The 71,574-nt window shown below is 45.6% G+C and overlaps 2 protein-coding genes across 2 annotated transcripts; one reads left to right on the top strand and one right to left on the bottom strand.

The window, feature by feature from the left end:
* Positions 1-20,402: 20,402 nt before the first annotated feature.
* LOC115657037 (zinc finger protein ZIC 4-like) lies at positions 20,403-55,210 on the bottom strand. The gene is made up of 5 exons (XM_030574232.1): positions 54,186-55,210; positions 52,518-52,821; positions 50,047-50,101; positions 26,070-26,254; positions 20,403-20,568 (listed from the first exon to the last, which is right to left on the bottom strand). The coding sequence occupies exons 1-5, from the start codon at positions 55,018-55,020 to the stop codon at positions 20,403-20,405; spliced, it is 1,545 nt and encodes a 514-aa protein (XP_030430092.1). The 5' UTR covers positions 55,021-55,210.
* An 11,926-nt stretch (positions 55,211-67,136) lies between these two features.
* On the top strand, positions 67,137-70,650 carry ZIC3 (Zic family member 3). The gene is made up of 3 exons (XM_030576496.1): positions 67,137-68,163; positions 69,292-69,455; positions 70,203-70,650. Exons 1-3 carry the CDS (start codon positions 67,137-67,139, stop codon positions 70,383-70,385), a joined length of 1,374 nt encoding a protein of 457 aa, XP_030432356.1. The 3' UTR covers positions 70,386-70,650.
* The last annotated feature ends 924 nt before the right edge of the window (positions 70,651-71,574 follow it).

Here is a 71,574-nt window from a genome sequence, read left to right as displayed (position 1 = left end):
GATGGGATTGGGTTACATGTTATTTTGTCTCATTTGTGTACTAAACCTTAACAAAAGGCGGCCTGCAGTTAAAAAGTCCATGTTAATGTTTAGAATCAGGCAGACTCATTTTTTTAAAATTAAGAGTAACATACAAATATTGTTATATAGCTTTTATGCAAGAATTGGGAGAGCAAAAGGAAGCAGCATCATAATAAATAGTGGAGGAAAATGAAAACTTCCCTATTTAGTAAGTCTATGTAGAATCCTCGTAACTGGTGTGAAGGTCCACGCCCCTAGGGTCAGGGCAGTGTGCACTATTGGTCACAGTCCATAAAGCCACCCTTCAGAGCAGGGCAGCGTGGTCTAGCTACCAGAGCCTATAGCGCCACTCTTTGGTGTAGGGCAGCATAGTCTAATGGTCAAAGTCTATAGAACCACCCTTTGCTAAAGGGCAGTGGTGCCTAATGGCCAGAGTCCATAAAGCAGCCCTTCGGTGCAGGGCAGCCTTGCCTAGTGGCCAGAGTCTATAGTGTTGGGGTGTGGCTGCCCTGTTAAGGGGGCTCAGGCCCATCCAACTCCCCCAGACCCCAACCCAGGACCCTAACAGTGGTGTAGCAGCTTGCCACTGACTCAGCAGGGGGGTCCTACCGAAACACGTTGAGCTTCCCCGAGCGGGAGGTACCACTCCATCACCCTCCCTGGGTCACCCTACCAGAGTCTGCATTGGGTTTTCCCATGAGGCACCAGGTCCAGTGTGTTTGGCAGGGCCGGTCATCTCCAGGGTTTTCTACAGTTTCCAGGGTGGAGGCAGGCCGTGGACAGCTTTGATTCCCGGCACAGCCAGAGATTGCGGCTGGCCTTCCGCAGGAGCTTCCCAGGCAGGTCCTTCTCCTGCAGCCTCCAGCCCAGAATGAGCTGCTCTCCCTCCCTTTATACTGCTGGAGCACTTGGAGCCTACCCAGTCTCGCCAGGGCTGCGGGATTTCCGCTGTCAATACCTGGGGTTTAACTCTGTCTGGGCTAGTGCGGGGTAAGCTGACCCCATCACAACTGGCTTCAGGGGAGATGTCTGTATATTAAAGGAGGCCACTGAGAAATATTCCTTTCTCCTTAGCTGTACACAATCACCTTCTCTACCCACCATTTTATCCTTTTGAAACCTGCAAAGTTGTAGTTGTCACGTCATGCGCATGCTAGTTGTACTTGCATCTTCCCAGAGATGATCGCCTGTATCTATTCTATTCCTTAGAAATTGATTGACTAATTGATTAATCAGTTTTCCTAAAAGCCTCCTCAAAATGGCCCTTACATCTGGGGGGAAATTATTTTAATACTTCCTCTTTCAAAAGTTGTAACAATATACTGTTATACCATGCAAGCTCGATCTTTGGCAAGAGTTATGGTATGCCTCTGATGTATTATAATTGCATGACGATGTGACATTTCCTGTGGTATTTTTATTGTACTGTAGAATAGTTAGAGGCAGTAAAACTGTATAGCATGGTACAATCTAACCAGCTGTAGCTGGTTTGCAGTTTTCCCATCCTGCTGTTGGAAAACTCCCAGCTCCCCCATTTAACACAGTTAGCAGAGTTTATGTAGTAGACCCAGGGAATTGTATATTTGTTAAAACCCCTTCCCTTTCTGAGCTTTGCTCTCTTAGGTATACAATATATTCTCAGATGAAGAAATGAAAAGTGCAGCTCCTTAATTTTCAGCTGTGAAAAGTCACTATCAGTTCGCCATAACTTTCTCAGCTGAGATAATGCTGTGCACCAATATGAACTGAACTGAACTTCCTCTGTTCAGCTTTAGCTCACGTTTAAAGAAGTCAGGCCAACTTTTCCCCAAAAGCAGCAGTGTAGAATATTTAAGTTCCCCATTCAGTTTCTTGTTTCCTATGGCTGTTAATGCTTTTCATGCACCACATTGGAAAACAGTAATATTTCCCACGCAGGCTTCTGGAAAGAATGAGAGGTGTTGTTCTGACAGTTATAGGGCCTGATCCTGCTTTTGTTGATGCCAAGGGCAAAGCTCCTATTGATTAAAATGGGAGTGGGATTGGGACCATAGTCTCTGTTTATATAACATTGTATTAGGTTAAAAAGCAAAATGACACAAGAGTTGTATACAAATTGCCAGTGATATGCCAAATTCGATAATACTTCATATGAAACATGCAATGCAGTAACAAGCAATGAAAAGGATTTGTAAAATATAATACTAATTTTAAATAACCTTCTGAGTGATAGGTGTTTATGCTGGTTAGTCACAATAATCAAGGATTTCATGAAAAAATAAAGGAAAATATTTTCTCTTAAGCCTTTCTTCAAAGTTCTATTGAAACAATTCCTCAAAACTTCCTTTTTGCGTAATCTTGTATTCAAAATATTTTTGAAATTTCCATATGCAGAAATAATAAATGAAAACTCTATAGATGCTAGCAATACCTAGGGAGACAAGGTGGGTGAGGTAATATCTTTTATTGGACCAACTTCTGTTGGTGAGAGAGACAAGCTTTGGAGCCACACAGAGCCCTTCTTCAGAGCTATTGTACTTCAGTGCTATTTGTACTATTCCATATTAAACGACTAGTCTTATTTAGTATCGAATAGTACAAATGAATGACACGTGAATACTGCTTTTTATTTAAAACACTTCAATAATTCATTTTACAAGGTTCCATTATTAAAATTATTTTAATAGTTTTCTGTGACGTAACATAATTGTTAAATAGAACCTGGCAAAAATACATGTTACAAGATTAAACTGTTAAATGATAGATGTTTCGAATGATGGAAATATATAGTCTATACACAATTTGAACTATTTAAAAAAATATGCAACAATCAACATTCAGTAGCAAGTGAGAACTTCTAAAAGAAAAAAAGACAAATTTAAATATGGTGAAATATTTCATGCTCTGTAGATACAATATATGCCTTAATTTTAGAAAGATTCTACACTGAGGGGGGAAAATTGCTAATTCTTACATTGTAAATTTCTTACTTTTAGGTGACTTAAATTAAATAGAGTTATTTATACTGACATTTATTCCTGTACATTATATCTGAGTATCTTTTAAACTTAAAACTGAATACAAAGCAGCATTGTTCAAATGCAGAATTTTATTTAATTTTATTATTGGATTGTCATTTATCATAACCAATGTGTTTGAATCTTAATTCCAAAGGACATTGCCAAGTGATTGTATGGTCAGGATCTATTTTGAAAGGTAAATTCATATTTTGTGTGTGTTTCCTACCAGCATAAATGTTCCTAATTTATGAGACTGTGATTTCCCCCATAAAATAAAAATCAACACATGAAATATTCACAATCACAAAGAAAAATACAAAGTCTGAGCTGTTTAAATATGTACAAATCAATTTTCAAAAGCCTCCCTTAGAATCTGTGTACTGAATTAGTTGCTTGTTAGAATTCAAGAGCATGTTTTCAATAGCATATTTCTAAGCAGAAATTTCACATAATATTAGGAGTGAGGATGAGAGTTCTGAACAATTTAACAAATTAAAGTGCCAGTTCTAACATCATGCAAAAAATGTTGCTGTTGTTGCAGATTTAGCATTACATGTTAACTGTCCCTGCACTTGGTTATTGTTGGCATCTTTCAGTAATTCCGCCAACTGTGCTAATAAACAGCAAAGCCGAAAACGTATGGTTGTATAGAAAACATGTAAATTCTCACATCTATAGATTGCATCTTGGTATAGCATGGCTGCACTGAAAACATTAATGTTCTGTTATAACATCTCTTGTGTTTTTAAGTACCCAGAAATCAAATAGTAACATGATTAAGAATTCAGTATTACATGTGAGGCAAAGAGCTGTAGTTGGTGACAGGCAGCTGGATTGTGTTTGATCTGGCAGTTTTCATCTATGCCACCATTTTACTGCTACCGTGGGACTGCAGCAAAATGGTGGTTTGCTTATACTGTACCTTAGTGATTAATAGGATATGTAAAATAGTACCATATATGTGCCTGACTGTCTCTGGGAGAGAGAGCACTAAAAGAAATAGCTTTGCTAATATATACATTATAATGTGAATTCCTACTGAGGTCTTCCCAATATTGGAATGGGGAAAACATGACATTAATTTCTCTCATGGGATGGGGATTTAGCAGTTTCATTATATAGTCTAATAGACTTCTAGACTTTAAGGCCAGAAGGGACCACTGTGATTATCTATTCAGACCTTCTGCACATTGCGAGCCACAGAACCTCACCCACACGCTCCTGTAATAACTTCTGGCTGAGGTACTGAAGTCCTCAAATCTTGATTTAAAGATTTCAAGCTGGAGAGAAAGTGAGCCAGGCCCCATGCTTCAGAGAAAGGTGAACCCCCCAGGGTCTTTGCCAGTCTGGTAGAGGGGAGGTGGGGGGGGGAGGAAGGAAATTCCTTCCCAACCCCAAATATGGTGATCGGTTAGACTCTGAGCATGCAGGTGAGACCCACTGGCCAGACACCTGGGAAAGAATTCTCTGCAGTAACTCAGAGCCCTCCCCATCTAGTGTCCCATCTCCATCAGTTCTCTCTACCTTTATAGGGTTTTCCTTGGGGGGAAATAGACTCTCCGAAGAGTACGTGATCTAGAAACTCTGCTTTGGGATACATTGTCTATAAGAAAGCTAAGTACCAAGGGCCAGATCCTACTGTCCTCATGCAGACAAAACTCCCCCTCCTCCTTGACTTCAGCATGAATTTTACTTGAGTAAGTATAGGAGGATTTGGCTCAAAGACTGTGCATGGGGGCGTTCTGCAGGGGACAGAGTCCCTGGGGAATGGTTCTTCCTTTTGAATCCAAGGAGTGGATGTGGAGACACTATGAAATTACTGCTGTTGGCTCCTGGCTACAGCAGCCCCATGACTGCTACACGCCTGCCCCCCGTATGGGCTTGGCAGGAGAATTCATAGAGTTGTAACTTCCTGGGTCCCATCCTGTCCATCTCAGCTCCACCTCCAGCCAGGGATTTTAGCCTGTGCACCTGGGTGTTCATGAATCCAGCAACTGTGCTTTCCCTGACTGCCCACCTACAATTTCCCCCACATGCTGCCTGCCACGTTATACTCTCCAGCAAAGCAAAGGAAGAAACAAAGCCGTCCTGTTTATTATCAGCCAGCCCTTTCGCAACTCAACCCCCAAACTAAAGCATCGGGAATCAATTTGCCAGTTCTGCCTTCTCTCCTGCCGGGCTGTTGCTTGAGCCATGCCTAAATTGCAACGTACTGTTTGCTATCGATAGGGGCGTCTGGTTGATCAAAGTTGAACCTTTCACACAGGTCTCAAATGCTTGTCCATACATCTGAAAGCTCTCCATGCATCCTGAGCACAAACTCTTTGTTATTGCGTAACAGAAGGCCTGGAGCAGGCATGGGAGAGCAAAAATATCCAGTGGACAAACGACCGGCGATCAGTCTGCATGCATCTTACAAATGAATCTCGCCCCTGTCTCGCATTGGCCTGGGAGAGTTATCAGAAATATACAGGGCTGCATGTCCCTCTACAGGGGAAAATCCCCATAGGTGGGGGAGGGGAGGGAAATGCATGCAAGACACTCAGGAGGCGAGCCTCACTGCATTTCCCTAGCCCGCTTTGCTCCAGGGTGTGGTTTGGGGATTGAGGGTATGGCTACAGTCGAAACTTCAAAGCGCTGCCGTGGCAGCACTTTGAAGTGTGAGTGTAGTCGCAGCGCCAGTGCTGCACATACACTCCCAGCCCTGCACATACTCCACATCCTCCTGGGGTTTAGCTTGCAGCGCTGGGAGCTGCGCTCCTGACACTGTTTACGCTGGTGCTTTACAGCGCTGTATCTTGCAGCGCTCGGGGGTGTTTTTTCACACCCCTGAGCGAGAAAGTTGCAGCGCTGTAAAGCGCCAGTGTAGCCATGGCCTCAGTCACACAGGGAGATGTCTGCTGTGGAAGCCAGGCCTTCCTCTTTCCCTACCCCTCTGTAGAAGGCACAGAGAGGAAAGCTGTTTCCACCCATGCTTAATGACTGCATGGATTTCTACCAGTTGCTGAGGGGTGCTTGCTGCAGACAGCCGCTGTTCCCTCGCTGTCTGCCTCCTCCTCGTCTGGTATGCTCTGCCTTGTGCACCGAGCACTCCGGCCCCACAGCATCATATGCTGGGAAAGAGCAAGAGACTTCATCATATTTGTGAGCTCCAGCTCAGTTTTGCAGTTTATACTATCGGGAATTTCCATCAATCTAGTTTCCCAGTGCTAATACTTTACAGTAATATGCAGTGGAATATACCAGGCTTTGTCCAGCTGGTATGCTTAGACCCAATCCAGCAAACAGTGATTCCTGTGGATGACTTTACTCACACAAGTAGACCCTTTGATGCTTTCATACATCATTGTTTGCAGGATCAGGCCCCTCTGTTTGCAGCAGAGTATAGGACCAATTGTTTGCAAAGGATGGGTGACACGGGCCGTATAATTTCAGAGCATGTTGTGAGTGACCTTGGTGCTACACATAGTCACATATCTTGGCTGTGCCTAATTCTGTCTGCTGGTGAATTTTGTACTTATTTTTAAAGATCACTGTGGCAGGAAACTGAAATGTATAAAGAGGTTTTGGGCATCATAAAAGATGTTTGCAGCGAGGTGTAATTAACTTAAAATAATGACTGCATTCAGCTTTGATGCAGCACTTTCTCCCTCTTCAGTGCATTTTACCACTGTTAATCCTCACGACAGCACCAGTGAAGTAGGCAGGTAAGTAACTGGGGACAGGAAATCCCCAGCCAATGGGATTAATTCAACAGATCCAATGCCCACTGAAGGCTACAGGTGTTACCACTGACTTCATTAGACTTTGGGTCAGGCCCTAAGTGAAAATGGATGGCTTGTGTGAGTAATGGTGAGCTCCTAAAGACAATGGCTCCAACAAATCTATGAATAAATAAAAACAGGACAAGGGCGGAGGCAGGGGAAATATTGCATGCATCTCTCTGGGACTATATGTTGTCTGTTGAGATTGCAACTCTTTGGGGGGCGAGGATTTGTTTTGTTGTGTGTTAGCAAAGCATCTCGCACACATTGGGTGCCGTATGAATAAGACTACTGTAAATCACGGGTAATTTTAGTAAAAGTCATGAACAGGTCACAGGCAACAAAAATTCACGGCTCCATGACCTGTCCATGACTTGTACTATAAATGCCCCTGACTAAATCTTAGGTGCTCTGGGGGCCTTCAGGGCACTGCTGCTGCTCTGGGGGCGTGGGGAGAGGGCAGCCTGGGGCCTGCTGCTGCTCCTTGGAGAGGGGCAGTCTGGGGTGTTGCTGCTGCTCTGAGTGGAGGGCCTCCAGGGTGCCGCTGTTGCTCCTGGGAGTGGGGGCAGCCTGGGGCCCGTTGCTGCTGCTTGGTGTGGGGATGGGGAGGCCCGGGGCCCTGCTGCTGCTCCAGGGGAAGGGGGGCTGCCTGGGGCACTGCAGCTTCTCTGGGTGGAGGGGAACTTCCCGGGATGGTGTGGCTGCTCATGGGGGGGCACAGGCTGGGACCCCGTGGCTGCTCTGGCAAGGAGGGGAGTGCCTGGGGCAGTGTGGCTGCTGCTGGGGGAGGGGGTGGCCCAGGACCCCATGGCTGCTCCCAGAAGAGAGGGGTGACCTGGAGCCCCACGGCTGCTCTGGGACCACTGTTGCTCCAGCGTCCCCTGGGGTCACCCAAGAAGCAGTAGGTACGGTGGGCCTTGGGCTGCCAGCCACACTGCTGCTGCAGAAGTCACGGAGTTCCTGGAAAGTCATGGAATTTGTGACTTCTGTGACAGACTCGCAGCCTTACCTACGAATCATAAGCATGCCCTCTCCTGCGGTTGTTTCTTTTCTAGAGGAACAAGTATGAGTTTAAAATGGATTTTTGTGCTGGGACAAGTTGGAAGAAAGAAGGCATTTAAGCCAAGAACCTTTTCTGTGGCCTGCATTTTTTGTCTGTCTCAGCCGCATTGTGTTTGAAAATGTGTGTATCGATAAGACTTCCTGCACATTCCAATCTACTTTCTCCTTCTGCTCGTTCCTGTAAACAAGCCATTAAAATGTGTTTATGACATCACAGTTTGCGCCCATGGAGATGGCTTTGATGTTAGAAAGACAAATACAGCATTATGACTTCACTGCAGGCTCAGGGCAGGAGAAAGCCCATATTCAAATGGTTGGTAATTAACAAGGGTGATCAGGGGCATCTTGAAAAACATATGAAAAGTAAACTGATACATTTCTGAGTTTTCTCAAGCGTGAAAATCCTCTTCAAAGAAAAAAATCATAGCGCACTGGTTGAACTATTTTAAATCAAGCCTGTAGGATAAATATAGAGCTGGAAAAACGTTCAGAATCATGATCATGCACATGGGAAAAAACATGGGGCATCTTTTGAAGCTGAAATGGACTGCCCTTAAATCAAATTTGGGACAATCTAGACGAAAGGGCCTGATATGCCTGTATAAATCAGTTACAAAATAACATGGACTTCAGGTAGAGCAGAACTGAGCCCATGGATTGTTTTTTTTAAATCCCCATCAGCCGCTGTCTGCTTAGGCCACACCCTGTTGAGAGTAAAGTGAATGGATTTGATCCACAAGCAACAGATTCAGAATGGCTGATACTTACCCTGAAAAAACATGCCCCTGATCAGAACTGGTTGCAAATTTTCTGACGGAACACTTTTCCTTTAGAAAATATTGATTTGACAGACTCATTGAAACCTTAGCTGGAAACTAGCAGGCTTTCCTGTCAGCCCTCGTGGCTCCCCTGGCTGGCTAGTTGTCGGGGGGTCCACCTGGTGGGACGGATGGCTCGCCAGCTGCCCACCTGCTCAGACTTTTTCAAACAACTGTGTTTCGATTTTTCCAAAATGGAATTAAGAACATAACATAAAAACGTAAAAATGGCCATACGGTGTCAGACCAAATGCCCATCTAGCCCAGTATCCTGTCTATCGACAGTGGCCAATGCCAGGTGTTTCAGAGGGAATGAACAGAACAGGTAATCACCAAGTGATCCATTCCCAGCTTCTGGCAAACAGAGGCTAGGCATGGTTTTTATCATCCCTGCCTATCCTGGCTAATAGCTATTGATGGGCCTATTGTCCAGGAACTTATCTAGTTCTTTTTTGAACCTGTTACAGTCTTGGCCTTCAGAACATCCTCTGGCAAAGAGTGCCACAGGTTAACTGTGTTGTGTGAAGAAATACTTCCTTTTGTTTGTTTTAAACCTGCTGCCTATTAATTTCATTTGGTGACCCCTTAGTTCTTGTGTGATGAGAAGGAGTAAATAATTATGTACTTTCACCACACGAGTCTTGATTTTATAGACCTCTATCATATCCCCCCTTAGTTGTCTCTTTTCCAAGCTGAAAAATCCCAGTCTTATTAATCTCTCCTCATACAGAAGCTGTTCCATCCCCCTAATCATTTTTGTTGCCCTTTTCTGTACCTTTTCCAATTCTAACATATCTTTTTTGAGATTGGGTTACCAGATCTGCACGCAATATTCCAGGTGTGGGCGTATCATGGATTTATCTAGAGGCAATATGTTATTTTCTGTCTTATTATCTATCCTTTCCTAACAATTCCCAACATCCTGTTCGCTTTTTTGACCGTTGCTGCATACTGAGTGGTTGTTTTCACAGAACTATCCACAATCACTCCAAGAATTTATCAAAAGTTTCTTTTTGTGAAAAATTTTAAAATGTTTTAGTTTTGTTCCAGTTTAGAATGAAAACAAATTTTGACATTTTTAATGAAAAGGATTTTCTCTGCCAGCTCTACTAACTGGGTGAAATCCTGGTCCCCTTGAAGTTAATAGGAGTTTCGTCATTGGCTTCAGCTAGCCACAATTTTACCCAATCTCTGCTTCCTCAGTGAACCCTGCTACCCCTTAAAAGAATACTGCTCCTTCCTAGTTCACTCTTAAATTTTCCTTCCCACAAAGAGCCCCCATTGGGGGAATGCAGCAGGGATGGCTGACTTCCCCTGAGCCCAGTACTGCCTGTCTGTGTTACCAAAGATTCCTCTCCTTGGGCAAACATATTAAAGCACTTAGGATCTGTTGTGAGCAAAGATGAGCCTAATTATGCAGAACTGGTCAAAAGGAGCTTGATATGTTTTCTGCTTCATGTTTTCACAGCTCCTTCCGTTTTCTGATGGGAGATGCCCTCTGGAACTGAATGGGTGTATTTATACTGATAACAATCCTCTTTAATATTCTTTCAGTGACACATGATTGGGTCTGACCCAGCAGTATAATTCAGCAGAAGAGGTCGCACATCTGACAGCAAGGCATGTCAGCACAGATCTTGGCCGTCAGTTCAGGTCTCTGTGAGTGGTGTGTTCTCCTCTGAGAACTACACAGAAGTGTAAACAGGGAGCGGATGACTCATGGGGTTTGTAATGGGATATAGAACCTTTCACGTCTAGGTCAGCCAGATCATATCCAATCCAGGTCAGCAGTGCTAGAAAGTTATTACTCTCTAATAGCTGTTCAGTGGCCTAAGTGGAAGGAGTTGGTGGTTTCAAGTCTGGCTCCCAGTGAACTGATGTCCACCTGACACAAGCATCACCATCGTTGGCACTAATTAGAACCCTTAACAGCAATCCTAGCTCAGTCGGCATGGAGGCTGGACCACATTCTCACGCTCTGGGCCGGTACTGACCCACACTAGCAGAACAAACTGCAGAAACACATGCTGCTGCTGTGCTTGTAGGTAGAGGACTTTGAATTTGAAAGGCTGACCACTGAATTCCTTGCATGAGCACCGAGGACCTGATTCAAAGCTCACTGACTCCCACTGACTTCAGATCAGGCCCTAAATTCACACCAGTCCCCTTAGCAATGTTTCCATATTACCTGCTATAATGGTTTTGCTGAATCACCGTACTTCCCTCTTGAGTAAAATCTGGGGAAATCTACCATGTTCTCCTTTGTACCTGCTGTGGAATGCCTGTTAGTGCTAGTGGCTTCTTGTACTATGCATGTGTAGTAGGAGACAATATTCAGATCTCATTTACTCAGTGTAAATGCAGGGTGACTCCACTGAAGTTAAAGTAGTTATTCCAGTTTACACCAGTTTAATGACAATCAGGATCCAAGCCCATAGAGTTTAGCTACATGAGGAAATGCCATTAACTTCAATAGGACTTTTCGTGGAAAAGGCTGCAGATCAGGCCCATGCTTAATACCCACTATTGCAAAGAAAATAGGGCTTTGGGATAGGGTTATTAAATTGTGCTAAAAACTTTAGATGCCTTACTAAAAAAAGTACTGTTAATCAAATCCCTTCTGGAGTCACTTTTTGAGCAATCACCCTACAGTATGTAATTATGAATAAAACACCCTCTCAAAAGACCTCCTCAGAATCAGAGAGAGATGAGAACAATAGGGTAGGGATTAAAAAAGATTGGTTCATCTCAGCTAATTGTTTTTAATAAAATGGTAAAAGTGAAGAAAACACCAGGAAACTGTAATTAGGATAATAATCTATTGTTTTTCAGAAACATATACCCTGTTGCCTCTGCTATTGCAAAGTAACAAAGAAAACGAAGCAGAGGAGAAATGACTAGTAGGGATGAATGAGTAGTAAGAGTTGTTAAATGTCAGACTGCAAAGGTCAGGAATCCTTCCTTCAAGGTGAAGCTGGTGAAATTAACAGTAGTGGATACAGGACCAAATCCCGCCCGGCTTATTCAACTGGCTAGCCCCAGTGTAGTCAAGAGCAGCAGGATCTGAGCCCTTGTGATTTAAATACTTATGTATAAATCTCTCTGCATATTGGTGCGAAGCTTGCCCTCCGTGATACCTCCCACTTCCCTTTCCACCTTGTGGACATGGAGAACTCTGCTTGCAGCAGATCCACTGCTGCTCTGATAGGGGAAAGGGCAGATCCTGGAGCACAAAAGGTGCTCTCCTCCTGCCTTTTAAGCTTTGAGGGAGCTTCCACACCACTGCAGGGCTGGGACTAGCAGATATGTGACTACTCAGATCTGTCGGCATTATCATTGCCTCAGCAGGAAGTGTGGGCTGCCGAAGCTGCTGCAGCAGGCAGGGAAAAGATTCATTGCTGACCTGCAGAGGTGGAGAGAATTCCTTTCCATTCCACCCCGGCAGTGCCTTCCTGCACCAAGTCCATTTACTGGGAAGGTTGTTTCACAATCCCACAGACCATGGGAGCATTTGCCTCAAGAAGAGGCATGAGTTCTCGACAAAATCCACAAGGTCAGGACCATCTTTGTAGAGAGCAACTGGAAAGGACATGTGTTTTAAACAGCATTCCCAGAGGACCTGGCATAATGCATCTGAAAAACATCTTCAGAAAATGCATCCAGAATCTGTCCAACTCCTTGGTTAATGGGCTGTATGTCATTGTCTCCCCCTTGCGTAAATTTGAAAATTAAATATAGATATATTCCAAGGGAAAGATCCTCCATGACCTATTTACATTGATTATCCTATGAACTCTTTGTTCTATGCTTATGCAGCGCCTAGCACAATGGGCTCCAGGTCCAAGACTGGGGCTCTGAGGGTGTGTCTACAGCAAGTGGCAGCGGGTCTAAAAGCCCGGGGTCTACAGACTCAGGCTCATGCTACGGCACTAAAAATATCGTGTTCAGGCTCCAGCTGGTGCTCAGGCTCTGAGGCCTAGCAAGAGGAGTGGGCGTCAGAGCCCAGGCTCCAGGCCGAGCCACAACATCTACATGGCTTTTATTAGTGCTGTAGCGCTAGACCAAGTCTGTCAATTTGGGCTCTGGGACTTACTGCTGGGGACTGTGGAGGTGCTCCTGCAATACCACTAATGAATAATCGCATCTGACTCTAGTGGTCTGATCGTGTAATGTTGTACTTATGATGTTAGCTGTGTCCATGGAACTCTTGACAATGCTACAGAGATAGGGCCAGATTTTCAAAAATGCCAAACGTGCAAAATCAGGGTCAGATTTTCAAAAGAGTTCATCGCATCGGGAGCACATTAGGTGCTGAGGTTTTTTTTGAAAAATCTGGCCCATAGGTTAAAACTCCCATTTCCTTGACTGGACTTTGGTCAGGCCCACAGAACTGTGACTTTATTGAATTCCAGAGTTGGCAGGGAAACATCAATGGCAACAACTATTGTTATTTACACCTGGATGAAAATTTTCCATCCAACTGCTTTTTTCAATAGAAAATTGGTTGGGTTTTTTTTGACTAAACAAATTTTTGTGAAAAACGTCAATTTTTGTAAAAGATTTTCAGGGTTTGGCAGGTTAAAACATCCTGCTTTTGATTGGTCAAAACCAGAAAATGTTGGGTTTCCAGCTTTTGGATGAAAACCTGAAAAATTTCCACTCAAAATTTTGATGAAAACAGAAACATAATATCCTGACTAGCTCTATAAATAATTGTTATTTGGATGGTGCTAAAGTGCCCCCAAAATCCTCTCTAAACAAAGAGATAGTGTGTTTGCTGAGAGAGGACACATGCACAATCTGAACAAAGGTTTGTCTGATATTTTAAATTTTGTTTTTCAATTAAATCTTTTGATGAATGCCTTTTCTCTATCCTCCCTCCTCTTCCAACCATGCAACATGCAGCAGCTAAAATGAGCTCCCATCCTCACTGTTTCAGTTATGTCTCCTCTCTCACATCTCTGCACTAGCTCCTTGTTTCTCTCTGGATCAAATTCAAATTGCTTGAGCTTCCCTTTAAAGTGCGACATGATGACTCTGACCAGCTTCCACATCTTGACTAATTTTCTTTTATCTGTCTTTTGTGCCATACTCTCTGCTAACTGCGTTTGCAACGTGGGTCCTTCATGTCCTCTGCTCGTGTGCCATAAGATGGAGCTTGATAAGTTTATGAATGGGATTATACAAGAGGAGTTGCCTGCAATAGCAGGGTACTGGACTTGGGACCCAGGAGGTCCCTTCCAACCTTATAGTCCTATGTCCTTTTCTTGCTTGCCTCCTCTACCCTGTAATGTTCCTGATCCAATGCTGAGTGAACTGTCTGTAGCAAATAATTTATTTGGGTAGCTTAGTCCTTTTCCTTGTTTTTAAATTTTCCAAGGACAGATTTGGATATTTACAGATTTGTTCATTATTCAAAATTTCTCAGCAAATGAGTTTTGCCAGTGTATCTCCCGCTCTGGGTTGGTGGCAAACTCTTCGCTGTGGCTGTGTCTTCAACTATTCATTTTTGTTTGTTATTTCCAAAGTGTGATTGGACCCCTCATCATATGGGGATTGTACCTGCCTGCTGATTGGATGACTGACACTTTGACTTCTCTCCTGGTTTATAGAAGAGGTTTCAGGTTAGCCTTGCAATGGCTTCCCATGGAAACGTTCACGCAAACACACATTCTCATGTGGATATGTAGGAGTTTTCACTTTCTGTGAACATTCTTGTGAGCAAAGAATTACTCAGATGTGCAAATACTATAAAGCAAATTTTAGCCAAACAAATACTTGCCAATGCAATGCCTTTTTGCAGTGTTCCCCCAGCTCTTCCTAGTGGGGTGTGTTGTACCTTCAGCTCTGATCCTGCAAACACTTCTGCACTTTCCTAAGCATATGCATGAGAATAGCCTTGTGATTCAGGGACTGGACTAAGACAAGTTGCCTCATCTCGCTTTGCCTCAGCTGTAAAACGTGGATAATAATTCTTCCTTTCTCACATCTTTTGCCAGTCTTGTCTGTGGCCAGCTCTTTGGCACAGAGACCAAAGCTTTGCATTTCTGTTTGCCATGCCCTGACTGGGTGTGGATCACCTGTTGTATGAAAACCATGGCTGTGGGTTTTAATTGTGCCTCCCAGGAGACTCTTTTATGCCTCCAATTAACCTTCTGCATAATTATCAATAGATAAAAGCAGTCTGGCCCCACTGGAGATGGCAAAAGCCACTGCTTAGCCAGGAGCGGTCCTTCCCTTCGAAGTGACAGGTCGCTCCTCCCTGTGGGCCGAGCCATCACATCCAGCATGGCCAGGACACTTTTATCTATTGCTAGTGACTGAAAAGCCGGAAATATTCCAGATCTGTTTAGAAATAAATACAGACATCAGGGCAGGAGGGGGAAGGTCCAGGCGTGTCCCAAGTAAAATCCAGCCAGCCAAATCTGGCTCCGTCCATGTGCAATTTGCAGCCAAAAGCATTTATAGGCTACTAAATCTATGCATTCCCTGCTCTCCTTGGGAAACAGGCTCCCCAGAGCTGAGATTCCCTTTCCAAAGCCCTCTCCTCTCCCTTTCTTGTACCCACTATGGTCTATTGCCTTTGCCATTTTGTCTTTACTCAAGAGAGTTTTTAATCTGCACAGCCAGTGCATTATCCTCCATCATACACCTCCTTACGAGGCACCTCTGCCTTGATCCTACAAAATCCTGCCTGCTGCCCATGGCTAGGAAAGGCATGAACTGTCCCTGGTCTCTTATCTAGATGTGTCCAGTGTCCAGCACAAGGGTGGGGGATGGAGGCGCTCCTTTGGTAGCTACCATAATATAAACGTTTAGTACTACTGCCAAGTTCCGTGGAGCAGGGTCCGTGGGACCAAATCATTCCCCATGGTGTAACTCCAAACTTACACCAGTGCAAGGGCCAATTCTGCATGGTGCTAAACCCTTCCTGAGAGGGGCTGAGCTTCCTCATCTTTTGCAGCCTCCAGTTGGAGGCTGAGCTGCCTGCCACTTTGCAGAGGTTCTGAGATTCTTGCTGGATCTGCCCCTGGCTGCTGGCAGACTCTGGTCCGTGTCTTTCATATGCTTGTCAAGTCCCCTGCACATATGAGTTAGGTAAATAATAACAAGAAGGAGTTGAAAGGGGTTGTTTTGTACGATACTGTAATGGCCTTGATCCAAGCATTGCAGCTTTTCCAGTGGGTCAGGAGCTCTTTTAGCTACTGAGACCTATTTATCAATAAGTGCAGCCAGGTGGCAATGGCTCGGCCTTGAATGAGACACAAGGAACTGCTGAGCATGGATAACACTATCTAAGGCACTAGGTATAGGATGGAGGTAGGGGGATTGAGTGACACAGGGAAGCCAGAAGCAAGATGCCTGTATTAGGCTGTCAGGAAGGTTTTAAAGGTGAAGGATGCTCTGCTAAATAAAACATATACGTACAAATGTAGCCTGGCAGCTTGGTTTTGTGGATTTATCATCAGCTTGGTGCAAGGGACCCCTGGAGTCCCAACTTCGCTGCAGATTTGCTGCTATATTTCACCTGTCTATCTTGGTGTCTCTATCTGTAAAATGGGGATAATAATACATCCACCTGGGGCCTGGGGAACGTCAGTGAAAGGAGCACTGCAAAGGAAAATAACTGGGCTCATGCCCTTGGAAACATCTTTACGGTGGATGAAGAAGGCTTGAAATGTTTCATTCTAAGGTGGTTGTTTTCTTCCTAGAAATCTAGTTCTTGTCTAGGACGGAGGGCTCTGTAACAGCTGGAGAAGCAGTGAAACAGTGATGCCCGAAGAGCCGGGAGGATGAAAGCTGAGTGTTGCGAGGAGAAGCAGCTCCTTTAGACAGGCTCTTTTAAACTCCCTGGTTTTGTTTGTTGCTGTGAACACCTGTTTAACTTCAACTCCTAATTAACATTTTGGCTAAAGGAAACATTTGTTGCTATTTGACGATCCCGCCCCTTCAATTAATATGATAAAAGCTCACTGCGAACATCTCTTCGCCCTCCCCATCCTCCAGTGAGGGAGTCAGGCAGACCAGACTTTATATTCCTAATATTTCTAAAGCAAAACTCAAAGAAGGGAGGGAAATAATGGTCTTTAACAAAACCCTATCAGGCTAATTTTACGCTTCATGAAGAAGTGAAAAAAGGGCATGAGACCGATTTATTTAAAAATCCTTTGCCAGGTCACCTTTAACAATTTGCAGTGCCTTGAAAATGCAGGGGGGGGATAAGCACGAGTGAGTGCAGAGTGGTGTTACTGTTGGTCTCTTTTCTCCCTCCCATTTTTTTTAAAGTTACTGCAGATTTAGATGAAAATTATGTTAAATGAGCAGTTGTGGGGGTGAGGGGGGAGGCGGTTGTTATGAGGCAGACCTGAGAGTGCAGGCTGGTTGCTTAGTGTTAAACAGTCTCCTTTCATGTAGGCCGACTCTTTCCGTTGAGTCATCTCACCCTATAAAACCCCTCTGTGTTCCTCAAGCGAGGGATGGTGATTTTCGCGCAGCTATTGTTTGAATTCATTGGGCAGCAGGTAGGCAGTGACCACCAACATTTTGGCCTTTGAAAAAAGACTTTGTGGCTAACATGTTGGTGGCATATCACCACTGTGCCTATAGAGGGTTGTTCTGGGAGTCTCAGAATTATCTGAAAGCCAATCTTTCCAACTTATTTCTAAGTAGCTACTGAATGGATAATTTCCATACCCATTATTAAAATGATGTGCTGGAGGTGAAATGTAGCTGTATTGCATTTATCAGTAATTGGGGAAACATTTTTCCCAGGTTAAAAGTAGTGTTGGCAACAGCTCTGAATAGGGAAATACAAGATGTTTAGATACATTTTGATTTATTCAGTTACTTTATGTTATCCAAATACTTTGATAGTGTGGAAAAAGCTAACAGAATTTATCTGAGTATTCAAAAATGAACCGAAAGGCTTTTACCTTCCAAGACCTGAGTTCAGAGTTCTGCATTTCTGCTGTTAATTATTGATGACATAACTCACACCTACTACTATGCTGGGAGAAGGAATTAGCAATTTTCAACCCTGAAGCAGATTAAGATCCCCCAAGATTGATATCTAAGGCTTGAAAGAAAATAGCACAAATATTATTGAGCAATTAGTAAAGAAAAAGTAAAAAGGAGCGAACAGGCTCCTTGGTTTTGCTTTTTTCTTTGACTCCGTGGTGGAAAGGTTTAAGATAACGTCTTGTCCTTTTCTTCATCTTTGGCTACGTTAAATGACAATTTGATATCAGAAGCTTCCGCTTAGTTAAAACAAACCAAAGATTAGGACAAGCAGAGAGCAGCAGTGAATTCTGGAAGGGAGAGAAAATGTGATTTACACAGTTAAAGGCGAACTGCAAAGGAAAGCTGCAAATTGAGTTAAGGCCGGATTTCTTTATGTCCCCGCAAAGTGGTGTGCATGCGCCTGTGCTAAGCACAGAGAGAGGTTGTTGGGGCAGCCAGTACCAAAACTTGGGCTTAAACTAGTTCTGATTTTTTTGCTTTGCAATTCCTCTGTGTAATAGAAGGATGGTTTGAAATTCAGTACCATGGAGACCCACAAGCCCCACCAAAATGCCATGGGTGTAACTAGACAACACCTGAAACTAGGCTGAGTGTTCAGAACCAAAACTTATACCCAAAGAATCGATGCTTGGAGTTGGACCAACTATTACTTCCTCAGCTTTCAAGGCTACAGCCTAGCACAAAGGCCAGAAAAGCATGAAAGCATGGGAAGGAGAGAAAGATCAAAGGAGAGCAGTAAGATGGGGAAAAAAGGCTTTTTATCGGAGCGCGGTAGACTGTCTCTTCTTGCTTCCTAGATTCCCTTTCCAGCCCACCATAAATAAAGCAACTGGCAGGTGACATGTTATGCAGGATTGATCAGCACTGGCAAACACTGTGCATATTTAGCATGGAGATATTTCTGCTAGCGCTTGATAGCTAGCTAAATGGCAGCCAATTTCAGGGAACCCTAGAGCTGGTGGAAAACTTCCTCCCAGCAGCATACAGCATCTAGCATCTGCAGTTTCATACAAAACATACTTGGACTCAGGAGTTAAGTGAACGTGAACAGCTATTTTTCCCTCCCATAAAATCTGCCTTTTGGCACGATACGCTGTGACTAGGGGGTCAGTTGCATTACAACCCTGTATAGCCACTTTAGTTTTAATTAACTGAATTTCAGTGCATTGGGGCATTCTCAGTATTTCAGTATATAGGAAGATGGAAATCGCCAGGCGGGATCAGACTCCTGGTCCATTTAGTCCAGAATCCCATCACGGACAGTAGCCAGCACCAGATGCTTCAGAGGAAGGCTCAGGAAACTTGCAGATGTGGGATAATCTGCCCGCGTGTAGGTCTCATCCCAGTCTCTAATAATTTAGAGATTGGTTTAAGCCTTGAACCACAATGTTTAATCATCCTTCCAAAATGTCTGGTCTTTAATTGTGGTAACTGTATAGTCCTGGTATTCCAATCATGCTTCAAACCTTGTTAGGTTCTTTCCTGCAGTGACTTCCTGTGACAGGCAGTTCCACAGTTTAACCATTTTTGCATTTCTCCACTGGCTCCACCTTCTCTGTCACCTCATACATAAGCTACTTGTCTGCATTTTCAAGGCCTTTAATGTCCTATCCCCACTCTACCTATCATGTCTCGTTCACTATAAGGCGTTGACTCCTGTCACTGATTGGTATCTTGATGCCAGCCTCACCCATTTGTTACATTTTCCAATAAGCCCCTCTGTGCTTTCTCCCATTCTTCCCCTTATGCTTTGGAGGTGCTCTCCACAAAGATTGACAAAGTTACCCCATGATTCTCCTTTAAATGCACCTTAAAACTCTTCTGTGCTATGAGGTATACCAAAAACTTGACAATGGCTAGGTTGCTGATGTGCTAAGACCATTGCCATCATGCTGACCAATATTGCCTCATTGTTTTCTTGTACTGCCTGATCTGTCTGTCAGAATCCACCTATTCTCTTTTGTCTTACACTTAGGGCAGGTCTACCCTACTGCTTAACTTGATCTAACTTACATGGCTCAGGGGTGTGAAAAAGCCCCCCACCTAAGCAATGCAAGTTTTGCTCTGTCCACACTGGTGCTATGTTGGTGGGAGACACTCTCCAGCCAATATAGCTTCCGCTTCTCACCGAGGTGGAGTAATTATGCTGACAGGAGAGCGCTCTCCTGTCGGCACAGTGCGCTTCTTCACCAGATATGTTACAGCAGCGTTGGTGCAGCTGCACCGATGTAGCATGTAGTGTAGACTTGCCCTTAGACTGGAAGCTTTCTGAGCCAGGTAATGTCTTTTGTTGTGTGTCTGCACAGCACCTTGCACAGTGGGGCCCTGGTTCATGACTGGAGCTCCCAGGCACTACCGTAGTGTTGTCTCAGTAATTAATAATAATAATAATAATAATAATAATATTAATGTGGGGAAAAATGTTTCCTGTTTCAGTTTTGAGCTGCTCACCTTTTAAATTCACTGACTGTCCCCTTGTGCATGCGACAAGGTGAGTGAGGTAATATCTCTTATTGGACAAACTTCTGTTTTCAGAGAGAAGCTGTTGTCAAAAGCTTGTCTCTCTCACCAACAGAAGTTGGTCTAATAAAAGATATTACCTCATCCACCTTGTCTAATATCTTGGGGCCAATGCAGATTCAACTACCCTTGTTTTTATGTTATGCAACAAAGAGAACAGACGCTCCCAACCACCCTCCTCTAGAGCGTTCAGTATTTTATATACTTTCATCATGTTCCTTTTTCTTCATCTCCTGTCCAAGGTAAACAATCCCAGTCTTTTCAATCCCTCCTTCATCTGAGAGTTTTTCCAGGCCCTTGATCATTTTGTAGAGCAATATTAGCATGGCAATTGCCCTCCAAGTGGATTCTAAATTCTGTGAGCTATGTGAGGATTTTGGAATGGCAGATTCCAAAAAGAATTATTGATATGAGTATGTGATCACCAGTGTCACTAAAGATTGCCCAGTCTCACTTTAGTGAACTCTGGCGAATCGGTACAGGAGCTTTACTTCCCTTTCTCCGGGAGAGGTAGTGTCTGTCGACTTAAACAGCATAGTTTAGCAAAATATATAATTTTGCCCCCAAAATGTAAATTTTTTATTTATCTTTGAACATTCCTAATACAAAAGCAGACACCAATCAAAGGCCCACAACACTTACACAGAAATGTCTGTGTCCATTGGATTACTAAGTTTCCTCTTGGTCAGTCATGAGATCCAAACAATCTCAGATAATGGACAGAGTCTACTAGGCTTTTAGAATGACAAAACGTCTTCAAATATAAAAGTCAAGCCGGAACACTCAATTAAAAATGGAAGGATGGTGAAGTTTGGAGTCACCTGCTCTATCCCTCTGGAATTAGGAGGACAGATTTCACTGTTACTGAAGAACATTCAGTTCTGCAGTGAGTGATCAAGTCTAGCTCTAAAAAATGGCCCGAGATGGTGATTCTCTTGGAATGCAAACACCAAGTTTCCTTCACATGTTATCTCTTGAGAGAATAAAGAGCAATTAATAAGGAAGGGCAGGGGGTGGCCAGTCTCCTTAAACCTCCTCAGGTCATGCCTTGTGAAACACAGAGCAAGGTCTTACCACAAATCTTGAGTACGGGGCAGCACCAGAGCAGAGCAGAGGTGGAACTGCAGTTTGGATCCCAGCCTCTGCCCACTCCATTCTGTTACATCTTGCACTGGCCTTTAGCTGGCGCTGCTTTCTTCCCCCTCCACGCCAGCCCAGGTGTTGTGGGGGAAGGAAGAGGAACAGAGTCAGGACCTTGCCCGCTCCCTGCATTGTGTCCTGGGAGGAATGTAGCTCTGGCAGAGGAGTAAGGGAGCACCTCATGCCCATTACTGCTCTACAGGGCATGTAAAGCAGCTCTCAGTCTGGCCCTTGGTAACTTACAAGCCAGCACAATGAGAGTCACTCTTCAGAATTCTTTGCCTCCCTTCAGTCATTTGCAAAGGGATAGAACTGATCAAATAAAGTAATGAATGGAAAAAAACATGCCTGCCATAGTCAACAAGAATTGTTTGCTTCCCAGCAGCTTGCGAAGGAAATGGCCTAGTGTTGGCAGATGATGAGCCCTAATTTCTAAAGGAGTGATTCTGTGCTAGCTTGTAACTCAGGATGGCCCCTATGTCTTGAGTGGCACCAGAGAAGTATTAACCCATCAAAAATTCCCTTTGAAACTCCAAAGTTGTGCTATTTGCTTGGTTAAAAGACAGTGTTACCAGGCATCTCTGCCTCTTTGAAAATTAGCCCCAGCAGGTGAACCATTACGCTTTCTGTGCTGTGTGAAATGGTTTTTAGCAAATCGTCAGAAGTCATCAGTGTATATGTGTTTGGTTTCTTTACTGCATGCAAAAAAATATATGCAAGAACAGTATAAAATAATAATACTTTCTGATGCATCTTAAAACATATTGCACTAGATGCCAGCACGGCGTATGGTCACTTTCCACCGTGATGCCAGTGATCTTTAGCCATCCTCACACATGGGGAGCATGCCCTGGCTGCACAGAGCTTGTGCAGGGGATCCTACACCACCCAGCCTCTTTGCTACCAGTGTAGAGGCATGGCTTGGAAAAAGAGAGTGTGGCAAGGATTCACCGCTGCTGTACAAATCCACCTGCTGTTCCTGCCTCCGTGGGTTGTTAGCAGCTAGTAGTCTAGGAGCGAAGGAATCCAGCTTGAGCTCTCTGCTTCTTGGCTAGAGTCGTGTATCTGACTCACTGCCTTTTAAGAATAGGTAGCCAATCAGCAAATGTATTTCTAAAGCACCCCTCATCATAGTACATCGGCACCTACATAGTCTCAAAGGAGAATGGACATTTTTACTTTAGCACATACATTTTTGGTACATATAAGTACACTGGTCTCACGGCCCGCATTTTGGCCCCCAAACAGTTGATTAATACTAGCACATAAGGTTGCAGCCCGAATTGTTTCATGCTGAAGCACTGTTGTGGGCTAGTCAGAGTGATCTATCCTTATAGAAGAGCACTAAAGTATTCAGCATTAATGATCCAGAAAGGTGCAATTTACAGTAGGGTTATTGCAGGGGTTGGAGAAATTATATTAGCACACAGCATTTATTTGTGCCCTTTTCATGCTTGACAGAAATTTGTAGACTTACAGAAAGACAAATGCCATCTCTGTGTGCACTTGCAGATCCAAATAGCCAAGAATTTTGGGATGTTCAAAATTTGAATCCAAGTTTTGCAACTTTAGCCCATTTCTAGTTGTGTGGAAACACAGAAGAGAATGTTTAGCTATGTATTGCCAATATTAAAACATTCTAGCATCCCATCCTGATAAAAACTCATCCTGTGGCACGTCTATTGTATGATAAAGGAAGGTCTGCCACTGAATTTATAAATCCACTTTTGAATAACTGTGTACATTTTGTGGAAGAAATGTGCCTGTTTTTATCATCCATTTATAGAGCAAACTTTTACAGTACTTCATTATGTGCTGCACCCAACCCTCCTTCCCAGAATCTCCTCTCGCCCATGTGTAAGATAAAAGTTTAAATCATACAATATAGACTGCACTATGGGCTGAGAAGTCAGCTGAATTATCTTGAATTGTTTATTAAGGAGTTATACATTATAAAGAAAGAGTTAAATGAAGTCAGTTTATATGCATATTTATTTTTTAGAGTTTTAAAATAAAAATTGAGTGCAGCCTATTAAGGTACTTATGTGGCCCCATTACCATACATTTGAGAACCTCAGAATCTTTAATGTATTTAGCCACACAAGACCCTGTAAGGTAGGGCAGTGCTGTTATCCCCATTTTACAGATGGGGGAATTGAGGCTAAGCTAAGGTCAAACAGAGAATCTGTGGCAGACCAGAGACTTGAACTCAGATCTTTCAAGTATCAGGTTCTCATTCTAATTCCTGGACTCTCCTTCCTCTCAAGTAATGATATAGTGCAATCTCCCTGGGAATAAATGAACGCGAATCATATTTAAGGCTGTATCAAAAATAATTTTCAAAGCTTTTGTTGAGAGATCTCATGTAACATCTGTAACTGAGTCAGAGATATCCGTTAATTTACTTTACAAATTCCACCACTGACTTAGATGTTATAAATAGGCTTGGCAGAATTCAGTTGTTTTTTTATCATTTCAATGGCTGATATCAATAGTTTTTTTTAAGCTTTTCCCCCCATTCTATTTAAATTTTCACAGCTGTGGAAAATTGTAGGGGAGGTCAGACAGTAGGAGGAGTCAGACAATCATTATTTAATGACAGGAGACATTGAGATTGGAAACATAAAACCACATTAAACCACAAATTGTCAACATAACATGTCAAAACATAAAAAGTAAATATCCTTAAGTCAAACTCTAATAAATTCTTGAGCAGCATTTCTCTGACTTTGCCTATATATACATTTCAATTATTATTGATGGAAACATTTTTGTCAGTCTGCGTGTAATACAGTGAAATCAACTAATTGTCTAGCTTTTGCTCAGCTGATAAATATGCTAGCAGATTCCCTTCCCAGGATGCCATTCAATTGTCTATATAGGTTTCAAGATAAAGTTCACAAAACCACTCAACTTGCCTGACTCCCCTCACTTTCTCCTGTCTTACAGCTACGTAGAGCTCTGCTGACTTGTATATCACCTCTTATAGGCCACAGTAGTGCAACTGATTGCCTCCAGGAGACTGCTAAACCTGCCTAGATCCCTGATGAAGACCCTGGGGCTGCATGCGGGAGTGGCTGTCCACCTGCATGCAAGGGGTTTCGGGAGTGCAGCCATACATTATACTTCTGGGGACAATGCCATAGATGAACCAACCTGCATCACTGTGTACCTTTGGTTGTTCCCTGAAAATAGGTTGCAACAATGTAGTGCAGCTGGACCTTGGTCCAGTAAAGTATTTATGCACATGAGTAATCCCATCGGGTGCTTTGTTGCACCAGGACTTAGGGCACAACACGTACTCAGGTGTCTGCCTGTATCGCTATATCTAATCTAGTGCTGTCGTACCACCTAAGAACAGCGTCACATTTTCTACCTTGCCTAGACATTTCAGACTGAGTTTAGGGGACTGCGTTTTTATTGGTTTATTTCTCTATAGGACACGGACAGAGGTTTTGGGGAGAGGTAGAAGCATGTTCTTTCCCTTTGTCTCAGTACTGTAACCAGCACCACTTACTGCATCCTCTGATAAAGAACATCCCAGCTATAAAAACCCTTCTTCCTCAGACCTGGAGCTGGCAATGGGACACTTTAAAATATTTTAGAACTGGCTTTTGTTGGTGGTGTTTTTAGAAGTCTTTTTATCCTTGCTTTGTGGCTTCGATGATTATTTTGTCATATCATATTAAGAAGTTTCGCCATTTTTCAATGGAAAGAGAACAGCATAAAATACATATTATTTGTTTAGTTTATAAACATTGAAGCCAATCTGCCAGATAAATTAGTGTTTTGACATTATCTTGACATTGCAGTTTGATCTGCCCAGATTTGCGCTGATATTGTCTAGAAATTGTTTTGATGTGGTTTTCTCATATAGAATTAATCTAATTGTCTTTAATCTGCATTGACACCGCCTTTCCTTTACCCGTGTCCTAATAGCATCACAAGATTGCATTGGCTTTGGCTAGTAATCATGCTGATGCGGTCCTAAGGCTTGCAGTGAACTCATATTTCAATTCTCAGCTAAGATAAGCACCCCAGAGTACACAGAAATATAAACGATCTTTCCAGGCTTGTATTGGCATTTTATAAGGCATTTTAACTCAAAGGGACAGTCTTGTGGGCACTGGTCTTAGGAGATCTGGGTTTATTTCTAGCACTTGTGCCAATTTCCTGTGTGACCTTAAGCAAATCGCTTAACCTCTCTGCATCTCAGCTCCCCAGCTGTAGGTCACATATCTAAGGAGAAGCAGGAGCTGACTAGGTAGGAACATGTTCAGCTGAGAGAACGGAGAATGAAAGATTTGCTGACACTTTGTCCATCCGTCGCTATTCTTTACTCGTAGGAGATAATGATCATCTGCAGGGGCCTTGGTTTATGACTGCATTCATTTTCTGTGCTTGGGGGTAGTACAGTCCAGCCCATTGTGACTCCTGCTCCGCCAGCGAGCACAATTTGGCTTCTGAGGATGGCTGCAGGTGCCTGGGTGGGCTAGGAGCCCACAGTCCTCTTGTCCTTTGGCAGAGTGATTTTCGCTGCATGTGCTAACCCAACGTCGGAAAACAGACTGTTGCAGAGGAATGCCCCAAGTGGAAAGTCCCTGGTGCTGGAGCTTTATCGGCTGTTCTGGGACATTATAAAAGCAAAGGAGAAGGCAGCATTTCAGACTTCCATAATGATTCCCAGAAGATCAAGATAAGGCATACAAAATCCAGAGACGTACCATGTTCCAGTACTGCATGTGATATTGGCCTCACTAGACAGGAAGAGGTAGTTGAGCAGGATTTCCTGTTTCTTCTCCACACAGACAGCATCCTCTAGACCAGTGTTTCTCAATAACGGGTCTGTGGACTGGAGCTGTGTCAGGGAGATCTCAGGGACCAAGTTAAGAAGGCAGAAAGCTGGTCCCTGTATCAAAAAGGTTGAGAAACACTGCTTTAGAAGGCAGACTTCGGAGTAGGACTTTGGAGTTTAGTCCTCCTCAGGTCTTTTTCTCTTGGAAAATGTTAAAGATGCTGCCATGGTGGCCTGAAATTACCACTGTAAGGGGATGGTATGCTCTCAGTTCTTGGCTCCTGAGCATGGGTTCCTGAGACAGGAGAACCCATAGCATGTATCTTGGCACTATGAGTGCCCTCCAGGGTAGGAAACTAGGGAGTAAAATTAACTCACCATTGTGTAGAAAAAGCTGCAAGTTTTTGCTTGGAGTCGACATATGGTAACAAGTGTATACATGCAAAGCTATGGAGGCTATGCAAAGTATGCTGTCAGGAAGAAGCAAGTATTCCATGAACTAACGCTGGCACCACTTGGCTGCCTATCTTTTCAGTTTGTTGACAAGCTTAATTCCCCCCACAACTTGAAGATTCCTAGTGGATTTGGATGTCCACAGAGGAGCGGGAATGTGCTAATAAAGTTTGCAGATGACACGAAGCTGGGGGGTATAGCTAACACGGAGAAGGACAGGGATACTATTCAGGAAGATCTGAACCACCTTGTAAACTGGAGTAATAGAAATAGGATGAAATGCAATAGTGAAAAGTGCAAGGTTATGCATTTAGGAATTAATAAGAAGAATTTTGGATATATGTTGGGGGCGCATCAGTTGGAAGTGACGGAGGAGGAGAAGGACCTTGGGGTACTGGTTGATAGCAGGATGACTATGAGTCACCAATGTGATACGGCTGTTAAAAAAGCAAATGCGATTTTGGGATGCATCAGGCGGGGTATTTCCTGCAAGGATAAGGAAGTGTTAGTACCGTTATACAAGGCGTTGGTGAGACCCCATCTGGAATACTGTGTGCAGTTCTGGTGTCCCATGTTCAAGAAGGATGAATTCAAACTGGAACAGGTTCAGAGACGGGCTACAAGGATGATCCGAGGAATGGAAAAACTGCCTTATGAAAGGAGACTCAAAGAGCTTGGCTTGTTTAGCCTGGCCAAAAGAAGGCTGCGGGGGGATATGCTTGCTCTATATAAATATATCAGGGGGGTTAACGTTAGGGAGGGAGAGGAATTATTTAAGTTTAGTACTAATGTAGGCACGAGGACGAATGGGTATAAACTGGATATTAGGAAGTTTAGACTTGAAATTAGACGAAGGTTTCTAACCATTAGGGGAGTGAAGTTCTGGAACAGCCTTCCGAGGGAAGTAGTGGGGGCAAAAGACTTTCCTGGCTTTAAGACAAAGCTTGATAAGTATATGGAGGGGATGTTATGATAGGATTGTTAATTTGGGCAATTGATCTTGGATTACCACCAGATAGGTCTGCTCAATGGTCTGCGGGGAGATGTTGGATGGAATGGGAACTGAGTTACTGCAGAGAATTCCTTCTTGGGTGCTGGCTGGTGACTCTTGCCCACATGCTCAGGGTTTAGCCGATCACCATATTTGGGGTCGGGAAGGAATTTTCCTCCAGGGCGGATTGGCAGGGGCCCTGGAGGTTTTTCGCCTTCCCCTGCAGCGTGGGGCACGGGTCGCTTGCTGGTGGTTTCTCTGCAGCTTGAGGTCTTCAAACCAATTTTGAGGATTTCAATAACTCTGTCCTGGGTTAGGGGTTGTTATAAAATTGGATGGGTGGGGTTCTGTGGCCTGCCTTGTGCAGGAGGTCAGACTAGATGATCAGATTGGTCCCTTCTGACCTATGAGTCTATGAGTCTATGAGACAAAGGTGACAGAAGCGATAAGAGTCAAAATTACACCTTTGTGAGTTTCTCCAAAGCATCAAATCTGTTGGTTTAGGATGAAGTTTGTCCCAGTTCAGAGGGCCTAAGCAATGCCCTGTACAGCACTGGGATATCTAACATTTGTGTTGTCACATCATCCCATGACATCTTTGTCCTGCTGAGCTGAACCTACTGAGAGCAACTTCTCAAAGAAGCATATGTATTAATGTGTGGATATGTTGCATTCAGATACCACAGCTGAACATCTAATTAGATAGATGTGGGATATTGGCATTACCCTATTTTGACCTTGATTAATATTTCTAGTATTTTTCCTACTGTTTAGTCACTTTTTTACAAAAGGTACCTGGCTGGAAGATTCAGCCTGCTTTTTTCATGACATCATTACATTGGACGTTGAGCACTGACGTTATAATGCAACATTTTGCTCTTTCATTTTGTGAGATGATATCAGCTCCATTGAAATGGAGCAAATGGCTTCAATTGTTTTACATTTCAATGCTGATGGTCTCCAGAGCTGGTGATTCCACTATGAGACAAGAACATCAAGATCAATCAAGAGTATTGGGCAGTAAATACTAACATTGAAGCCACACTTATTTTTGGGATCTTTTCTAGGTCCTTTTATGTGTAGCTTCTCTCCAGATCGCTGATATATCTCATGTTTATGATGAGTTTTAAATATATTTGCTAAGGAATTCTTAGGCTCTTTCTTTCTCTTCCCAATTACAGAGAGATGGCCTTTCTTTGGACCCAAAGTTTTGTCAGTCTGCATTCTAATTCTTTGATTGTTGAGGTGCAAACCCATTTACCTTCAATATCTGTCATCTGTCACTTGCCCTCATGTTATAACTCTGAGGCAAATAAATCCATTGCCATTTCTCCAAGGTTTTTATTTTCTCCCTTAGTGACCTCTTGTTCCTCCTGTTTTTGACACATCTCCTGTGTGCATTAACCAAATATGCAATCATCTTTTCATTCTCTATCTTTGCTTTCCTTATGATTTTTTACACTTCATTAAACTTCCCTCTGTAATTGCACCTCTTTGTTATACCAAAGTTTTATGGTTCTTTCCTCTCCTCTATCACTTCTTGTGTTTCTTTATTATTCACGTTAGCTTTTTTGACACTGTGCTCCTAGTACGTTTTCTAGGTGTCAGGCAAGTTCTTAGGCCTAAACAGATTTCTCGTTGAACACTTTCCATGTCTACTTTATTGTTTTACCCCAATGAATTCCATCCAGAAGTTCCTGTTCTTCTAAAATTCGCTGTGCTGCTTTTATTCAGTGTTCCTCCCCTTGGTCTTATTTATAAACCTGGTTGTTAGATCTTGAATGCTTGCGTGAGCACAGCTCATTTAAGAAAACAGTTTTGTCATGACTGCTGTGGGTGGGTTATATGACACCCACATCAACATTATATAATTCCTTGTATGTTAATTGTCATACTGGATCAGACCAGCAGGCCTTCTAGTCTGATATCCTATCTCCAAAAGTAGCCAGTCCAGATGGTTCAGAGGAAGGTGAGGAAACTCCATGATGGAATAACCTGTCTAAGGGAAAGTTTCTTCCAAACTCTTGTCAGTTAGTGGTTGGCTTATACCCTGAAGCATTATGTTTGTATCTCATACGTGTTTTATCTTATCAAATGAAGCCGCAGGTGTTCTCAATATCAATATAAATGCCTAATTCTTTAAAAATCCTATTTATCTCTTGGCCTCAGTGCTATCTTGTGGCAATGAGTTCTATGGGCTAATTATATACTGTGTAAAAATAAGTATTTCCTTTTATCAGTTTTATATTTATTGCCTTCCAGTTTCATTGTATACTCCTTTATTCTTATGTTATGAGATAGGATGAAAGGAACACCTAAGTTACCTTCTCTATACCATTCCCTATTTTATATACTTCTGTCATGTCACCTTTTCTTCACCTCCCCATTACAGTAAACAACCTTTATGGTTTTAGTCTCTCCTCGCATATAATTTTTCCCCAAGCTCCTGATTATTCTCATTGCCCATCTCTGGACTTTTTCTATTTCTAGGTCTTTTTCAGATGGGGTGACCAGAATGGAACACAGTATTTGTGGTAAAGTCAGATTATACATTTCTATAATAGCAGTTTAGAATTTCCAGCCTTACCTTCTATCTCATTCCTATACAGCTAAACATTTTGGTTTCTTCTTTTGACCACTGCAGATCAATGAGCAGAGGTCTTAGTTGACCTGTGCACAACATACCTGGGTCTTTTCCCTCAGAAGCCCTGAGATAATTTAGTGACAAGCACAGTATAAAAATCTATATAGGAAAGAATTTCCTGAGAAATTACAGCTAATTTAGAACCCAGATATGTCTGAGTAGTTCAATTATTTTCCTTCCAGTGTGCATTATTACTTTGCATGTAGCAGCAATTAATTTCATCTGGATCTGCCATCATGCTCTTCCTCCTCCATCCTGAGTCCAGCTGGGGGCCATCGATAGCATGGAGAAAAAGGCTCTCACTTCAGTTGTATGGCTCAGAGCAGCCCAGAGCTGTAATAGCAGGAGAAGTCCTGCTCAGCCCCATGTTGGAGCATGCCTAGTGTGGACAGAACCTTTGGGAAATTTAGCTGCTAAAATCTAAGAAGTCTCCACTGAGCATGTGCGAACTTCCAATTTTTTCAAAGGCTTATAACTTGGCCAAATTTGGGCAGATGTTCACAGAGAGGGCAAAAGACACATCCGTAACACAAAGTCTGCCCCCTGTCAAATGTCAAGACCCTTCTACATAGTGTGGGGGCACTATAGCTTTTCAAAGAAAAGCTAACTACAATATTTTTACATGAGCAAAACTATTTATTTTCCACTAGCCTTGTTTTTGCAAACAGCTAAACAGTTTTGGCTGAAAGAAAATTTCAGCCTAAATTGTTAAAGATTGGCAAAGCTATAATAAGCAACTGAAAACAGGGTCTTATAATAGGATGTGTTGGGCAACCTTAATTGATGGCGCTGCTAGCCTGGGTTGTTATAGGTAGATGTATTGTTTGTGCACTGTGTGGGGAAAGTTACAGGAATCCGTATGTATGGATACACATGTTTTGGTTGTATATTTACAAAGCTATATGTGAATTTACAAAGCTACCCTTGCTTTCAGCAACTAGGTATGAAGTTTAACCCCAAGTAAAAAAACTTAATGGAGCTCTTCTGGAGAGGGAGGGTGGGCTATGTTTACCTTCCTGCTTCTCTGTTACTCTTTTTCTTCCAGCAGCATAAGAGATAATCTTTACCAGGAGCTCTCGGCCTCTCCCTTGTAGGTTTTTCCCCCTCCAATTCTGTGCTGCTCATGGAGGAAACATCACTTGCTATTTTGGGACTCAGACCACAATTCTGCCTTCCATTTTCTTTGCTTCTCCAAACAAATAGCACCTCGTTTTGATGCTCCATCTGTACTCCTCTGCCCTGCCCTGTGTGTTTAATGCTGGAGCCTACACAGTATAGACTAGAGGTGGGCAAACCATTCTAATGAACAATTTTGCAGTGGATTTTGCCGCATTTGGTTTGTGCTGAGGAACTGTCAGTGAACAGATTGGGACTGTTTTAAACGTATTTGTTACCCCACAATCATTCTTGGTCTAGCGTTTGCTCATAATCAGTTTGTTGTGAGTACTTGATGACAGAATTCAGGCCTGTATTTTCAAAAGTGACTTGAGGGGGACCCATCCTGAGACACCTTAAAGGGGTCTGATTTCAGAGAACAGGTGCTCAGCACTTTCTGAAACTCTGGCTCCTTTAAGGATCTCACCCAAATCAAGTGACTCTGGAAAATTTCTAGCTCTTCTGACTGAGCACACAGGTCACATGGAATATTTTTAATTCCTGCTTGGATGAATTCAACTCTTAGATGCACATTTCCAGGGTGGATACTTGGGCTGATGAGTTTGAAATTTGCTTTCCATAATTTTTTTGCCATGTTTGCTTAACATAGGCTGTCTAGGTGAATACCTCTGCCAGTAAGCCCACTGGTTAGACATTTCATGAGCTGTCAGCACTCATGGGGCACGAAGGTAGAATGAATGCACGTGAATATCTCTGGGGAAGTGTTTGCCGGGTTCTCTCAGCTCTAATATAGCTATCTCCCTCCCCTCCCAAATCACAATCAGAGCAAGATTATTAGAGAGACCAGGTGGGTGAGGTAATAAAATATGAAAAAGATATTATCTCATCCCCCTTGTCTCCCAATCTCCGGGACTCCCATCTACAACAAAGATTGTGGCAGACAATGTCATCTCATTCTGTTACCTTACAATTTCAGCTGGGTTTTAGCAGGCTTCTGCTCTTGAAACAGCTTAAAAAAATGTGCTATTTGGATACAATTCACCCTTCACTGCGAGTCTAACAGAAGAATTGTAAAGTCTCTGAGGCAGAGACTGGCGCTCTGTGCTGTGTTTGTACCGAACCTGGCACAGGGGGATCCTAGTCCTGACTGAGCTCTGAGGCACTACAGTAATACCAAGTATTAAGAAGTAGAATGGCAGTGACTTTGCAAAGCTGGGGCAGCTTGTCAGTCAGAACATGAAGCTGGGATGCTGCAGATCTGTTCATTATGCATCACTTCTCTTCTCTAAAGTGTGCTTCTCTCACGCATCATTCCTTCTGAAGCATCCAGCATCAGCCACTGTCAGAGATAGGACACTGGGCTAGATGGACCATTGGCCTGACCCAGTCTGGCCATTTTTATGTTCTTACCTGTATTTAAATAGTCACCATTTCTTAACCTGACTTATTCTGATCTTTTGGACTGGTACACAGGAAAAGTAAGTAAGCCTTCCTGGACTTCCCAAATAACACAGGGATGGTCCCTTTAGGAAGGCTAACAACAACATGAATACCGAGATGTGCATTGTGTTTGTACATGCTGAGTCAGCGTGATCTGATTTCTGCTCCTGGCTCTGCCTCAGATTCCCCATGTGATCTTGGACAAATCATTTAGTCGCTCTGTGTCTCAGTTTCCCTACCTGCAAAATGGGTATAATAATTCCTATTGCACTGTGATGCTGTATGAGGCTTAACTCCATAATGTCTGTAAAGGGCGTGAAGGTTCTCACATGGAAGGTGCTGCAGAAATACAAAATATTCTACTTCACATTCATACTAGCCCTTGTCCAGGTATTTATGCAAGGGGAGAGAGATATCACAGGTGGGGAGTGGACAGATGGCAGCACTGGCACTCCAGGGCCTACTGCAGGGATTGCACTATATAGCACAACGGGGAATACGGAGGATGGGTTTATAGGAAAGGGGGCAAGGCTAGGCCCCAATAAAGGAGTGGATGGTGCCATCAGCAGCCAGCACTGGCAGGCACCTAGTTGGGCAATCACATTCCTCGAGCTTGGAGGAACAGCAGCACGCGCCCTGGGTCCCGACAGTGTTTGTAGCATCGAACCCTGCGCCATCCTTCCCCTCGTGTACAGCAGCAGTTCTCAAACCTCAGTGCACTGCAACCCCCTTCTGACAACAAAAATTACTACATATTGCCCCCTTCCCCCAGCCCAGGGCTGAAGCTGCCGCCCAAGACCCCTGCTGCCCCAGGGGGCTCAGGGTGGGGCTGTAATCCAAGCCTCCAGGTGGTGGTGGGGAAGAGGCTGAAGCCACAACCCAAGCCCCTACTGCCCCAGGCAGGTCAGGGAATGAAGCTGGCCCAAGCCCCCTGCTGACCTGGGCTGAAGCTGGAGCTGAGCAAGTCTAACACCAGCCCAGGCGGCCCCATTAAAACAGGGTTGTGAACCACAGTTTGAGAACTGCTGACGTAGCAGCATCTTGCCACTACAGCTGTGTTGGCCTGTCTCTCTGGGGCAGGACTTGTGCTGTTTGCTAAAGCCGAATACCACAGAGACATACTGGAAAACTTCTGAAATGTTGAAATAAAACTAAACCTTTCCAGATTCCGATTCTCTCTTAAAGAGGCAGAGACCTAAAATGATCAGTAAATAAATTTGTTAAAGGTTATTGGGCAATGAAGAAAAAGATCAAGTACACAAAGCAGCAACAATTGTTAATATTGGCTAATCAGTTTTTAGACACTCCCTGAAATTATATGAATTGCAATTAATTAACTGGTGATTAATGTGGCTATCGATCCACTGGAATGCCTCTGCATTATTGAGTATCTTAACATAGGCCTGAAATTCCTACCACAACTTGCAATATCATTGCTTTTACTTTAGATATTACTTTGAAGCATTTGTGTGTATATATGTACGTGACAAACATTTTAATTCTCTGACTTATTTTTTGTGATAGCAGAAATGAGAGGAGAGATACAGAGAGACACATCTCTCATAGAAGTTTATTTGATATCCTAGACCTAATACAAGAGTTGACATGATATATAAAATATCATGTACATGATCATGTACAGAAATATAGTCAGATTTTTTTCAAGTATGTACTATTTGCAGTATGCGTGTAGGTGGCCAGTACTGGATTTTTATGGTCTATCATTTAAGTGTGAATTTAGACAATGTTTAAATTGATTATTATCTAATAGGCTGGAAGAAGCCTCTTGGGGCTCTTATCATCTCTTATGCAAATGCATGTGAAGACAATTTGAAAATGCATATTATGGTCTTGATGGAATGCATAGTTTCTGTGGAGAAGCGAAGGGCTTTTGTGTTGTGTCATTCCACAGCCGACTGCTAGTGCTAAGCTATTCGCGCCATGTGACATGAACATTGGTTAATAGAAGAAGGAGAGTGGATCCCTGGGGGTTCCAGACCAAAAGCCTTACTTACAGGAGAAATTAGTGTACAAACTGGTTTGGGGGAAAACTATAGTCCAGTCTCCTAGCTGGAATGCTAAGGGGGAAATGTCCCAGAAATCCAAGGTAAGTTAAAAATGAGAGTAAAACTTAGGGTGATGGTTTAGATGAACCTACCTGGGCAGTTTCAGTCATTAATAGTGAATATTGTAATGTGAGGCTGATAATGGACAATATCAAGAAGGCTGAGGTGTTTAATGCCTGTTTTGCTTCAGTCTTCACTAAAAAGGTTTATTGTGACTAGACGCTTAACACAATTAATATTAACCACTGGGGGAAGGAGCATAAGCCAAAACAGGGAAAGAACAGGTGAAAGAATATTTAGAAAAGGTTGATGTACTCAAGTCAGCAGGGACTGATGAAGTTTATCCCAGGGTATTTAAGGAATTACCCGAAGCAATCTTGGAACCATTGGCAATTATCATTAAGAACTCATGGAGGCCAGGGAAGATCCCAGAGGCCTGGAGAAGAGCAAACATAAGACCTATATTTTAAAAGGGTAACAGAGAGGACTCAGAGAATTATAGACCAGTCAGCCTAACTTCAATACCTGGAAAGATACTGGAACTAATTATTAAACAATCAATTTGTGAGCACCTAGAGGACAATGGAGTTGTAAAGAACAGCCAGCATGGATTTACCAAGAACAAATCATGTCAAACCAACCTAATTTCCTCCTTGACAGGTTTACTGGCCCAGTGGGTCATGGGGAAGCAGTAGACACGATAGATCTTGATTCTAGTAATGCTTTTGACACAGTCCCGCAGGACATTCTCATAAGCAAACCAGGGAAATGGGCTCTAGATGAAATTTCTATAGGGGGGTGCACAACTGGTTGAAAGACCATACTCAAAGAGTAGTTATCAATGGTAATCTGTCAGACTGTGAAGGTCTATCCAGTGGGATCCTGCAGAAGTCAGTTCTGAGTCTGGTTCTGTTCAATGTTTTCATTAATGACTTGGCTAATGGAGTGCAGAATATGCTTATAAAGTTTGCAGAGGACAATGAGCTGGGAGGTTGCAAGCACCTAGAAGGACAGGATTAGAATTTGAAAGGACCTTGACAAATTGGAGAATTGGTCTGAGATCTACAAAATGACATTCAATAAAGACAAGTGCCAAGTACTTCACTTAGGAAAGAAAAATCAACTATACAATTACAAAATGGGAATAACTGGCTAGATAATAGTTCTGCAGAAAAGAAGCTGGCTGTTATAGTGGATCACAAATTGAATATGAGCGAACAATGTGATGCATTTTCCAAAAAGGCTAATATTCTGGGTGTATAAATAGGAGTGTTTTATGTCAGAACAGAAGGTAGTTGTCCCACTCTACTAAGCACTGATGAGGACTAAGCTAGAATAGTTTTGCATCCCACACTGTAAGAAAGATGGACAAACTGGAGACAGTCCAGAGGAGAGCAACAAACATAATAAAAAAAGTTTAGAAAACCTGACCTCTGAGGAAAGATTAAAAACTGGGTATGATGAATCTTGAGAAAAGAAGACTGAGGAGGGGATCTGATAATCTTCAAATATGTTAAAGGCTGTTATTAAGAGCACACTGAAGGTAGGACAAGAAGCAATGGGCCTAGTCTACAGCAAGGAAGATTTAGGTTAGATATTAGGAAAAACTCTCACTGCAAGGATAGTTAAGTACTGTAATAGGCTTCCAAGGGAGGTTGTGGAATCCCCATCACCAGAGGTTTTTAAGACCATATTGGACAAATACCTGTCAGGGGTGGTCTAGGTTTACATGGTCCTGCCTCAGTGCTAAGGGCTGGACTAGATGACCTCTCAAGGTCCCTTCCAGCCCAATATTTCTATGGTTCCATGTACTGGAGAGCAAGGAACTTCTGAAAGTGTAAGGAACAAATGCTTGTGATTCATTAGTTCAAGTCTCTAACAGGGTTTGAAGCGCTAAAGCACTACATAAAGGCTGAATATTACTTCTAATTAGCAAATAATACAGTGCAACAATGTCATTAATAAGGGGTGGGGAGGAAGAGATCTGGCACTGCCCCAGAAGCTGGCTCCATGGCTAGAGATCACCATGAATAAGAGCCATGCATGGCAAGAAAAAAAATAGGAGGTTCTCAAGAGCCTAGCACGGCAGTAAGAATGGGTTACATTTGTGCTTATTTTGTGTTCATGCTGCAGCCCACGAGTGCAGACTCATGCTGCCCCATTTCCTGCTCGTGTTACAGCCTTTCTGCTAGATTCAGAAGCAGAAACCAGTCCCAACTGACTCAGGACTTTTTTTTTTATTCAACTCAATAAAAAATCTGCGATTCATGAAGTGCTTGTCATGTTTTGATACAAGAATCAGAAACTGATCAATTGCCAGCCAAATTTAATAAAAGGAGCTCTATTCTTGGAAAACGAGCTCGTTACTATGCTAACTATTGATTTTCCCTGACAAGCTGTTGTAAGTCGCAAAATGGGGCCCTGATGTAGGTCTGTCTCCCTGCCTGCAGGAAATGGGACCTATTTCATTCAACCTCTTTATTTCAAAGGGTTTGGAGACAACCCTATGTTTTTTAATACTGCATATATGGCATTCTTTGGGGAAGGCCCTAGACTGCCCCCAGCTATCGGAAATTGTCCAGAGACTTTCCTTGACTTACCAGCATCACAGTGGTGGCAATATAACAGAAGAAATGCTGAGCTGTAGCTCTGTATGTTGACCATTATGCTGTTTGTTGCACCGTAGTCACAGAGAGAGGCACTCATGTGTCGCGTCTATTGCTGTCTCGTTCTGCCAAGGCCAGACCACAGTGTCACTGGGCCAGGTTGTCAGGTGCCATTAGCCCAGCTCTAGTAGGGGTACATACATTGTTTACTGACATCCACTGGTGTGCACAGATGCTGCAGCTGCAGAGGCAGACAGGCATTTGCTTGGCAAATGCAGTAATTGCATGCCCAGTTGCCCCCTTTTTTTATTCAGAGATCTTGTTTCTATCAGCTGAGGCTGTGTCTACATAAGGATTTCTCCCCCCCCCGCCCCTAAAAACCCACCCCATTGTTGCTACCACCAGTTCAGATCATAGGAACATAGGAATCACCAGCCTGGATCAGACCCAAGGTCCATCTAGCCCAGTATCCTGCCTCCACCAGTGGCCAGCACCAGATGTTTCAAGGGAAGGTGTAAGGACCCCACAGTAGGCAGATGTGAGATTGTCTGTTCCCCTTCCCTATAGGTCTCATCCTGATCTCTGTGCAGGAGATTAGATTCCCCGACACTAATTTATACTCACATAAGTTATGTCTACACTTGGAGCAGGGTGTGTGTTCCCAGCTCAGTGAGATCTAGTGCACATCTGTCTGTACTCGGGGCAGCTGGCCCTTGCTGCCTGCACTACCATGGCTATGCTACTATTTGTAGCACACTAGCTCAATGAGCGCTAGAAGCATATCCCCAGCGCCACATGTAGACCAAACCCTTAGACGCCCCTTCATGCACTTTCTTCTGCATCCTTGAGATGAGTTAGAGACACTTAGCTCCCTTCCACTGAAATGGAACAGGTGTAAGTAGGTGTGGAGAGAGTGGCAGAGCCTAAATTAGGATAAGATGGTCTTTATGACACCACCTTATGTGTCACTCTTGAACTTGGCGCAATATAAATCCATGTCTGAGAGTGTGTGTGTGTGTGAATTGGCAGCTGATAAAGGCTGGGTAAGTGGCCAGTAGAGATTATGACTAATGAAGAGATTAAGTATAACTTTTCTTGTTCATTTATATCTTAAAACTAGAAGAAAAAAACCTTAAAACCTACTGTTGTGACTTGAAAGTAGCTAACCATGACTCAGCTAGTCCATGTAACCCCATGCTTCTCTCACTGCTGCCCTAGTCCCCTGCTCCCCATTCAGTTGTTGCATCCACATTGTAAGGTCTCCGGGACAGGAATGTCTCCAACGATGTGTTTGTGCAGCTCTCAGCACAGTGGTACCCCGATCCTGATGGGTGAGCCCTCTGGGTGACTCCGATCCTGATGGGTGAGCACTCTGGATGCTCTTTTAATACAAATAATAAAAACTAATCAAGCATACCATGTATATGGCAGTGATTTTCATGTACCAAATCCCATTGATTCAATTTGTTCTCCTGCACCCTGTCCCGCTATTTCATCTCTATCGGGGAGATATTACTCTCTATATTATTCTGATATTCCCAACCTCTGTGGGTGTGAGACCAGACTTAACCCCTTTGACAACCTCTCAACAAGCAGTAAAAAGGCTTATTTTTCAAAAGCCAGCTGTTGGACAGGGGTTTCCTTCTTACTTCTCCCCTACACGTATACATGGAAAATTCCCCAAAACTGCATTGGGTTGAGATGGAGGCACCTGTCATTGCCAGAACAGTGGCAGATTCAAGGGCTGGCATTTGTGGTTCTGAAGGATTAAAATTGAGATTTTATATTATGTATTATTTGCATTGTAGCCCGTCATGGGCCAGGGCGTTGTACGAACATAGAGCAAAAAGAGATGGGCCTTGCCCCAAAGATTTTACAATCAAAGAATAAGACAAGAGACAAACAGACAGATGAGGGAGCAGAAGGAAGCAATGAGGCCTATTGCACACCAGCTACCTTAACCATTACATTGTGCCATTATCTGATTCCCTGCTACCAGATTCCCTGGCAGCCTTGCTTCTACCATTGGAACGTTACAAACCATTGGACTTCAACATCTCATGTTTTCTCTATAAAAAATATTTGAGTTCATTTTTAGAGGTTTTTTTAAAATGTATCAGTTACATAGGCTCTCTCAAGCATGGCCAATTGCACTGACAGTAACTAAGGCTTTACATGTGTAAGCATACGGAAAACTGGCCCCAAACAATATTTTAACACTCTGTAAAACTTTCCTAACATAGTTTATTCTGTACAATAGATACAATGTGCAGAATTCATGGTAGTGTTGCATAGGGATCTTAATGACATTTGCTTGGGATGTCCTGCATAGTTCACTCATAGCTCTGCCAGAACACCATCATTTATTTGTTCTTTATTATTACTTTCTGTTGCAGCAGTGCCTGCAATATAAGGTTCTATCTCTTTGTCCCTAAGAACTCGGCGTTTAACAAATGAGGGGTAAAGGAGAGGGCTACCTGTACAATCAAAAATAGTTTGCTTGTGAACATATATGTACTGTCGCCAATTGCCCTTTTACCCGGTTAATAGTTGGTGAATTTCTCATGGGTATCACAGTCACACGTGGGCTTTTTGAGGCGATAGGAAGGAAAATAGGGTAGTGGCCGCAAGGACTCCTCTAGGGAGGGTATTGTCAGGAATCAGGGCCTGCAGTCCAGCTACTCTCTGGGCTCCCCAACAAGCACAGCTGGCCTATAGTAGGTTGCCTGATTGGCTACATCATTTGATTGGCTGGCAAGGCCAGCGCTTAAGCCCTGCAGCAGTTTGGCGGCTGCTCAAAGTGTTTCCCCATTGCTGTCCCTGTGTCTGCTTGTATCAGGCCTTGCCTTGCCCCTGCTTCTCCTTGTGCCTGGTAACACAGTCCTGACCCTCGGCTCCTGTTCCTGACTTCAGCTTGGACCGTTGGCTCTAGTGCCTGACCTCTGACTCCAGCTCAGATCCTGGATATCAACTCGGGCTCTAACCACTGGGCCTGACTGTGTGCCCACACCCAAATAGTGACAGATGTTCCCTGTGGAAGGGGTGGCTTGGAAGAAAGCACAAAGGTAGTTGGAGGAGAAGTGGATAAACAGCAGGGAGAGGCATGATAAGGCCAATAACAAGGATTCTTGTGAATAACGTGTCCATTTCAAACTCATGTCAGTACAACCTTTATGCCACACAATCATGTATTTTCTCTCTCCATTGATCTGAATATGTGTATTATACAGGTACAGATTGATATCCTTATTATTACTGGTATTACTGCAGTGCTCTAGGCATGGACAAGGACCCTGTTGGGCTAGGTGCTAAACAAACACTGTGTGGCTAGGTGCTAAACAAACACTGTGTGTGTGTGTGTGTGTGTGTGTGTGTGTGTGTGTGTGTGTGTGTGTGTGTGTGTGTGTGTGTGTGTGTATTTATATAGAGAAAATTACACCCCATCCCGGAGTTAAAAATGCAAATACTATAAACCCATCCCCAATTTGCACCTACTAGTTAACCCCCTTGTAATTGATACCACCTGATAGCCTGCTAATTTAAATTTTCTCCCCAATTCTTTTGCATATGGACCGAGAAAGAGAGAATTCTGTTAGACACCATTTAGATAACTGTATATTTCAAAAGTTGTGTTGCACTCTGAAATTCCCTGATTTTAAAGATTTCATTGGCTAGCATCTCATAACCCTAATCTGAGGGCTACCATTCATCTGTCAATGAGTAACTAGCATTGCTAAGTGTTCAAGACTTAAACTAAGGTAAATACCAAATAATTTCCAGTGAAATTTTCAATTTTTTGGGGCTCAGTTCTGTACTATGGGCTACATGCACACAGCTCCTGAAAGCAGAACACAGTCCTTAGCTGTACAAGGCTGGCACTTTGGAGCTGTTAAACTGTGCCGCTGTCCACATTTCTGCAGTCCTCAGAGCAGAGATGCTGGAATCAGTACTGACTGGAAATGATTACTACTTTATCCGCTCTCAATATTTTCCATCCATTGAACATCCTCTAAGCCATATGGCTTCATCCCCAATTCAACCCCCTCCCCTCCTTCAGAGGTTCTGTGCTAACATGCCCTGCCACCAGAGCGTGCTTGGGGTGGCAAGCCGCGGGGGGCACTCTGCCAGTGCCGCGAGGGCGGCAGGCAGGCTGCCTTCGGTGGTTTGTCTGCGGAGGGTCTGCTGGTCCCTGTGGGAGGTCCTCCGAAGCCATGGGACCAGCGGACCCTCCATAGGCAAACCGCCGGAGGCAGCCTGCCTGCCGTGCTTGGGGTGGCAAAATCCCTAGAGCCACCCCTGCCTGCCACTTGGCAGGCATGCCTGTGAAGTTCATTGACACTACCCATTGGAACAGGTATTTAACAAAGGATGTAATTTCTTTAGTGAAGTTTAATAACCTAGGGCCTGGTTCCCCATTGCATTACTCCAGCTTCATGTCAGAGTAAATCCATTGACTTCAATGGGACTTAATCATGTGCTTATAGTGCTGCATTGAATGGGGATGGTGTTAATCATATGAAGTTAGGCATGTGAATAAGTGCATTGAATTGGGGCCTAAGACAAAACTCTTAAAATCCAGTGAAAGTTTTGCTTGAGTAAGGACTGTGGGATGAGGCCTGTGATGACGATGTTCTGCAAATTCTGGCAAGATTTTACAAAAATGTTACCAACTTCCTGTAGGCTACTGTAACGGGATCCACTCACCACTCTGGCACCTCCTCAGCCTGTCTTGGGAATTAGCTATGTGGCTGAGTGCGTCCTCTGTGGGTGGTGCATTGCCACCGTGACTCCCACTCTTGGACCTACATCTCTCCAAGGATCGCAGTGTCCTCTTCAGCAACACAGCCCTCTGGCCGTGCCATACACTGTGCTCCCCCCTGCCAGGGGACCTGCAGTGTGCTGTTCAGACACTTCCATCAGTGGCTCCAGAACCCTCTTTACCCTCATATCAGGGCCTCTGTCTGCAACACCCCAGCAGCCAGCCAGGAGCTGCCTCTGGCTCCCTCGGCCCCTGTTTACAGCACTGCTCTGTCCAGGGTGCTGGTGGTTCTCTTGGTCCTTCAGGGACACAGTCCTTCCTCCCTGGGCTCCCCACAGAGAACTGCCTTCCTCTGCCTTGCAGCTCCCTTTTTATATGGATCTACTTGGCTGCTCCCTTCAGCCCTCCTCTGATTGGCTGCCTCTGGTGCAGCCTCCCTAGGGCTGCTTTTAACCCCTTTTCTACCAGTGAGAGGCAGCTGCCCCATCACAGCTACTTTCAAAGCTTTGGACTACAGTCTATAGAGATCACAAGATGGGGCATACAGTTAAATGGCTCTGCCAACAATGGGCACATTTTGCAATTAATATTGGAGACCTCAGACTCCTGACTCTGTAAAGCACACAGAAAGAGGAAAGATTTCAGCATTGCTCACTGGCAATAGGTATGCAATTTCTTTTATTGTCGATGGGTATTCCAAGCCAAATTCCTTCTGCACAGAGCTAACATTCCCCTCTGAGATAACTGAACCATAAAAATGTTCCAACAAATCCATCCAGATTATGATCTGCCAGATGATCAGATTAGAACATACTTCATGCTTAAGAGAGGCATCAACTCTGTATTCCAAAAACTCAGAATGCTACCAAAAGAAAATCCCACCTCACCATCATTAACTCTGATGGGTAGGTCCCTTCATGCCAAGTTGGAAATGAATACATTCCTCATAAATTCTTGGGACCCTAACTCAAGGTTATGGATGCTTTAGCACAAGGACTCCAATGAGTTTTTCTCTACACATTTAAAGAGCATGCTGTAAAGTTTCCCTGATGGATCAATTTGCCCTGCATATCAGAGTGATTTCAATTCAGATTGGAAATGGCTTATTTCCTTGACCCAATATGTACACTAAGCTTTCCAAAGACAAGGTCTGTGTGCTTTTGGTGTGTGAAGCAGTAAAACTTTCCCAGCATAAGATACTAGAAAAAAGTAGCTTTGCCCTAATATTCTGATGCAGCCAAACACATCTCCTGGGTAATAAATCAAAACAGCATGAATTCTCCCAGACTGAACAGAAGTGGTTTCTTGGTTTCTTAAATAAACATGGCAGCAAAAAAGTCATCATATCCTCTTGAAAAACCAAATTGACTCCTCTCATACAGAACTGCCTCAATTCTCTGCTAAAAGCAGCAAAATTAGGGGGGGAAATTGCTTTTGGAAAAATAAAGAGAAATATGTAGAAAGATGAGATCTTGCAACACTTATGTGTGAAGTACACCAGGCAGCTGTGTTTTATCATCAAATTAATACATAATATTGGTCATGAAATACTTTGATCTGGATACTATTCAAGTGTTCAAATACTATGAAGATGAGAGTCTAGACTAGACAGATAGCTAGTTCAGCTCCATAGGGGAAAAAAAAAGTCCTGTTGACTCATGTTTGGTGTTGCTAGTTTTCTCTTAGGTTTTTCTTCTTATCTTTCTTTTTCCTGAGCTAAAGTTGTTGTTGTTCCTTTTCTCTGACTGCTTTTTTAGTTTTCTTTCTTGTTTTCTATAGTTATCATGCAAATACAGCCTACCAAAGCAATGTAATCAATACATAATTTTTTTGCTGAATAACTTTCTGGTTTTCATAATTAATATTGGAGTGTATACTGTATACATTTCATTATGTGAACGCTCTTCAAAGCCTAATGAAATGTAAACCATAACAAAATAATAGCATGAATCCTGTGTAGAGGCTTCTATGCAGTTTTGCGCTAGTTATAGCATGAATTTGTTACAAAGTCTACCCAAAACTCTTGCCACTGTTTTATCCATGCCCTTGTTCTAAAGGTGCAATATTTATATCACAGATCACAATATTTTCTAGTGTCATAAAATGGAATCTTGAAGACTTCTCTAACTACAAACTCTTCCTTGATCTATTGTCCAGAGGTCAAGAATGAATGTAGAAACAGTCATGCTGATTTGAAGGGTGGATGGAATTTATGAAGAAACACGAAATTGTCATACAATAGTGGGTTTTACGGTACAGCATGTAGATACAGCCAATAGCCCCATCCTTTAAGGTGCTGTGATTGTCTTAGCTTCAGTGAGAGTTGAGGCTACTCAGAATATCACATACTATGCTCCAAGCACTTTATATGCATGATAATTCTCTTCCATCAAATCAACCAGAAGAGCTTGAAGGAATCATCACTGTTTTCAGCTTCATGGAAAAGAAAATTGATCTGTCCTTCTTGTATTGTCCCTTTTATGCATTGTTTGAATAGTCTGAAAAATTGCTGAGGTTTTTAATTCATCGTGTTCATACTGAAAACTAATTCCAGCATCCAAGTCTACATTTAAGTGCTAATTGTTCTATTTTAATGTGGGTGAAGGGTATATTTAGGTAGGAACAGACATCCAGGTAGAAGATTCTCTCCACCCACAAGGTTAAATCCTGCCATCTGTACTCTTATTAAAGTCAAGGGGCCATATCCTCATCTTGGGTAAATAGTCAGAGCTCAACTGAAGTTGGTGAGGTTATGACAATTTACCCTAGCTGAGATATGACCCAATGGGAGATTTGCTTGAGCTAAGGTAACAGTATCAGACCCATGCTGTAGATACATACATGCATAGGCTACCGGCTTCTTTTTCAACATGTGAGAGAGACCGCTGACTGCAAGTTAAAGTTAAGCATGTGCTTGAGTTCTTTGCTGGGCTGGGGCCTGCAGGCCAAATCCTGCAACAATTGGCATGGATACATTAGCAGTGAAAATGCAGCGTTCCCTCTGCACAGGTGGTCAGAGGAGCAGCCAGCCTACTCTGAGAGAGTCTACCCCCAACAGTGATAAATGACAATGCATAACAAGGGGCCATATGTTGCTCTGTTACCCTGATTTCTTTGAAGTTGCACCAGATTTACACTGGAGTAACTAAGAGCTGAATTTGGCCTTGTGTGCGTCCATCAGAAACATCATTTCTTCTTCTGTATTAAGAGCATGTCTGTGTTAGAAATGCAGCTTCCTTTACTCTTCCATGACCAGAAACAATGTTTCTGTGTTCAGCTGATGCCCTATTGCTAACTTGCATTTCTGTCAATTTCACCTAGACACATTTATTACAAATAGCAGTTGGCAGGACAGACTGCAGTAATTGGGGTCCCTTCTGCTTTATATATTCACTCGCAGCTTCCATTGACACTGTGCAGCCATGTGGAGAAAGTAAGATTGCTGTAGACATGGTGAAATTAAATCTGGATTCTACCATTTATAGAGATCAATGGGGGTCAGTAGTACAGAATTTATGCAGTGTGCATCTATCTAATGCAAATAGCCAAACAAAAACTCTGCAGCAGATCTAGCAGTAGGCAGAAATCTGCACCCTTTTTGCACGTGTTCACTGCCCCACCAATCCGGACTCTAACTTCTCCTCCCACATAAAGAAGACAACCCCATTTATATAAGGGGAGTTGCCTGCTTGTAATTGAGAGGAGAATTTGATACTCTGATCAGATGACTAGGTGTGTTAGAGGCTGGTTTAGGGTAGCAATTTTGGAAAAAAAATTAAATTTGGTCTGTTTTTTTTTTTTTTTTTGCGTTTGATGAAGATTATTTATATCTTAGGTAAGTAGGTGTGACCATAGGATATGAGCTGTTTACACAGTATTGCTAGCTCTCACAATTTTATTGTGAGTCTTTGTGGTAATTGGCATTTTTCATAAAGCCCCAGCTCCTGGAGTCCTGTGATTAGGTGACAATCTAGGCTTTCATTCTTTAAAACAGTTCATTTCTTCTAGCCCTCGTGGTTGTGTAGAAAAGCTTAGTAATTTTAAACCCTGGTGCATACTAAAGGCTCAAAAACCAGAAAGCAAAGAAAAAAGAACCCAGCATGTATTTAAGCCAACTTCATGATCTCTGGGGGCCCGACTCGTGATTTTTGAATGTTTTGCCCTGTTAATACTATGATGAATTCTATAAATAAACAAATCAATAGGAAATAATTTTCTAAAATATGTCTAGTTATGTGTCACTTACATGGTTGCAGGTTTAAATCATACTAAAAATACCTAGCTCTCCTAGAGCTGTATTCCTGCAGGTACCCTCCCACCTACCTTCCTGCATGGTCCTTATCAGAAATGACATAGTGGATAGTTCTCTGAAAACAGCCACTCCATGTGCAGCGGCAGTCAGAAAAGTGAACAGAATGCTGGGAATAATTAGGAAAGGGGTAGATAATAGGACAGAAAATATCATGTTGCCTCTATATAAATCCATGGTATGTGCACATCTTGAATATTGTGTGCAGATGCGGTCGCCCCATCTCGAAAAAGATATATTGGAATTGGAAACAGTTCAGAAAAGGGCAACAAAAATCATTAGGGGTGTAAAATGGCTTCTGTATGCGGAAAGATTAATAAGACTGGGACTTTTCAGCTTGGAAAAGAGATGGCTAAGGGGAGATATGAGTGAGGTCTATAAAATCACGACTGGTGTAGAGAAAGTAGATAAGAAACTGCTTCTTATAACATAAGAACTAGCGGTCACCAAATGAAATTAATAGGCAGCAGGTTTAAAACAAACAAAAGGAAGTATTTCTTCACACAACGCACAGTCAACCTGTGGAACTCCTTGCCAGAGGATGTTGTGAAGGCCAAGAACAAAACAGGTCTCAAGAAAGAACTGGATAAATTCATAGAGGATAGGTCCATCAATGGCTATTAGCCAGGATGGGCAGGAATGGTGTCCTTAGCCTCTGTTTGTCAGAAGCTGGGAATGGGTGACAGGGGATGGATCACTTGATGATTCCCTGTTCTGTTCATTCCCTCTGGGGCACCTGGCACTGGCCACTGTCGGTAGACAGGATACTGGGCTAGATGGACCTTTGGTCTGACCCTATATGACAGTTCTTATGTTCTTATAACAGCAGAGGGGATCATTTTCTGCTGCCAATTGTCATTTGCTGACCCCAGAAATATCTATAAAGCAACATTCATAGGGGGCCTGAATCAAACCTTTTTGAAGCCAATGGGAGTCCTTCTAGTCTATTCTGTTTATTTTCTCATCTCCTTCACTCCACTCCTGTTATTTGTTTCTTTCATTCACCTGTTACATCTTCTCTTTGAGCTTGTAAGCTCTTAATGGAAGGGGGCCACACTGAGCACAATACAGCCTAATCTGGCTGTGACTTTTAGGTGCTACCAGGATACAAGTGAAGTGCTTCATGGTAATAATCCCTTGAATGGGCTTTGGGTCAGGTCCACAGAGAGTCCTGGCTTTCCCCTCATACACACTTCCTCTGCCCCTTACCCATGTCCCCTCTTGGTGTCCTGGAGCTCCGCCCGGATTGTTTCCAAATCACAGCGGTCTCGGTGAGGCTAAGCATGGGCTCGGGTCACTACCTGCGACCCCGAGGGAAGATTGTGTCTCAGGATTTGGCCCTAAATACCTAGAGTCAATTGCACACGCAAAACCCACAAAACAAGGGGCTGCTGCCGCCAGTCATACCCCAGCCTGCGGCCTGAGGTCAGGGCAGCATGTTCGAACTAGTTCCCGTCACTGGGCGGGACTCTGTAGGGACCCCACCGCTTGTAACTTCGGAGCTCACCCCTCCAGTGTGATAATGTGCCTCAGCACCAATCCCGCCCTCCGCCTAGGCTGGGACATCAGCTAGAGGCTGAGGCAGCATCCGCCCCTGAAGCTTCAGATTCCACCCTCGTTTACACCAGCGCAAATCCGGAGTGACTCCACTGCGCCAGGGAGCACACTCGGACGGAGACAGCAGGAGTGCGCTTGTCAAGGGTGATCTCGGAGTCTCTTGGCTGTTGTATTAACATGATCCTGGGGAGAATGCTGAGAACTCCGGCTCCCCAGAGAGGCAGCGTCCGGACCCCGCTGCCAGTGTCACGGAGATGCGATGGGGACACCTGGCTCTGGGGCTAACAGCCGGGCTGCAGTGTGGCAGAGCGGGGCTAGCCAGGGCGGGTGAGTGACGGGGCAGCAGCTTAGCCCTGGCCTGGCCTAACTCAGCACGGGCCCATCTCCCTCCCGCAGCAGCCTCTGCAGCCCTACACCGGGCGTGCCTGGGCGCCCGCTTCGCCGGGCTCCGCCGTGAGCGCGGGGGCCGCCCTGCGGGAGGGAGCAGCTCTTTTCTCCGCGGGGCACCTGTCCCCCCTCCCCCCAGTGCAAAAGCAGGTGGGGAAATAAAAGCTTTGAAAGGGCCACGCTCCGGCGGTTCCACCTCTTGCGCCTCTGGGTGCGAGCTGCCCAGCCCTCCTTGGGGGCACCCCGAACGGAGAGGGGTCCCGCCCCAGACAGCCCTGGGTGCCGAGAGCCAAGGGAACGATCCAGACCTGGGGCTGGGCACTGGGTCACCACTCCAACCCCTGGGCTCAATTGGCTAGGGTGGGGGGTTCCTCTCTGTTGGACGCTGGGGCTGCGCAGGCGGGGGATCTCCCCCTCCATTCCCACACTCCCCCCTTCCCCGCGGCTCTGCGCTCTGGCCACAAGCCCCGAGGTCTGGGAACGACATACGGACGCTGTTCCCCTTCCCCACGGAAAGGCACTTCGGTGACTCCGGGGTTCCGGGCTCCCCAGCCTGCCAGGAGCTTGCCCACCACCATCAGCTGTGGGGGAGGGACGAAGGCAAGCAGTGAGGTTAGATTCCCCGAGGAGTGTCCAGCGCTGGGTTCCGCCGGCCAACACGGCTGTGGGGCCTGGGGCGGGGGAAGGTTCAAGGTGAGCTCAGCGAGCGGGTGGTAAAATGTTGTAGGGCATTTGGTGTGTGAAATAAAGGGCATAGTTTGGGGGGCTCTGTCTAGCCCCATACATCGATCTAGACTTATACACCCTATCTGTCTATCTATCTATCCATCCCCATACACCCCCTCATCTATCTAGCTAACCTCATATACCCCCTCTATCTATCTATCCACCCCATCTATCTATCCATCCTCATACACCCCCTCTATCTATCTATCGCCATCCACCCCATCTATCTATCCATCCCCATACACTCCCTCATCTATTTATCCAGGGGCGGCTCCAGGCACCACCACATCAAGCGGGTGCCTAGGGCGGCAAGCCATGGGGGGGGGGCGCTCTGCCGGTTGCCACCAGGGCGGCAGCGTGCCTGCAGAGGGTCGCTGGTTCTGCGGCTTCGGTGGACCTCCCTCAGGCTTGCCACGGAATCCGCGGACCGGGGTCCTCCCGCAGGCATGCCCCGGAAGACAGCCTGCTTGCGGTGCTTGGGGCGGGAAAATACCTAGAGCCACCCCTATATCTATCCATCTATCCATCCATCCCCATCCACCTCCTCTATCTATCTATCCCCAGCTACCCCCTCTATCTATCTATCCCCATACAGCCCTCCGATCGATCTAGCCTCATACAATCTATCTATCCCCATCCATCTATCCTCATACAATCTATCTATCTAAAGCACAGACTCTCCGCTAGTTTTCTAGGAGGAGTATTTTTAAAGGCTTCCTGGTTTTTTCCTGCCTAATTACTCAACGCGCGGTTATGGGAAGTAGGCTGCGGAACACGGTTTGCTTTGGAGACATAGGGTGGCAATGCGCTGTCTGCCCTGAGAGCAGAGCATGGCTTTCTCCGTCTACTTACGGCCTGCCTGAAACTAGTTGCCTGAGTTCTAGTTTTCAGGGCCGCTAGTTCTGATCTAGAACCCACATGAGGCACAAACTCCGCGAAAGAGAGTTTGCCCCGACTCTGCTGGTATGTGAGGTAGAAGGTTAATGGGACGGAGGGTCTCTTTGTGTCCATTCGAGGTGTGAAAACTGGAACGTCTGAACAGTCTTGGATGCTTTTGATGAACTTGGGTAGTCAATGTAGCAATTAAGGACTGATCTCCTACCTCCGTACTTGGGCAAGGAAGGGCCTCAGGATCGGGTCCCTCAAAGAGCTTCAAAGTATCAGAATTTCTCATGCCCACCGGTGCTAGTCAAATCGCTGCTTACGCCCAAAGAGTTACAGGCGCAAGTGTTAAAGGATCACAAAAATGTATTAATAACGCTTGATCCGGAGAATCTTTTATCTGTCTGACCTGCAGTAAAATTGCCAAGGGCCTCCAAAGAGAATTACTAATAACTGAAAGTCTGGGGAATTTGGCAAGAGTTGATTAGGAATTAATTATAGATAGATAGATAGATAGATAGATAGATTAAAATACTCCCCGTTTGCATGTTGTGTGCGTATGAAAAGAGAAGCCGTCCTTCGCCTTGCTGTGCTTTTCCTTAGGGTGAGCCAAGCCATTGAGAATTGCATTCACACAAAATCGTCAAAAATACCAGGGTTCACCTCCCCTAGCCCCGCAAAGCGTGACTTTTAACAGAGACTTTAAGCTAGAAGGAGAAACCTGGCAAAATAGGGGAAAACCATAGAGACAGATGGGGGTTGCCAATAAACTACTGCATTTCCAGTGATGGATTAGGGGAAATTATTTAATATCAATTTTCCCACTGTGCTTGGGGGTGGGGGAAGAAGAGAGGTTAATTCATGATTAGGCGTTTGGTGTGGAGAAAGTGAATAAGGAAAAGTTATTTACTTGTTCCCATAATACAAGAACTAGGGGCCACCAAATGAAATTAATGGGAAGCAGGTTTAAAACAAATAAAAAGGAAGCTTCTTCTTCACATAGCGCACAGTCAACCTGTGGAACTCCTTGCCTGAAAAGGTTGTGAAGGCTAGGATTATAACAGAGTTTAAAAGAGAACTAGATAAATTCATGGAGGTTAAGTCCGTTAATGGCTATTAGCCAGGATGGGTAAGGAATGGTGTCCCTAGCCTCTTTTTGTCAGAGGGTGGAGATGGATGGCAGGAGAGAGATCATTTGATCATTACCTGTTAGGTTCACTCCCTCTGGGACACCTGGCATTGGCCACTGTCGGTAGACAGGATACTGGGCTGGATGGATCTTTGGTCTGGCCCAGCATGGCCATTCTTATGGTCTTATGTTAGTAATTACAACTAAGCGACTTCAGTCAAAGAATGAGTTGTTGTTATCTAGACGCTTACAACGTTACAAGCTGGACTTGGATCATTGGGTTCCATCCACGGAAAACAGAATTCACAGATGTGGGTATCTACTGTCCAGCCCAGCTAACAGAATCAGTTCGTTTACCGTAATCTAGATAATTCCCAACCAATAACTGGCAGCACTACATCTCCCTGTGACCAGACGTGCCCGAGCACATTCGGTGATTTATTTCAAACTGCGTGTCAAACAACGATACAGAACTGGCACACCTCGAACATAAACAGAGCATAGCAAGAAAACGGACAAAATAACCCAATGAACATTAATGCTAAACAGTAAAACAACAAATCACTCTTGTAGCGCTGTAAATATCTATCTCTAATCACAGCCTTACAATTACAACCCTCTTTTTGCAACGCTTAGCGTCTGTAAGCACAGAATCCACGTGTGTTCCGTAACACGTGTGTGTGAGTGCGCGGGAGAGAGACGGGCCTTTTGCGCAGCGCTTGCCAAAGACGCAGGTTCGAGTTCATGACGCGGGTGACCGATATATTTCCAGTTGTTGCCGCCCTGGGGGAGATGAGCTGATCTTGGCAGAGACCAGCCGGGCTTGGATACCCAGGCCGGCATGCGGGAGCCCCTTTGGCTGCTAACCCCAGGTCCCAAGGAGGTTGCAGGCGTTTCCCACTCCCCGTACGTGGACGGTCCGGGTCCCAGAGGGAGCTGCCCCTCCCCGGCGCTCGGCTCGGGCTAGGGGCTCCGTGGTTCGAAGCCTGGCGCGGGCAGGGGGAGGAAGGCTCCTTTTGGCCCCGGAAAAGTGACCCCTCAGAGCTCACTGAGCCCTCTCCTGGAGGGGGGAGCGTTTCCTTCGTCCCTGCTGTGCCCTGGCTCCCAGCCCTTTGCGAGCCCGGCCGGGAGTGTGCGTGGGCTGGGAGACCCGCGGGAGCCCTCGGAGGGCACCTGGCGCCAGAGCTGGGGGCGAGCCGGCAGAGGGGTCCGTCTGGCCTCACGCCCACTGCGGGGGGTGGCGTGGGAGGTGCCCCCTCTTTCCGGCTCTGGAGCGTCCCTCTGTCTGCCCTGGCACCTGGAGGGGCCACACCTGGCTAGACAAGCGGCAGGGCTGGCCAATGACTGGCAGGCGCCAGCTCCCGGCTCCTGCGCCCCCGTGGGCTCTCCGGCCGCCCGGGGCTTGGCGGTGGCGGTGGCGGTGGCAGGCTCCAGGCTGCCGTGCGTTTTCAGGTGTTTGCGCAGGGAGCTGGGGTGGGTGTAGGATTTCTCGCACCCTTTGACTTTGCAGCGATATGGCTTGTCCCTCGAGTGCACGTGGGTGTGCTTCTTCCTGTCACTGCTGTTGGCAAACCTCCTGTCACACCCAGCGAATTCACACACGAACGGCTTCTCCCCTAGAACACAAACCCACATGCTCACCCGAGGCATCGCGTGTGGAAGGGGCACAAGAACGTGCCCGCGCGAGGCAACGCGTCATTTCCAGGAGCACAAAAAAATAATCTACTGTTTGCAGAACCAGGGGCTTGTTTTCGTGCCAGTAACTTTATCTTTTTCAGTGACACCGTTCAGCTACCCAGCATTTCAGTGTGATCTGCAGGCTGCGCGGGAGGCGCTGGCAGATCAGCCATCACAACGTATGCCTTAACTGATGGCGCAAATAAATAAAATAATACCTAGAATCCTTCAGGTTTGGGAGATCAGCCTCATAATTAATAAAGCGCCTGAAATCACTACCCCAATGCCAGTCCTCGCTCTGCCTTCAGAGGAAGCATCACATATGTTTACTCATTTCTCTGGTGTCAGAATTTGCTGGCTTTGTCTGGTAGATAGATGCAGTCAGACAGAGAATTTCCCAGCATGCCTCTCAAATTCTTGTTTTTTAAATATTTGTTTAACGTTTCGATTTGTCCAAACTGGGGTCTAATGCAAAATAATCCTCGGTAGCATATTACCCTTTCCGCACCGCGTTTCCTCGCATTTTTTCTCTTGGCGAGGTAGAGAGCTTAATAAAAAATTGTGGGCACAAGGCCCTATTTGGGGGTGGAGAGTAGACTAGAAGGGGGTCTTAAAAACGAGGGACACCGAAATCTAATTAGACAAGCTGAGGCAAAATTTAGTCACGTTAAGAATATTTTTACAGGAAAACGTGGAGGAAAGCAGAGGCTGCTAAGAGATTTCTTTCACTGCTAGTTCTATTTCTTCCTCCTAACAGAAAAATGACTTCCCTTTTTGTGTACTATGACATAATCACATGAAAGGAGGCTCATTTTGTTAAGCGCTGTAAGGTTCTAGGGGAAGACAATGTCTCTGAAACTGGAGTGTGGGGAGGGGGGGAGGCTTGTTACCTTCAGACAATATTCGTGTATTATTGACTGAAGAAGTATTAGGTGTGGGTGGGTGGGGGGTTTACCTTGGAGCAGTAGCCTGTAAGCATAGAGTTTGAGGAGGAAGGGAGGGGAAATGTTAGTAAAAACAATTGTCCCTTGTTTTCAATTATGAGCCAGAAATACAGCAAAAAATATTTCCCTAGTTATAATTAGCATCCAGAGGTAAACATATACCGCACATGCAACCGCTCTGGGGGCTTTTCCATTCAAATGAAAGGGAAAATAATATTACGGTTTTATTTATTTGTATTTTATTCTGGTTAGGTTTTATTGCTATTTCAACCCTTCCAAGTTCAGGAAGCAAATGATCCCCCCCTACCCACCCCCCAGAAAATCTACTTATTACTGTTGTTACTTGCAGTCTAACTAACCTGTGTGGATTCTTTTATGTATCTTCAGGTTTTCAGCTCTTGCAAACACTTTCTCACACCCAGGAAACGGGCACAGAAACGGCCTTTCGCCTGTGTGCACTCTGATGTGGTTTACGAGTTTGTATTTGGCTTTAAAGGGTTTTTTCTCCCTGGCGCAGCCCTCCCAGTCACAAACATGGTTGGGCTGCTCTGGTCCTCCGACGTGCTCCATGGTGACATGGTGGACTAGCTCATACATGGTGCTGAATATTCTGGAGCAAGCCTGCCTGGAGTGGTGTCCTTTGCTGCCAGTCCACTTGCAGATCAGTTCTTGTGGAATGGGCTGCCCAGGGTAAGGGAGAAAAGCGGCGGTCTCTCTGTGGATTGCCAGTTTCATCGTCTGATACCCTTCTAGAACGGGAGAGGCAAAGGGCGGCTCAGCCTGAGCTCCGCTTACTGGGCTGCAATGATGGGACCTGGTTCTCAGATCCCTTGCCAGCCTTCGTGCCCCCTGCTCCTTAGAGTTTCTGGTGCTAGCTGCCTGCTTTGGCGAACCCTGGTTTTCACGTCCCCTGTGGTTGGGTGAGTCTAGATACATCCGGAACATGCCATGGTAAGAGGTTCTGGAGGAATTCTCATCAGCAGCTCCGGGCATGGTGGGTCCTGGGGGATCTCTGCTTATGGGCGAGCTGTCCCAGCTGGTGTCAGAGGCAAACCGGAGAGGGGAGACACTGGGGATCTCCAGCCATACACCGAGCCCGGTGTCAGAATCTGGCAAACTGTGAGAGGAGCCGAGTTTTAAGGAAGTGCCAGTGGGGTGCCCTCCATTCCCCAGTACCAAAGGTGGCAGCGCCATGCTGCGCTCGGTATTACCATCCCCAGGGTAGGGCAGCTAGTCCACCTCGACCAGCCTGTCATATTGTGAGCTAGGTAGGTGGATGGGAACCTCCAAAATTAATTAGCCCCCCTGCCCCCGATATTTGCCTACTTAGTGTCCATAACAAACACAGCCCACGTGATCCGGGAAAAGGCGAGAGAAAGACACACACAACAGCCAGGCAAATTGTTAGCAACTCCAGCGTTTGGGGAGCTCGGTGCTGTAACTATGCCCTCAGCATTCAGAGCCCTTAAAGTGATGGTAAAAATGCATCTAAACATGCTGCCGTGTATATATAAAAGCACAGCGGGATGAGCTGCTTTCCAGAAAGGGGCTTGGTGATTGGCTGTGGCTTGGCATGACTGACAAGAGCTTAGTTTGGTAAAGAGAAGACACGCAAGCTTTCACAGCAGGATTTCTTTTCTAAAATATATCACACTAGCCTTTGAAAAGCGCCGCACACTCTCAGGGAAGTAAGGTTTCACCGGCTTGCTTTCTAGTGCGCTGACATTTCTTTACAACGCAGCTCAGATCAAAAAAAGAAATAAAATGTGTTCCAAACACAATGTTTTAATTAGTTGATTCTGTGCGTTCTGCTTTTATCTGGTGTCTGTATCAGGGAGCCCTACCCTTTAATTAAAACAACCGCCTGCCTGTACAACGGCGCAGGCAAATACTTAACTTCCCCCTTTGTAGCTCCGAGCAAATGCAATTTACTGCACCTCGCGGACGCATTTCTAAAATAAACGTGGACGCCTTTAAAGCTAGATGCGAGTGGGCGAAGGGACCGGGCGATGGCTGCTGAAAACTTAAGGGGAGAAGTGAGATTACATATGAAATTCTGCTAGTATCAATATTAATTTCCACAACATCTGCAGGACAACGGGAGAATATGTTGTGAGGCTCCTACAAAGGGCGATTACATGGAACAAAGACATATAATTGTCTTGATCTGGGATCTACATTAGAAATGCTACATTTTTTTTAAGCGGCAAATGACATTCAAGCAAAGTTTCAATGCTCCCCGGTCTCGCCCAACTGGGCAATCACTTTCCCCGTGTTTGCTTGTTTGTGAACCGTACAGTGGTGACGTTCATCCTTTTCTAAACAGGTTTCTCACTGCGCAACTGACACTTGGGAAATGATCCCACTATGAATTGAATCCGCTCGGTGAAAAGCGCACTGGTTGAACAGTGCCTTAATTCTAGCCAGGGAAGCAGGTTAACTGTTCTACCTTACTTCTCTGATCCCGAGACAAAGCTACAATGAAATAATCCGATTTGTTTTCTAGCTGAGGCATTCCTGCTTTTCCTGCTAGTCTACCTGCAAAAAACCAACAAACAAACAAAGACCGAAAACTTTACCCTGACAACGTCTAATGCCTTTTGCAACCGACATTTGTTGATCCCTAATCTGAGGCAGCGACACGGTGGTTCTAAACGAAAGACAAATGATTTGATTTATTCGTGCGGTTATAAAAACGTAACACAACACATTCTAGCAGAACAAAAGGCTGGATCTTGAAATGCTGGTAAATGAATTGGCTGGTTTGCTTTAATATAAATATAGATACGGTCCATCAAATGAAAATCAGATTCTGAGTCGTCTTGACAAACATTTCCGTTTTAAATACAGCGCTGACGGGCAATTAATGATAACCCCGCTGGACTGATTAGTTTGTGTAAGTAACAATAAACAGGTCTACAGAAATTGACACATAAATGCAGCGATCGTAGGAAACCTTGAGCTTTTCTTACTCAGTTTCCTAGAATGAAAACATGATGTTTTGCTAATCTTTTGCCCTCCCCAGTTGGTTCTATTTTTAATTTTTGAAGAACAAATACACGAGCTTGAAAAATAATATTTTCAAATGAAGTGGTTCACTAATTCAATTAAACCCTAGGCAAAGTGCAGAGGGAGCGAGGGACATTTCACTGAAGCTAATTCATCTTCCTTAGTAAAGTAGGAAGATTGCTTTCAATCTGCATTTGCTGCTGTCAGTATAAAATTAAGTAACTGCGTCTATCTTCCATGGACGTTGTTCCTGGTCCTGGTTCAAACGCTAAATAGCTCATTTGGTAGCAGTAATAAACCCGTTATTTCAGGCATTCACAATAATCTTACAGGGTTTCCCAGGCTTGCTCGAATTGTCAGTGATGTGATTACTCCTAATCACAAACGAGAAATAGAAACAAACTGACATTCAGTAAGAACCTGCTCCACCCAAACACAGAACCTTTTATTTATCACGTCTTTCCCGTATCTTCTAACCCCTATGGCTGAAAACTTTCCTTAGCTTTCGAGTCTTATTGACTCCCGAGGGACTGCTTTTGGAGCGCATGCCTGGCGATTAAGACGTAGTGTGAATTATAATCTGATTTCACTCCGTATTGCCATTCAGAAATATCTTTGCAAAGGAATAAAGAGGTAAAATAAATCCCAGATCAACAGAAAGCCCTAGACACAGAAAGCCAAATGGCAAAATATGAAGAAACCGTTTCAAATCCAACAGAAAAGGCTACAAATATAGCGGAAGAAAAGGCTTAATTCTCCTCATATAATTTGGGAGGGGGATCTAAATGTATCATTTAAGTGTCACTGAATATTGAAGCACCACATTCGGAGTGACTAAGGCATGTAACCGAGAACACTGAATACATTAAAACGAGACTTCTGTGATTTTTTTTCTAAGACCTTAAAATATTCAACACGTTGTTTAAAAATGGCTTCCGTGACATTAGAAACTCATTCGTTTCCTTGGTGGATGCTAAATCTTTTGCTGGTACCTGCGAACTAGTGAGATGGGGGGAAACCATCTAGTTCCACCCAGTTCTTTGGGAAAACAACGCGAAACCAAACAGGAACGGAGTAGGAAGGTGTCCTGTTATGTCAAATACTCGGTGTTAGCGTAAATCTGCCTCCGTGCTCCAAACCCACACGCCCCACAAGTGTCCTGGGCTGCCAGGACTGCCTGCAGGAATGGAGACCGGCAACCTGAGGGAGGGCTGGAGGGGCAGGCTCCTGCCCTGCAGGAGGGGAGGACACAGCGAGCTCCGGGCAGGAGAGGGCCTGGCTCCGAAAGGAGAAGGGCTGGATCCTCATCCATCCTTCTCTGGGCCCTCTCGCTGCAGCTGCTGGCCAGGCGATCAGGTGGCAGGGGAGGGCAGGCACCAGAGACCACCCGAGCCAGAGCCCTGAGCTGCCCAGAGCACATCACTCGCGGACGTGGGGAGCCCCACCGCATGGTGTGTAAGAACCCCCCCCCCCATCCCGGAGCTGTCACCCAGGGGTGCCCAGTCCCGGCCCCGGGCAGGCGGAGCGCCGGGCGAATGGCTGCTTTGCAGCAGCTTCCTCCAAGCACCTGTCCGGGGCCAGGAGACTGCGGTTAAATAAACAGCTTCCTTGAGGGGAGGCAGATCCCGCCCGGCTTGGGGAGCGACCGGAAGCCTCTGGTCGGATGCAGGCTGATTGCCGAGCTACCAGCCACAGGCCTGCAGCACGGACGCCTCTGCTTGTCCAGCTTTCACCCACGCGGCCTAGGCAGGAATTCCGGCTGCCCCTTGTAGGTCAGGTCAGGTTCCCTCGCCCACCCAGAGAAAGGCCTTTAACCTGCCCCGGCCCCTGCCCTGTGCTCCGGGAGTCAGCTCCATCCCTGGGCTTCTCCCACTGCCAGCCCGCCCGGCTGCTGCAGCACCTGGGCGACAATTGCCCTGACATCGGAAACGCAAATCGGGCAAAACGCCCGGAGTCTGCAGTGTCCCTACCAGGAGAAACTCCGGGAGCCCCCTCACACAACTGGGTCCCCCAGCTTCCACTGCCTGCGCAAAGCGCCCATAAAGCTGGGCACACAAGGGGCTAGTGCCCTTTGCACGTGAATCACCCCCAGACCCGAGACCAATGCCGTCCCCCCCACGTTGCCTTATGCAATGGCCTGCTGCTCTCCATGTGCAATTCGCTGGGAGCAGGATCGGGCCCTACTCCTTAAAAGACTGGGACCTTCTCTCGTAAATAGGTTCAGCTGTCTGGGGCCCCTTGTGGTACCCTGGCCACGGGATGGGCCACAGGTCAGCAGGGAGAGAGACTTTAGAAAGGGAGAGGGTGAAATTTACACCTGTTGGTATGAACCGGAACGTCTCCACTCTCCGCGTGCAGAGCCAGAACAGGGGAGACATTGCAGGGGCCATTCACTCCTCCCAGCCGGATGGGGCCCGATCCTGCCAAACGGCTATCTGCTTCCTTGGGAGCAGGATCGGGCCCTTCTAGCGAAAACTGAAGGGAGGACATCACGGTTTGCCTAAAAACGGTAAAGCTTGTGTGGTGTGGGGCAGGATGACTGGGCGGGCTGGGGATTTCTTTCTTTCGAATTGAACGTAAGTTCCCAAATTCCTGATGCGTTTAATTTCCTTTTTCTCCATTGGAACGTGGTCTGCTTATTTTCGGTCCAGTATTCTCTCGTTCTCGGCAAATTCTAGGGTTTTTCCCCCTGGTAGTCTTTATATTCCAAAGGGCCAGTGGGTGAGAGCTATTCTACGAGAGGGGTGTGTGTGTGTGTGTGTGTGTGTGTGTGTGTGTGTGTGTGTGTGTGTGTGTGTGTGTGTGTGTGTGTGTGTGAGAGAGAGAGAGAGAGAGAGAGAGAGAGACCTGGTAAGAGGCCGTGGGGGGAGGGATATATCCTGTTTGAAAGGTCAGGGAATAATAGAACAAGAGGCTGCACTTGTCCAACGCAGTTGCTCAGTGTCACCACCCCAGGCCCGGGCGGCTCCAGGCAAGTCCAGAGCTAGAGCCCGATTGCGAGGGTGATATGGAGGAGCGGGGACTTCAGAGACTGGGCGAGCTGGCGAGCCCCCAGGCGTGACTCTGGAAGTCTGGGGTCCCTGGCCCACCCGGGGCACAATGTGCTCTGCTCTGGAGCGCCCCCTAGTGTCAAGCTGCGCTCCCGCGCAGCTTGTTTTCTCGCCAGTCGCGGGGGTATTGCCGGCTGTTGCTCAGCCCGGGCTATGGGTTTGGACTACGGCACTGGCCTGCGCCGAGTCCCGCGGGGCCTGCGGGCGGGTTTGGGCCAGGGCCACGGCCACCAAAACCTCAGCCCTTCTCCTGTTTCCTGGGCCGGGCCCAGTGACTGAACCACGCCTGCTGCAGCCTGGAGGGCCGGGCGCTTGCACTGGGCGCTGGCTCGCCTGTTTTAGCACCGAGCCCGGCGAACTGGGGCGCACGGGCTGGCCTGGGGGGCAGGAAATGTGCAGCCCTCCCCCCCAGGTTCAGAAACACGGTCTCGCGCTGTGCCAAAAACGTGACACACGCGCCTGCAAACTCCGCGGTGATGTTCAGTCCATCTCACCACCCTAGGCTGGCTGAACTTCCCCATTCGGCCCGGGTAAAACAGGAAAGCGGCCGCAGCCAGGCACAGGGAGACCAGAGCGGGGCTGCTGTTCACTATTATCCGAAATCTGGTGTCTCCACCTTAAATCTCCCCTGCAAAGCTCCAGCCGCGGAGCACAGACCTTGCTACAGGAGCATGAGAAGCTGGAGTTTTGGGGAAGCGATCGTTCTTGTTCCCATTCGGGGATGTGGGGAAGTGACTTCCAGGAACACAATAATTAACCGGATCGGGACAATATTCGGGGTGACTCAGAAAGCAGGGCAAATAAAAGTGCCTATTTATTCTGCAGGCCTTTAACACGCCTTTGCTACACTCTCCCCATCGCCTCTTCCCTGCCCGTCCTCCGCACGCGGGCTCAGCCCGGCCTCCCCAGCTCAGATCTCCGGGGTGGGGCCCGGTGCCTACCCTGCCCAGGGGCCAGCTTGCTTTTCTCGAGCAGCCGAGCCGAGCCCAGAGCGAGTTCTGGGCGAGCCTGAGCAAGAGGAGCGGAGCTGTTCTGTGGGCAGGCTGGGGGCTTGCCAGTTCACATGCCTTCGAGCCGTTTGGTGGCTCCGGTTGCCCCACAGGGCTCAGTCACGCAGAAAGGGTCAATAAAGTGTCTGTCCCCCGCAAAAGAAGAAAGACAATAAAGCCACCCTCCAGGTCACAGGTCACCTCGTCGCTGATTGAGATATTCGCAACTTTTCCCCCCCTTCTACTTCTGAAAAGCTAAAGTTAGCTGGGGCGGGGGAGGAGGGAGCCGGAGCCTGAAACGGAGACGGGCTTTTGATTCCGGCAACTAGAAAAAGGCATCTTAAAATAAGCAAAACAGCCCTTGATTTAGTAAACCTGGCAAAGCTGTCATAGCACACAGGAGCCGCACCCCCCCCCCCCTTGCCCAGGCAAACCCCTTGCAGAGTGAAAGAGACCTGATTTCCTTCCCCAGGGCAGGCACCTTTGCTGTAATAGCCTCTCCTTTAAAACAAATCATTCGTGCCAGGATGTAGTCGGCGAGTGCAGGATGAACAAGCGGCCAGGATGCAGAAGTAACTTTTTGGTTTTTTCATTCATATTCTGAAAAAGCTGAAAGCTAGTATGCACCTTTGGTGTCCCAACTGCATTGCCTGGAAGTAAGTAAGAGAGAGAGAGCGTTGAAGCCAACATAATCAGGAGTGGGGGTGGAAATGGGTGTTCATTAAAAAAATGAATCTGTTGAACCCCAGGTGCCTCTGTGGCAAATAATAATTCGCGGGTTGTGCTCTAAAAATAATCAAGAAGAGGAGTAGATGGAACAGCAGAATATTTATAGCTAATAGCGTGGGGCTTTCAGGACAAATCTAGACGTGATTTTTTAAATCGATGCGGTCAATGCAGAATTAAGGCTCTGGCAGTGATCCGAAGGGGGGGGTGCTGTTGGGTTTTGCTGTCCCTTTATAAATGGATGTGGGCTCCCCAGAGGGGAAAGTTCCTAGTCAGAGACATAACGCTCACATAACACTAAGCTGGCTGAATCAACCGCTTAGAGGTTTTTAATTTGCATTTTTACAAACAAACATACAGTATAAGGAAAATGTGACTCCTCAGAGAGCACCACGTCTTGCAGAACGGAGTGACTATAGTGGGCCCAAAAAACTTTGTATTCAGAAATTAATTACCGTCGCCATGTTATGGTCCCCTGGTATATTCCACCGTAAGCACAAATACGGTAAATGCGCCCACCTCAGATTTGTGTTTTGCCTCTGAAACTAGAGGGAGAAGCTGCGCTCCAAGGTTCTCTGTATGGCATGAATGGTTTGGGCTTTGGAAAGAGAAGAGCCCTTTGTTTTATCTCTGCATTTATTAAGAATAATTGAAAAATGCCCCTCAGATTTTGCAACCCAGCGGAACCATCAGTTATTTTAACCTGTTTTTTTTGTTCCTGCCTGGATTAAAACAGAACCTACACTTCGCCCAGAAGCCAAATACAGGAGAAGATACTGTAGTCAGACAAGAATTCCGCTCCTTTTAGTTACAGTATGTCCCTGATATTCTCCCAAATCGTCCGTCTGGCAGTTTAGCGATCTCTGTGTGCTTATTGAAGACATTTGCTTACCTTTCTATTGCTTTTGCTTATCTAGGCTCTAGCATACAATTCATCCCGTGCATTTCTTAAACGTAATTCATTAATTACAGTACGCGGAGAGCGCGGGCGAGTTCCTACACACTTCTGTTTGTTATAAACACGGCTCATGTTTTTCACCCCCATTTTCGATACATTAAAGCGTTTCTCCCTGCCTCTCTGCATTTTGATTTTCTGAACCCCTTTCTTTGTGGAAGTTCAGACCTGTTTACTTCAGCCGGTATCTCTGAAGTTCCAATGTACATGTGATTACCCCTCGGCTGATTGACAGTTACAATGAAAATGTCTCATTCGCTTCTGGTTTGCATTTAATTACACTGGAATTGCAATATGGTTATGGCAAAAGAAAAACTACATTCCTGTCCGCTTATTAGCGAGATCCATTTGTCTAGGATACACTGACTTGTAAAAGGAATTTAGCGCTCATAAAATATTTGCCTTTCTCTTTGGGCTGCAGTTTGAAAACAAAAACTCTTTATACGGCCATCAAAAAACTTCCAGTACGACCCAGCTCTTCGCTTTTCAGCAGGCACAGAGCTGACTGGAGATCAATACAGAAACTTCACCTGGAAAGCCCCATAGATTATCTTTAATGGGAAAGAAATGAGTTTGGGAAATTTGCCCCTTGTCTGAGATTTCTGTGGGGAGTATCTAGGGCCCCGTCTCGCAGTTTTCACTCTGGCAATAGGACCTGAGACTTGAATGGGAGTTTTGCTGGAATAAGGGCGGTAAAATGAGATTTACAGTCAATAAAACGCCCTTTTCGTCAGTTTCACGCACATACAAATGATCCTGGCTCTGATGTGCGTCGTAAAGCGAGGCGAGCGGTTTGTCCGAGGGTAGGAGGGTTTCGCAAAAGCCCTGGCCACAGCAAATGGCTTCTTCCCTCTATAACCCCCCTCCCTCCTTGGATAACCAAAGAATCCCGTATTGAAATGAAGCAGCGATCACTCGCAGGAAGGGAAGGCGCTTGCTGCCTGAAAAAGTCCTTCGGGTTTTGTGGGTGTCCAATTCCAAACCCAGTCCAGATTTAAAAATAAAACAAACTAAAAAAGGGGCAAATTGTACAGGTATGCGTTTGGCGTAAAACTGGAAGACGGATCTCCGCCTACTCTATCCCGGCAGGCTAAAAACGCCGGATGACGATTCAGCAATGCTATATATATATATGTGCATTTTTTTATATTTCACGGATTTAAACGTGAGAGATATTTGACCTCTCTGCCTCTGCGAAATAAACACAAGGAATCTTGGACTGGTTATATACTGCACTGAAACAAAAGCACGATGTAGTGAACTTGTGGGGAAAAAACCCTCAGTATGTTGGTTTAGACGCAAAAAGGAAAAACAGAGGCAAATGCGCTTTCCTAGTCAATGTATGCAATTTCCGGAGATTTAGTTTCTCAATTCAAAATAAAAACAAGCACATCTACAATCTTTTATATACACACAGACATTATTGCGCGCACACACACATAGACCCGGCAGAGTAGACCTGGGAAACATATAAAACCAAGATTTATAGGCTAATTTATATCGCCTGATCCACAAGTAGGCTCCAGTATGTCAGGGCTGCTAATGCTGCCTTCTGCTACGCAATAAAATAGTTTCAGGAATGGCGAATAGGAGCTCGTTTAAAGCTACTGTTTCTTTCCCCGCTCGGGTTGCTTCTCTTGAGAAAATGTGGTGCTTTTTACCACTAAAGAGCTAATATTTTTGTATGCAAAACCTCTCCCACCCATCCCAGCTTTTCCTGTGTAAAGCCAAGTTTGCCTCTCTCCTCCTCCACCGTGTAGAAAGGTTCCCTAAAAAAATACCGTAGCTGTCTGGCAGAAGGGACTAGACTCTGCACTTCACTTTCTTTGCTGAGTTATTTATTTAATGGATGTTAAGCGGCCAGCAAGCCACTCACATCTGGACACATAGCCCCATCCACCCTTTCAGAGCACCTGGGTCAAAAAAGAAACCGACAAATAAACAACAAATCCCCTCCGATGCCAGAGTTCGCCTTGGGTTTGCGCGGTGAGCCGCAGAGCGCCTGGAAGTTGTTTTACATCATATTCAGGCTAAAGACAATGAACAGAACCACACGTGAGGCCTTCTGCAAAAGCAAAGGTCATTCGCCCTCGGTTGCCCCAGGTCGGGAACTTCACAGGCATTTCTCTACCCAACACTCGGCTGATGATCTAATTGAATTATGCCTTTTTGTTACAGAGACAACACAACACGTGCTGGAGGTAATTAATGATCCGATCTGGGCCCTCGCTAGGCCGACACGCAGACCAGGTACAGCACTTGGGACGCCCGCTTCGGTTTGCAGGGTGCAATAAAACAGGGGAAGGGGAAAGTTAGACAAACTTGGCCGAGCCCCTTGAGCGACACTGTAGTGATGTCGGAGTCCCGGGACCCTGGATATGGACCACTAGAAAACAGCCGAGCAGGTTACTGCTTTGGGCCTGAGTTTAGCACACTTCCTCCCTTCCCACCCCCATCAGAGTTCTCAAGCATATTCTTAGATGTACACATACACCACACCGAACAACGAAACAACCACTGCTTAGTCTCCGAGCTTTTAAATCCTCCCGCGTTCATTTTATTTTCTAACGCTTATTCTCAGAGCTTAATTTGCCCCGTTTAGGCAAATTCCTCCCTGTTGTTGTCTGTATGAGAGCGTTTGTGTGTGTGAAACAAAATCCGAAGCAAACGGTCCCCTCCGAGCCAGAACCCCGTCTCTCCTCCCTCCAAATGTGCATTAAATCTACTATTTTTCTATTGCAAGAGGGGTTGTTTGGTTTTTTTTCTAGATGCAATAATCTAAGACAGAAGTGACTCACCTTCCAACTTTGTGAATGTTCTTGATGGATGTGGAGTGTGAATTTTGATTGGTTTGATGGGAGATGGTGTTACTACTGAGGGAGATTTTATATCGGTGGGTTTTTTTTCAAACCCTAAAATAAAGAATGTGAAGTCTTTCCTGGGGCTGATTGGGGGGAAGGATGTGAAAGGGCTGCAGTTATAAAGCGCTGCTTGAAGCAGTCTCTCAATGCGTCTCTGAACTTGATCAGATTTTATGTTTCCTGCAGAGAGACGGCGGCAATCCTGTGAGACTAGCTCAATAGACAGACTTTGGGGCTCAGCAAATCTCAGGATATTACAATTACAGCCATCTTTCTTTCTGCCTTTTATTCCCACTCTTGCTCCCCATAGTTCTTTGCAAATCCTTTCCAGAACAGAAAACGAGCGGATTTATGGGGCTGTCTGCAGCTGATAATTATTTCAAGGCAGAACGTTGCAACTGCGAAATAATAATAAAATCCATCAATAAATAAATACAATAAAATCAACCAAAAGAGGCACCTTTGATTGAGACTTTGGTCCACGTCTCTAGAGCAATTTATGTAGTGATAAAAGTGAATAATTTACACTGTTTGTGGAACTAAAACTTCCGACATTTAAGCATGGGAACATGAGGGGTTTATGCCCTGTATCTTGTTTAGCCCCAGATTTGAAATAATCTCTAATATTTTGTTTTATTTCCTTCATCTTGTGGGGAAAAAGAAACGGCGTGTGGCGGCTAAACATAAGCAAGGCCCACCCAATGTAGCACCTAAACATAATCGCGTTAAAGCCGAGGCTGGTCGATCCCCCCAGGAAAAGAAAACACGCGAACGTTTGGCGAGCAGCTCTGATTTATGCCGCCTTAATTTTTATTCGTTTTTAAATCTTTTCTTTTTAATAGCAGGGAAGATTTACGACTTCCAATCAAGCGGCCGTTTCCCAGCAGATGGATCTCACAAGCGAAGGGCTACAGCCGCGAAGGGCCGGTATCCCGTTGCTCTCCGCGGCTTTTGATCTCCCCCTTGGCCCGTTAGTGGCTCCCCAGGCTTTTGTTTTGTTGTATTTGTTTCTTTAAAAAAGCCCAACCCGGGAGGCTTTAAAGCACGGGTGGAAGCAGCCGGGCAGGACCGGTGGGGAGCGGGCTGCGGGTGGGAATATTGCCCGGCAGGAAGTGGAGCTGCAAGAGGGGAAAGGGAGGCCGGCCCGGGATGGGGGAGAAGCCGGGAGGAACCGAGCCCCGGGCCCATTCAATGCGCCCCCGGAGCGGGGCGAGTGAACAAAACATGTGGGCTCGCGGACACCCTTTAACCTCACCTGCGAGTCACTAAACCCCGCGGGCCAATCAGCGCGCCGGCCGGGCCGCGAGCTGCCAGAGTCCGGGCCAAACTCCGCCGCTCGCGCGCGGCGCGGCCAATGGGCGGGCCGGCTGGCGGTCAGGTGACACCTTGGCAGCCGGCTCCCCATTGGCTGGGCGCGGGCTGCCTCCCGAGTTGGTTTATGTGCGGGGAGTGCGCGGTTGAGTGTATCAGTCCAAGGACACTGCCGGGTGGGAGCGCAGGGGCCGGACTCGGAGCCGGGGAGCCGGGCTGGGGCGCGCTGCGCTGCCCGGGGTTGGGCGGGGAGGGGGGGCGCGGCGCTTGGTAGCCCCCAGCCAGGCGCGCGTGGGGCGGTCGCGCGTGGGGTTGTGTCCCGCCTGCCCGCGGTGCATGAGCTCGTCCCCTCGCGCCTGGCCCATTGTTTTGGGGGGACCCTCCCTCGGGCTCCCGCCCGCCCTCCCCCATGGCCATGCTGCTGGACGGCGGCCCGCAGTTCCCCGCCCTGGGAGTCGGGGGCTTCGGGGCCCCTCGCCACCACGAGGGGCCCGGCCGCGACCCCGGCGCCGGGATGGGGCTGGGCCCCTTCGGGGACGCCTCGCACGCGGCGGCCTTTAAGCTCAGCCCGGCCGCCCACGAGCTCTCGTCCGGGCAGAGCTCGGCGTTCACCCCGCAGGGCTCGGGCTATGCCAACGCGCTGGGGCACCACCACCACCACCACCACGCCGGCCAGGTGCCCGCCTACGGGGGCGCGGCCGCCGCCTTCAACTCCACGCGGGACTTTCTCTTTCGCCAGCGGGGCTCCGGCCTGGGGGAGCCCGCATCCAGCGGCGCCCAGCACAGCATCTTCGGCGGCTCCCCCGGCAGCCTGCACGGGCCGCCGGGCATTACGGAGAGCCCGGGCTACTTGCTCTTCCCGGGGCTGCACGAGCAGAGCCCCAGCCACCCCTCCCCCGGCGGGCACGTGGAGAACGGGCAAATGCACCTAGGGCTGCGGGGGGATCTCTTCGGCCGGCCGGACCCTTACCGGGCCGTCTCCAGCCCCCGCACGGACCCGTACGCCGGCGCCCAGTTCCACAACTACAACCCCATGAACATGAATATGGGCATGAACGTGGCGGCCCATCACCACCACGGCCCGGGGGCTTTCTTCCGCTACATGCGCCAGCCCATCAAGCAAGAGCTGTCCTGCAAGTGGGTGGAGGAGAGCCAGATCAACCGGCCCAAAAAGAGCTGCGACCGGACGTTCAGCACCATGCACGAACTGGTCACTCATGTGACGATGGAGCATGTCGGGGGGCCGGAGCAGAACAACCACATCTGCTACTGGGAGGAATGTCCGAGGGAAGGCAAGTCCTTCAAGGCGAAATACAAACTGGTGAACCACATTCGGGTTCACACGGGGGAAAAGCCATTCCCGTGCCCGTTCCCAGGCTGCGGGAAAATCTTTGCCAGGTCCGAGAATCTGAAGATCCACAAAAGGACGCACACAGGTAAGGAGGGAGACGGAAAACGGGGTGCATGAATCATGAAACGGTGGGAATTAAAGAAACCCCCATCGAATCCAAATACTCCCCCCAACGATCGCACGGCGCCAGACCGAAAAGCGGGAGTGGGACTCAAACGCTACTTTCCCCAGTTTGGAGCTAAGCTACATTTTGTCCGCGGTTCTTTAAAACTTCGCACTCCGCGAGTTTGGACAGTTTAACATCCACATGTTCCACGCGCTCGTAAATTTCAGTCCAAGAAGATCAATCGCCTATCTCTCTATAGCCTCGCTAGACAGATTTGGTCCGATTCTTTGTTGGCTCGGTTTGGGGGTTTATATGAGGCAAAGAGAAATTGTTTTGTGTGGATTGCTTTACATACGATTTCGCTGTCTGCATACATGCTGTTAAGGAAACCATACAAATGCTAATGCAGCCTAATTTTCGGTTACTTCCGTTCCTTTTTTAGTCTTGATTGGCACATCTCCTAATTAAATCAGTGATACTTTTGTCAAAGTATGTTTATTTGGAGCTCTGTCTTCAATTCAGATCTCCACAGAAGTGAAGTAAAACTAGAAAAGGCAGGAAATCCTCACATTTTCCTTCTTGTTGGGCACATCTTGTAAAAGTGTCTGTTGCTCCAGAATTTATCTAGATCCGTCCCCTCCCTCCCCAGATTCTAACATCAAGTACTGGTAGTCTGCCTTTAACACTTCGCTTAGCACGACCGTTGCATTTGAAAGGGGCAAATTAAAAGTAACAAAGGACGGATTGAATTTAACTGTAACGTAACAAATCCTATTGTCTGATCCCTTTTTTGTGCGTATGTGTGTGTGCGTACTACCTCCACCCAGGTGTTTGAGGGGTAGAGCTTGGGAAAGGAGGGTGGACGGGAAATAAAACTTCAATAATTAAGGGAAAAAGAAATGAAAGTGTCCGATGCTCAGGATGTTTCCACTGACATGGAAGGAAAACGGTTGGTGAGAATACGGACGAAAGCCAAGAGAGTGTGTGTCTTCCGCTCGGCATCAAATTAATTGTTTTAAGCGAGTTGCCAAAGTGATCGATCCGCTAGCGGGAATCAAAGTGAACCTTTCCTCTGTAGCGTCCTTTAACCCTTTCTGAATTTTGCAGGTGAAAAACCTTTTAAGTGTGAATTTGAAGGCTGTGATAGACGTTTTGCGAACAGTAGTGACAGAAAGAAGCACATGCATGTACACACTTCAGACAAGCCTTATATCTGTAAAGTGTGTGACAAGTCTTACACCCACCCCAGCTCTCTTAGGAAACACATGAAGGTAATTAACTCTTGATCGCTTTACTGTTACTAAATATCATCTCGGAGCCTCTTTTCCCTCCCTGTTAGCCTGCTTTTGAACAAGGATCGGTACTGCTTTAGGATGACACAGTTCACCCATTCTGAAAGATTTGTGCTACAGCATTTTACATTCGTCTCCGATTGATACAAATTATCAGCAGATCTGTGTATTTTCGCTCTTATCTCACAGTTCAGGGTGTAACTGATAGCTAGGCCCTTTCAGTGATAACAGCCGTCTGGGTAAATTGCATTATTTATTTTCTTATTACCCAGACCGAATAGAAAAAAAAATGTTATACAGTTCTTCAGAGAGTGGCATGTAGCTACTAACGATTACTGGCCAAGAAATTATTGGCATGTTTTTAAAACTTTGACATCAACAACCCATGCTGAACACATTGAAACGATATGTCCAAGTCAATACCTGGCATCTCCACAATCAAAAAGAACTAGCTGCTGATGGTGGTGGTGGTGGGGAAATCTTTGCAGATTGTCAGTAAACGAGGGGGTGGGCAGAAAACGTGCTTTAAAATTACAGTATCGCAGCTGCGTGGATAATTTTCCATTCGCCGAATAATTTATGATTTGTTGTCTGTATTAGTGTAATCACGTAGGAAGGGCAAATATTTACCTTACCTGCGCTGTTTGTAATGTTCGAACTCTGCTATTTTGCCCGAGTATGCTCAGTGTGACATTATATTTATCGTATTGTACCTGTTCGTTTTAGGTTCATGAATCGCAAGGGTCAGATTCCTCCCCAGCTGCCAGTTCAGGCTATGAATCGTCCACTCCGCCCGCTCTAAGTTCTGCAAACAGTAAAGACTCTACGAAAAGTCCTCCAGCAGCAGTTCAAAGTAACACAAGCCACAACCCCGGACTTCCACCCAATTTTAACGAATGGTACGTCTAAGGACAAGCCAGGCAACCTAACTATAGACTGGACCAAATGAATTCAAAGGAAAACTGAAAATCAATCACACGGAAATGGAGTTTTCAGGCAAACAACCGAACAGGGCTACATCCAGTTCATTGCATTTATCCAGGAAAGGGGGTTTTAATTTTTTTGCAAGATCCAGACGCTGGACTAGCTATGTCCTTTTCTCAGGATTGGATTTTTTTTTGTTTGGTTTTGGCATTTGCAGTAATTTCTTTGATTTTTTTTCTCTTCCCTCTTCCAATCGCCTCCCCTTTCCCCTTCATTTGAACACTGATTTTTTTATTTTTTTATTGTCTCTCTCTCGCTCTTTTTTTTTTTTTGGCTTTTTCTTCCTTCGGTGGGATGCTGACATGAGGATGAAAATTCTCCTTCGCCTTAGTGGTGATTGTTTAAACTCACATTCTTAAACCGTGCCAAAGTCCTGTTATGTCTTGAACCTCTCTCTGTCTCTCTCACAGCATTATACTTGTGAATGTATTCTCGTCTGATGGGTTAGTCCAGTATTTTTTCAAGATAAGGCTGTGGTGTTATTCTACCCAGATTGTGACCGTTTAGTAAAACAGTTGCCTTTTTGTAATAACTTTTTTTGTAAATACATATCCATGATGCCATATTTATCGTTTGTAATTTAATTATTGATACGAAGTGCCGGGACCTGAACAATATTTATGGGGGAAAAGGTGTTTTCTAACAAAACAAAAACAAACAAAAACAAACAAACAAACAAAAATGACAAAACTCTGTACAGTTTTTGGTTATAACTGCTTTAGCATTAAAAGTTTATTGTTTTTGAAAGAACACAATCGAATAGTTTTTGAACCACTGTCTTGCATTTCCTTGTTGCTTTGTGAACTACTCTTTCCACCCAGGCCTGGCACAGGAACCACATATCAAGGTGTTTGTATCCCAGCCCCGTTCTTGAGAGGAATTGTTTTCCCTATCGCAGGCTAGCAAGCTGCAGTGTTTCCTTCAAGAGAGGAATGAAGGACGTTGTTGTTTTTCCTTGTCCCCGCCCCCACATCTCAATAGTTTGTTTTCACCTCCAGCTTCGTATGTGTGTTACTGCACTTTGCGCGAGCGAATCAAATATTACTGATCTGTCCTGAGTGGGACCATGACGTGTCTCTGTCTTGCACTTCAAAGAACGAGAGCTGCATTTAGG

This window comes from Gopherus evgoodei, chromosome 9 (genome assembly GCF_007399415.2).
Source record: "Gopherus evgoodei ecotype Sinaloan lineage chromosome 9, rGopEvg1_v1.p, whole genome shotgun sequence".
Taxonomy (NCBI): Eukaryota; Metazoa; Chordata; order Testudines; family Testudinidae; genus Gopherus; species Gopherus evgoodei.
The sequence above is the reverse complement of the archived record's forward strand: the minus strand, read 5'-3'. Positions and strand labels throughout refer to the sequence as shown.

Coding starts and splice junctions, on each gene's coding strand:
- ZIC3 (XM_030576496.1), top strand. CDS start 67,137: ATGGCCATGCTGCTGGACGGCGGCCCGCAGTTCCCCGCCCTGGGAGTC. Junction 68,164..69,291: donor CCACAAAAGGACGCACACAG/GTAAGGAGGGAG, acceptor TGAATTTTGCAG/GTGAAAAACCTTTTAAGTGT. Junction 69,456..70,202: donor CTCTTAGGAAACACATGAAG/GTAATTAACTCT, acceptor TGTTCGTTTTAG/GTTCATGAATCGCAAGGGTC.
- LOC115657037 (XM_030574232.1), bottom strand. CDS start 55,020: ATGGCGCTGCCACCTTTGGTACTGGGGAATGGAGGGCACCCCACTGGC. Junction 50,102..52,517: donor CCTGCCGCTTGTCTAGCCAG/GTGTGGCCCCTC, acceptor TGTGGGTTCTAG/ATCAGAACTAGCGGCCCTGA. Junction 26,255..50,046: donor CAACTAGTTTCAGGCAGGCC/GTAAGTAGACGG, acceptor TTTTTGATACAG/GGACCAGCTTTCTGCCTTCT.